The sequence below is a fragment of the Pollicipes pollicipes genome, unplaced genomic scaffold, assembly GCF_011947565.3.
Source record: "Pollicipes pollicipes isolate AB1234 unplaced genomic scaffold, Ppol_2.1 Scaffold_3447;HRSCAF=4054_pilon_pilon_pilon, whole genome shotgun sequence".
In the NCBI taxonomy this organism is placed as follows: Eukaryota; Metazoa; Arthropoda; class Thecostraca; order Pollicipedomorpha; family Pollicipedidae; genus Pollicipes; species Pollicipes pollicipes.
The window spans coordinates 12,999,330-13,071,138 of record NW_023596297.1 but is presented as its reverse complement, the minus strand read 5'-3'; the positions used below and the strand labels follow the sequence as shown (position 1 = coordinate 13,071,138).

General features: G+C 54.0%; 1 protein-coding gene across 1 annotated transcript; it reads left to right on the top strand.

Moving 5' to 3' along the window:
* Positions 1–12,585: 12,585 nt before the first annotated feature.
* LOC119092120 (inverted formin-2-like) lies at positions 12,586–63,726 on the top strand. The gene is given in 24 exon segments (XM_037215097.1): positions 12,586–12,802; positions 18,433–18,798; positions 35,204–35,319; positions 35,723–35,882; positions 37,397–37,575; positions 38,190–38,726; positions 39,007–39,180; positions 39,740–39,801; positions 52,134–52,322; positions 53,122–53,222; positions 53,778–53,848; positions 54,297–54,401; positions 54,403–54,534; positions 55,267–55,458; positions 55,864–55,993; positions 56,428–56,525; positions 56,817–57,012; positions 57,571–57,687; positions 58,154–58,328; positions 58,690–58,823; positions 59,240–59,389; positions 60,075–60,169; positions 61,081–61,222; positions 61,438–63,726. Coding segments are annotated over 23 exon segments (5,220 nt in total). The 5' UTR covers positions 12,586–12,802; positions 18,433–18,731; the 3' UTR covers positions 63,336–63,726.
* The last annotated feature ends 8,083 nt before the right edge of the window (positions 63,727–71,809 follow it).

Below are 71,809 nucleotides of genomic sequence, written 5' to 3'. Positions count from 1 at the left end.
CATCACACTATTTCCCTACAGTCGCATCCACGTCATGTGGCTGTGACGTCATGACGTCATGACAACCGTTGTGACACCGCTACTGGAGCGAATAAAAGAACGTTTGTGATTGGCCTGGCGGGCAAGGGCCTGTTGCCGAACAGCACATCGGTTGAAGTTTCAATCAGTGAGTCACATAGATCATGTGATACTCCCATTCCAAAGCCGAGGCGCGCCTTGAAAAGCGCCACTGTAGTAAACGTCATAGAGGAGACGTCAAAGCCATAGTATAATGCTTCGTTGCATTCGCGGGATGCTATATTCGTGTTTTCTGTGTTCCTTGTCTAAACTGAGTGTTTCTAGCTTTTGTAGTATTCATTACACAAACGTTTTGACAAATCAGCGTGTTGCAAACATAGCAGAATACACACATGAAATAAGCAGGGCAAATGAGATGTATTACTTTCATAGAAATGAGTAAGAGGTTCAATGAGATTTCCCCCGCAGGAGCGCTCACTTCACATGAAAATTCTGAGCTCTTCAGAAGGATTTTAAGAAAGCTGGTAGTACTGATCAAATTGCACACGTCTGGTCTAACAATGAGTGAAGAGTAAAAAAATGACACACTCCCTAGATAAGGAGCATTCTACATTTTTATGGGGTTTTGAACAACTGAAGCTGCTTTTTGAAAACAATTCAGCACATTTCATAGCCCTGGTCTTCGTAAGACCCAAAACCCTCTAGTTTGTTTTAGCTAAAAGCCTGCAAAGATACGCAGGCTATTTCATGCTGACTGTTTCAAGGTCATTCAGGCAATCACGACCACGTACAAATGTCGCTCAAATCCTGCCATCCCATAGGCCATGCGGTGCTCAAAGCCAAAAAAATATAATCGTCAAGCCGTTCAGATCTGGCGCACGTGAGCACGTCTTTCAAGCACAATAAACGTCAATTGGCTCTCAAGCAATGTTGAGCAAGCTGTGCAAGTTTCGTTAACGAATCATGTTTCGTGCTGCATAATATAAGAACTTGGACACGGTTGCTATTTATCACGGAAATAAGACTTGTAATCGAACAATTGAAAAACGCCGTCACCGAGTGTGTTGATACGAGTAAACATATTAAACTTCAGGTGAATATGCAATAACACGACGAGAATGGGCCAAAACACAAGCACATGCGGATAATCGGCTCAGCGAAAACATCCAGCACCGCCACGAACAGCTCTGGGAGATTTAAGTACTTCAAGTGAGTGCTCGGGTGGCAATTTTGCACGGCTATTTTGGCATCACTTCAGCGTCATACAAACGTTCCATGACGCAATCAAACAATGATGCATTAATCAGCACGTTTCCTGAATAGTGAAATTTTGCTGTCTAGAACAGCCTTTTCCATATAAAACTGCATTATTAGTTATAAGTGACCTTGTGCCATTGTATCAAATGGTTGATCCAATATCTTCACGAGGGGATATATTATCATATCTTCTTTTTACCTCTTTGGTACCTTTGGCTTGTTCCGGGTTATCTGATTGCCTATCGGTCACTTGAGTATTTTCTCGGAGTACTTCCTTCACATGGGGCCTGACAATCTCGCCCCCCTCCCCCTTTTCCGTACAGGTGTCTGTTATCGTGACGCGACTTCTCGTCAGTCTTGCGGCTTTGACGATTTCAGCGGTCCAAGATGGTCCCCATCCCTAAACCAACGGTGGAAGCGGAGAGAAGGGGATTTCAAATCCTGCGAAAAGTAAATATCCATTGTGCACTTATGTCTGCAGTAAATAGCTAAAAACTGCGTCCCCCGGCCTTTCGTATCACCTCACGGGCTGCCCATACATCACGTTACGAACGGGTGGGGAGGCGGGAGGAGAGGGTTAGAAACATAATAACTAAAGCATTCAAGCATAGCAAGGGAGAGGCATTCCACAGCACGCTGGTACGCTCAGGTGTGGCTACAAGTCACGCAAATGATTTGCAAACTTTTTAAAGATGTTTTTAAATGTCAAAGCCGGATACTGTTGGCTTCCTTTTATGACAGGCAGCACGTATGTTTATGTTTCGCCCCTCTAGTTTAAATAGAGGCCAGGCGAGCTTTACCTTTTGGAGACGTCAGGATTACCTCGGCGTAACCAGGGGGAAAGGGAGGGTTTTAACTTAGCTTAGTCGGTGCATAACTAGGATACTGAGGGCTCACAAATGGCCGATAATGCGTAACGTTATTCAAGGACAGTCCTTCAAGGCATCTGCCGCTATCGTCCGAGGCTACGAACGGCGTGAAAGTGGCTGATTCCGGGTAGAGCCCATGTTTTCGGGGAAGGCGATGCCATTCTCATTGGACTGGGCGTTCAACCGATCTTACCGAGTGTCGACCACCGTCTTCCGTCGTCCCCCGCCTTTGCTACACTCGAATATGTCTCTGCCTGTTGCACCAACTTCTGAAGCGATCCTCCACCCGTGATTGGTAGGGATTGTATCAAAAGTATGCCTACCACCGAGCTGAACGTCATGCTAATGTCGTCTGCTTTCAGTAACTAGTAAGAATAAGCATGGCGTTTGGCTACGCAGTGTTGTCGAATTGCTCTTGTGCGTTTTACATGATTGCACGCTCATGTGAAGATAGCACGGGCAAGACAATGGCAAGCTTGACACCCTGCGAACACGTTTGCTGTGCGTTTGGATCGGCATTTTTAAACGCGATTTTTTTTCTTGCAGCGATGCCAAATGGGTAGTCCTGAGAATCGAATCAGGCCAAGCCTCCATTCCTAGCCTGAGGAACAGGCACTTGGCTCCAAGAATGTTCTTGCAAAGGACAGCGCTGCCGCTAGGTTGATTTATTACAGGCCCCATCCCCACCGCGCCCGAATGTGTCCGTTTACGTCCGTCGGCGGCGATTGGTCAGAATAACGAAGCGGGCTCGTCAGATCGGCCGCCCACCGCGCACCGCTTGGTCGACGGCTTCATCGGCTCCGTCGTCAGCGGACAAAGGCGGACATGAACGGGAGCAGCGATGATGAGTGTCAAGCCACCAGCGCGTCACAATCTGTAAGGTGTCACGTTCGTGATAACAACGGATAATGCTCGCCACGTCAGTGTCGCCAGCCCGTCACATGTCGGCCAGCTAGGACACCTTGCTGCCGCGACTGCGCTGCAAAATGCGCGTGCATGACGGGCGTATTCTTGTACTCCTGACAGGGAAACATTCTGTAACTTCACCACGTCCGCAGTGCATTGGTGTTATTAGGTTCCCATTGCATTCGCATCGTCCCACGCGCCGACTCCTGTGCCGTGTCCTGCTCATTGCACGAATATCGTGGCATGCAGTGTAATTAATGACTGCGCGAAAATCGTGTTGGTTTATGTCGTTCGTATTCCAATCAGATGGCCACACTGGCATTGGCTAGTGATATCTTATTTATACACTCCAATGTGAAAATCCATTTGCATGAGCGCCATTCAGTTCGCGATGCAATGACACGATAACACACACAATGCCTGCCTCGCATTGCTATAATTGCATTGCTATCGTCATACGCTTTGCACGTTGATTGTAATATGTAATTTGCGCTACGTTGGTAAAAGCACAATGGCCTGCGCTGGAATCGTCACAATCGTACGAATGCCTCACACGGCATGCGGCGGTGGCGGAGTTAGGATTGTTTGAGTAATGACTTCGCCCAAGAATGGGCCAAATCGGTCAAAGAGAACCTTTTCAGACAAAGGACCCTTCACCATCGCATAGGGTCTCTACTTGTCGATTCGTGGTACCTTTTTACTTTTTATCTTTACCTTTTTGGTTTTGGAATGCCCGCGGATGTGCTAAGCTGTCAAAAAGCACTGAGACCTTCAGCTGCGCCCCCCGAGCACGTGACCCTCCTGCCCTGTAGAGGGGGTCATGGTTCTAAAGGCTCCTCCCCCTTAGCTGTGCCATTGACCTGTGATGGCATCACTTGGGCCGGCACACGTTACAGAAGGCGACGCACTAGTATCAACCGTCTGTACTTGTTGCGCCATGGCTAACCAGTTCATGAAATGGCCTTCGGAAAACGCTATGCTAGATGGTCACCACTACAGACTCCCTGCCGCACATATCGTGGGCTCCTACCACCGACACTCATGATCAGGAGCTGATTGGCGAGGGTAGATAAGATCACGGCACTGATAAAGGCTGTTCTCGTCCTCATATCAGCCTCGACATCAACTCAACAACGGTATCCCTCTCACCACCGGAGCAGCGCAGTAGGGGGTGAGGCACACCGCTGGGTGAGTGCGTCTCAGGGAGCTTCGAGCGTCTTCGGTCATCGCGGACAGGTAGGTCCTTTGTTAGCCGGTGCTGGGAAAGGGAGACGTGCGGGAGCAAAAGATAAGATGAAGAAAAAAATGCATTTTTTTTCTTTCATGCAATGCATTGATGCTTCACCAGGCCTTAAAGCTCTTGTTTTTAAAATGAAATGATGATTTTTCTAAGTCAGCGGCATGCCGTCACATGCCTTAAACCCTGGCGACTACTTGTTGCCGATAAAAACAATGTGGACCCTGAATATAGTGACGAATAGGGGTAAAATGGAGAGGCATAGAGCCTCTGTCTCCCCTGAACCAAAGCGGGCCCCCCAAACGAGTGAAACTTACATAAGGACACCAAAAGGGAGTCTAATGTCACAATGCGCTCTAAGATCATACCAACAAGTGACAAAGAGAAGTCTCCAACAAGATCAGGGCAAGGTAAGTACCTGCGCCTTTTGCTCCATCGACAGGGGCCGTCCATATCGTGACTGCTGTCGGGTCAAAGTCGGGTCCGCTCCTCGCGGAGATGCGTGCGCCTGTAAAAAACCATTTGTTGGTAAGAAATCACCTCCTCTTGGCTGGGATTAAAGATAGAGTCGGGAGATATAGGATCGGGAGCAAAAGACGCAAGGAAAGGATTGCAAAGGGAGACAATAAAAATGGTAGTTAAGGCTTAATCAATGCTGCTTTGAATGAGTTTTGACACCTCAAGCAAGCTGGGCCACCTGGGGTGGGGTGGGTGGAGGGGAAGATGCAAAGACGGGAGTAAAAGACGTAAGAAAAGCGTAATAAGTGTCTTGTCTTACGAATGCTGCATGACGTATGCTAGTTGTAAACACAGCATGGATAGAAGCCAAAAAAGAAACGGACCAAACAATGCCATTTGTTTTAAATGACATTACTGTTTTCATCAAACCAATTTTTGAGAGCAAAATGTTATCTTTTAGATCTTCTTTGTACGGGCATTATGTGTCAGATTGCGTCTTAGCTACAAGTTGATTCATGAACAGTATGGATGCATTCACTCTGTACAAAATGTGGAAATTCATAGATAGGCCCCCATTACCTCTTCCTTTTGAGCCGTGGAGCCACCCTGTGCGGAGGCCCCCTGGAAAACCCTGCACTTCCCACTCAAAATCCGTGGTTGCTGCTCCTGCCAACTATGGCCAGATATAAAAGCTGGTTCCATTATGCTCGATCTCGGTGGAAACAGTAAGGCATGTGCAGCTTTTGTGCGAAGGTATGTGTTTCAGCTGATGCAGAAAAGTTTACTTTAGTTTAGTTTTACAAGCGGTGCAATGCGACTTGGGGCATATCATGTTTCAACTGCCACAAATAAAAGCTTTCAGAATAAGAACATATCGTGCGTCTTGACTTGCTAGTTTATAGACGGATCTACTGCATCTCCCATCTCGCCGTCACATCAAAACTGCAGCCTGCAGGCACCCTGTGTGCGGTGTCCGTGGTCGCCGCGCGTGTCCCGCCGCACCGGCCATGCCCTGTAAAAACGGCGGCGGGGGGTGGCGCTGCCGGAAGTGCTGCAGACCGCTGCAGCGGCGCCGGTGACTGATGACGCTTGGCCGAGCGTCAACACACGCCGCGTGCCGTCGGGCCGACGACGGTAGCCGCCGCCGCCGACGGCAGACGCGCGCCAGCCCTCGCACGTGTTGGTACGGGGGCGGTGGGGTCGTGCGCGGCGGCGGGGCCGAGGTGCGCGGGTGGGCTGTTGGGGCGCGCTGCGGGCTCTGGAGCCAGGCGGTGACCACGGCGACGCCTGACCAACGGCGGCTGGGGAGTGACCGACCTGCCGAGATGGCGTGGTGTGCAGTGTCGGCCAGGTAGGAAGCGTCAGCGAGGACGCTGCAGGTGTCACCTTCTCTGTTCCGTCGTGCGGCGATAAGACCACGCGCTGCTCTCACGTACCGCGTCGTCGCAGCCTGCATCACCGCCCAGTCATAGCACGATGAACAACGGCTGTCCGCTCGGCATCGCCTCGTCCCGACTGAGACACAACCCCCCCCCCCCCCCTCCTCTTACGGACCCCCTGCTCTTGACTGCAGGGGTGATGTTCCATACCGGAGTGAGAGCGGAGTGACGCGTCCGGATAACCGCCCACGATGCGCTCACACGGGGCAGGCCTGTAGCTAAGCTGGTCCTGCGACGGACGTGCCGCTCATCTGTCACGGCGCTGCGACAGATCCGTGACGGGCCAGTGACGAATCAGCGGGAAGGGCATGACGGGAACCGTGACATAGTCCCTGGACAGCCATGTGACAGCTCCTTAAAAACGGATGTCAGCCATGAACCACCCCTGTGACAATAGCGCCATGGCTGTATGGCAGCTGTTACGAATCGAAGCCAGCGCTGCGTTCTGCCCATGACACTCTGGTGACGGACTTAAAACAAAGTTGCGACATCTTGTGAGGATCCCTACGTCATCGACGCTAGAAGACCTGTGAGGAGACTGGCACCTCCATGAGCACCTTAAAACGACCTTCCAACGGCTCCACTCCTGCCATCAAGCTGCGGTCGGCGCGCCTTCGCGAGCCCCCCCCCCCCCCCCCCCACCCACCGGCCGGCGGCCGGGCCAGCACTAGCCTCCAGAGGCTGTGTCGAAGCCGACCGAGCGCACCTCGCAGCTGCTATCGTCTTACGGTCGGGGGCAGCCGCTGCGGTTTGGCGGCTCGACCAGCGGGCACCACAGAGGCGCCGGCGATGACGTACCGGGGCGCGGAGCGGCAGGCGCCAGTCGTGCCGCATTGATGTCGAGGTCACGCGCGCAGTGCAGCGGGCAGACAAAGCGATGGGAAATCCAGGCCAGAAGAAAATTGTCATTGGTATGAAAGATTTTGCAAGATGACTGTATGCAACAGCATAGCTTGAATGCAAGCGATTACGGAGATCTTTTGACGGTTGGAGGTCCCTGGTGGGTTGGAGATCGTGCAAATACGAACTCAAGTACGCGTGTGGTTTGCCATGGTGCGAAGTGTGTTATATGACAGCGGGTAGTCCGCAGGCGTTACATGCACAGGATGGTATTCATCTCACCGTCGTAAACCTTTATTTACCTGCCCGTTTTGGTTTACCACCACCGTCGTCATCAGCAGCAATGCCTTCGTCATTACCAGCCTCTTTTACTTGACGGTAACCAGTATGAATCAAATATCAGAAATGATGCCCAACTGAAACTTGGACGGCACGGCTGCGTGTATACTTTTATCTGTTCCTATGTTTGCGTATTATTGATATATCAGTTCGAACTTACTCACTTCTTTCAATGATGTCTTTAAACCAAATGGTGGGGACCATCTTTACATAAGTGAAATCATGAGTCGTAAACCGTCGTTTGCAGGGCGTCTTCTTCAATACAACTTAAGCCGACAGGACGGTTCTCCAGTGCAGCCGACTGAAGTGCCAACATTGTGAACCGACAACTGTTTTAACACGCGCCCGGGTGGCGAGTTGGATACCCTTCGCCCAGGTGGGGATCAATTTGACCCACTGAGATCTCAAGAACTAAGGCAAGCTAAAGACGCCAAATTCACAGAGTGTATTGACCTGTACGTGAACTCACTTAGGTCAAAGTTTGAGATTTCTAGGTTATGATCTCCGGGTCAAATAAGGTCAAGGAAGGCGTAACTATGGGTTGGCCTCCAAAGAGCCTCTAGGACCTAGACAACTATTCTAAGAAAAAGTTCACTTGCTCATTTAAGGTTCATGGCCTTGTTTGACCTTTCGAAGGTCATGGTGACCAAAATCATGCAAGACTGCTTCAAGTTTTGCATTTGAATAAGCGGCAAAGTTCACGCTGGGCAGTATGTTCCTAAAAACAAAATATTGACCTGGATAATTTCAGGACAGTGCCCCATTCTGATCTTTAAGAGGTCCATGGAAAGTGTATAATGCGGCTCATGTTATCAATAAATTCGAAATATGCACCAGAAACTACCCCTACAGAAAGACCTAGAGTAATAAAACAGATGAGTTTGACCTTGGTCTAACCTTTATACCTTACCCTAGGTCAATGTAATTTGTTCAGTCAATTATTGTGTTGCCTAAGAAAGTATCTCAGAGATGTATGGCTTCGTCTAACACTCCGTTTTTGAACCAGATTGAACGATTCCCTAGAAATTGCCCTTGCTGTAACTATGGCCTGACTTTGACCTGCCATAAGTCAGTGACCTTAAAAGATAAATCTGAATTGTTAATGCCAGACGATCCATTATTCAATTATCTACAGCTATGCAGAATTTGGCAAGGCTACATTGCGCCGTTCAGAAACCATTCTGGAAAAACCTTCAGGAGGTCAATTTCACCCCCACCCGAGCGCGTGTTAACTTATTCGTGGTCAGCTCGGGCAGTCAGGACTTAGCAAACTGTAATGCCGATGACGTTAGACGCAGACATTTCTCCCGTTCCACACTATCCCACCATCACAACAGCAATGTGCGCGCGTGGTGTCCACTCATTTCTGGACTTCTCCATCGCTGGCTTTGCTCGCGGCATGACTGAGGACCGATCAACCGACCTGTCAATGTTTTGTCATCAGCTGATTCGGCTGTCTGCGTCACTGTTGTTAAGCCCGATCAAGCTCTTACGGAAGTCTGACTCACTTGGCTCTGATTGATCGAGATATCGGCATTTCAACATCGAAACCCCACATATGCTATCCTTACCTTTGAACTCACAAACGTCATGTGGATGCTGCCAGTAAACCTTTTTCAACAGCCCCAGCCACACCATTGCATCAGTGACCGCCTTAGACCGCCTAAAACCCAACTTAGCACCTCATGGTGCGTCATTTGGGCTGCATGATACACTCAGCTGCTGAGACTACATGGCGCCACCTGTTCTCTCACCCCAACAGGAAGGGCAGACACCGTGAGGAATTGAACCTCGTACCTCTGGTTCCCCAGACACACGGCTTAACCGCTACACCATCACCTCATCACCACACTCCGCGCATTCCGCGCAGCGTGTCCTCGGTACCAGGCATGTTTACCTGATCCGTGCACCGGAGCCGGGGACCCGCCGCGGACCGAGGCCGGAGGTCACGACCTGTGCCGTGCGTCTCATCCCCTCCATTAGCCGGCCAGACGGATTCGATGTGCTGATACTGTGGCCGGCCTCGGGTTACATCAGCTCACGAAATGTGATTAGGTGGACGAAGGGTTGGCTGTTTGTCGTCAGTGGTCCGCGCCCTGGTCCGCCTGTCAGCCTGGTGGTCGTCAGTGGTCCGTGCCTTGGTCCGCCCGTCAGTCTGGTGGTCTCCGCCTGCCGCTCACGTGCTAAGACTGATTTCAGAGCAGGAACGATGAGCCATGTCAGCGATCAGTGTTTGCAGGAGCGCGGAAGGCGAGATAGCTAGGCAGTGTGGTCGCAGGGTCTCACAGGGTAGGAATGCAATCATATCTACTTCCCGTGAGACATGATGACATTACAGTTGCGATTACAGTTAAAGCACAGTCCTTGTTCACGAGGGATGGTTTTACCCAATGCGCAGCAGTGTTAATCGCAACATCCGCTTAATTGGCATATCTAAGCCTTAAGCGCGTGTTGTCAGTCATCACTCGCATCTTCCATGCGCACTGGTGAATTGAACACTCTTTTCAACGATTCATGGGACAACAGACCACCTTGTGCTGTGGCTTAGTTTGCGACTGAATAGCTTCACGCCCACGCGGTTTACGAAACAGTATATCATGTTTGTCTCGCGCCGCATGCTGCATCGGACAGCCCTGGCCATTTGTCATTACATGCGATAGCAGCTGTCTGTTGGTTGCCGTCGCCACAGAGCCGAGACAACTGTAAACATGACGGAGCGGCCTAGAGCGTTGCCCTGACGTCTCACCGCCCTGTTCGCAGGTGGCCCGAGGTTGGCCGCGCATCATGACTGACCGGAAGCCAACGGCCAGTCCGCTGCGTCACCGTGGCTCCTCCGAATCGCGCTCAAGCAAGACGGACTCGGGCTACTTCACTAAGGACGAGGAGGCCGCCGAATCGGAGGTGGAGGAGACAGCGGCCGCCGCGCGTCCCGGGCTCTTCGAGCAGCAGGAGCAGGGCAACCGGCCAGCGGAACAGGCGTGCGCCTCCTCCGGCCACGGCGACCGAAAGACGGACCATGACAGCTCCGGAGTCTCCAACGCAAACAGCGCAGGCGTCCAGCCCGCTCGCGACAGTGTCGCCGCCTCAGCGCGTCCGAAAAGGGGTTCGACGCCTGGCTCCGCGCTCCACTCGGCCACCCTCAAGAGCAAGAGCGGCAGCAGCGCCCCGAAGACGGCGGCCAGCAAGGTAGTGAAGCGGGTGTCGAAACGTGGCGCGTCGCGAGAGCCCAAGCACCCAGCGGAGGCCGTAGCCCCCGAGGCGCCTGCAGCGAACCGTTTGCCGGCTGCCGGTCCGGCGGCAGCTCCGGCGACGAAAAGAACTAACCGGGCCGGCGCCGTCCCGTCGCGTGCGCGGGGGCGTCCTGCCGCTGCTGCTGAAAGCGGTCTGCCTCGCCCGTTGAGACACAACGGGACCGTGCACAGAGACACACCGTGTGTGTCACGACGTGCTTCAGTCACGAGTGAGGTCAGTTTAAGCGGGGAGAGACGCATCCCCGCCGCTCGTAGTGTGCAGTCCCGGATTTCCGCCGTCTTGGAGACTGGGGGCGAGCGCGCCGGTGCCAACGCGGTGCAGGCGCATGAAAAAGAACGCTCCGTTGCTTCACGCCTGGACGCTGACGATTTCGAGGCGTCTGATGTTACACGAACCTCCGTGGCACACAGCACCGCACCTTCCTGGCAACTTCAATCCGTGGCACTTCGAGAACTACAACGCAAGCCTGCCGTTAGATCCGCGTCTACAGTCAGTGCAAAAACAAAGCCCAAGCCTATCGCCAGCTCCGCAGAGGCAGCTCTCCCGCCACTGCGCAGGGGCAGCACCCGCAGGACAAAGCCAGATCCCGCGACGGGAATCGGCGGGTTCCGCACCGCCAGGTCCTCCCAGGCACCCGCGCCAGCAGGTGGTCGGCGTGCCTCTATGGTGGAGAGGCAGCCACCGCGCCAAACTCCCCTTGTAAAGCAGGTGAGTGAACAGAATATACCGGACAGGGTAGAGCGGCTTCAGCTGCCCGCGCCGTTAAGACGGCCACCCTCAACGGACGGCAGTGTGTCCCAGCGTCATGGCCCGCGGTCACGACTGATGTCCAACCTCGCGCGCCAGCACATGTCCTTCGGACCAAAGCGGTTAGGCGGCAGGCGCCTGGCGAAAGTCCCCCAAGGTGGGGGGAAGGCGATCAAAGCACGGTCCTCAGGCCATCCGACGAAGTCAGACGCCCGTGAAGCCAAGAACGACTTCAGGGAGCCCGCAGAGCACGAACGCGAGCAACCCGGTCCAGTCTCCCCGCCTGCCGCCCGTCGGTCGTGGGGCTCGACGAATGACAAGCGGACGAACGCTACGGCGAAGGCCGAGCGACTGCGATCGGCCATAGCGCAAAGGTTGCCGGACCGGGGGCCCCGTCACCCGAGCGAGCTCAGGCAGCCGGTGCAGCGGCGCTTCTCAACCCCCGGGCCGGCGGTTAATCGGGAGCCATCACACCGCCGGCGGGGGCGCAGCCAGCGGCACTCGGCGTCGGACTCGCTGGAAGAGCAGGGTTTGCTGCACCAGGAGGAGGCGACCCACCAAAACGAGACGTCTTGGCCGGTAGGGAACTACCGGTGCCGAAAATCTAGTCCGGAGCCCGAGAGCACGTGGGAGCCTCCGCATGAGGGACGTGGCAGGCAGCTGCAGCCGACTACGGAGCCGCCAGACAAGCAAGCATTAGCGCACTGCGAGGAGTCAGTTCACCAGCACGGAGGTCATAGTTGTACACAGTCGATCCCCGAAATACCGGACGACGAGACGTCGTCACACCATGCAGAGTCGGAGCACGACGAGGTGTCGTCGTGTCGTCGGGAACTCGCAGAGTCGTCGAACAACGACGAAAGCGCTGTCAGAAGCAAATCATGTGCAGAAGCACTTCAGCTTTGGGACGAATGTTAAGGAATCGCACCACCAGCGGCATGCGGAGCAAGAAACGCAGGAGCCCGGCCTGGCGTCAGCAGAACCCTCCCGACGCCGCTCTCCCTCGCAATCGTCCGACGAGAACCCTCTGGACCTCCGGGTTGAGATCAGAAAGCGCCTCCCGCCCGAGGGCTGCAGCGACGCCTCGGAGGAGGTTGAAGGGTCCTTACCGCCGTCACCGGCGACGGCAGCGGCAGCGACGGAGGTGGCGGCGGCGGCGGCGGCTGGACCGCCCCTCGATGACGTCACGGCTGGAACCGAGCGCGGCCGGCCGGCCTCGCCGTCCGCCAGTGTCGCTGGCGGTGAAAGTGCGAGCGCAGGCGCTGGACGCGCCGCTCCTGTCCGTCGTAAGAATGGCCGCGTGTACACGGCGCGGCAGCTGAGACAGCTGCGTGCAGCCCGTGGCCAGCTGCCGGCGCGTGTGCGCCGGCCCGGCCAGCTTCCCGTCAACGCGGAGTACGTCGACGACTTAGACGGCCCTGATTCGGCCGCGGATTCAGGTACGTCACTGGGCGCTTGCGCGTGTGAGTGCCGGGCTGGTTAGGCAGAAGGGCTTATGTGAAGAGTTTGGCGACGTTAAGCTTGTTCTTTTATTATTTATGCACCACGGCGGTTGACAAAATTATGGATCAGTGAGTTCGTCGGATGATTTTGGTCGTGTTCTCTGCTGAGCCCCCTAAAATCTGGAGGCGCCCTTCGTGCATAGAAGCATGCGATTGAAAGAAAATCAGTTACATTATTTTCGCCCAGTGCTAATGCAGGGCCTGTAGTTATCGATGTGAAGCGCACCCAAGATGACAATTAGGCATTTAACTGAGACATTTATAACATATTGCTGCACAGGTTTTATTTACTTCGTTTTGACAAAAAGCCCACGTCGTTGCTGATATGGCTTGAGGTGCCTTGTTGCTCAATGAGTAACAGTAGACAGCTAAAAACCGTACAAAAACATCAGTTTTGTCACCAATTCGAATGAGGGTCGAGTGCCGTCACTACTCATCATCCCAATGCATGCGCAAATAGGCCAACTAGTTATGATGTCTGGCGCTATCACTATGTTATGGCCAACTGGTTATGATGTCTGGCGCTATCACGCAACCAGCAATGCTATAACACAATCTGGACACATTCGAGTTATCTGCGGGTCAGCATGTTCAGAAGAGTATATCTGCCATGCGGCTACGTCAAACTGATGCTTAATAAAAAAGGGCGACTCTTAGCTCTCGCCCGCGGGATTTCGTAGAACGGTGGCCGCATCTGGCCGCTGACCGTACACCCGCCGGGAATCCATCCGTCTCTGCAGGAGCTTCTGCAGCCAGGGGTCACTCACTACCCAGATCAACCTCCTGTGCATGGGTGCATGCATTGGTGGTTCCTCTGTCGTAAGCTGGACGCTATGCATCGAGGCAAACTGTCTGTCGTCAGGACATCCGCTCGTAGATGGATGCACGGTCTGTAGTCGGGCGGGCCCTTAACAGCGAGACGGACTTGGTGTACTCCCTCGGACCGCCTGTGGTCGGGCGGACCCGCTGCCATCCGGCAGACCCTCCGCCCCATGTGGAGAGCCCCGTCCGTGCATGCAGAGCCGGCGCGCGGGTCCGGTCTGGCCGGCAGCCGGGCGCCTGTGGCTGGCCGGTCGGACGGGTTCCTCCGCTGGCCGGCCCGGTGACGCAGCACCCATGGGCGGCGGCGGCGGCGGCGGCGGCGGCCGGAGCGGTCGGCACGCGCGCGGCCGTGGCGGGCGGGCCACGGGCGGTGCGGTTCGGCCGCGGCGGCTGCCTTGGTCGACCGCTGGTGGTGGCTGAGCTGTGGGGAGGGAGACCGGCAAGCAGGAGATCGGCGCTGTCTGTACTGCTTCGTGCTGCACTGCCATGCTCGTGCGGGACGTTGTAACTTTTTGTGAAACGTAAAGCACAAAATTTGCAGGAGATACGCATCACAATGGCAAAAGAGCACGAGACCTTTCGCTGCTTATCTTGTCACGCCTTTCAGGTTTGCATCCGTTTCATGGTCGTTAATCTGTCGATATCACAATGCCGTATAACGCAACTTGACGTTGTGTATTTCGACATGCATGTACATTTGTGGCATTCTGGTAGATATTCGTACGTTTTGGTCCCCGGATAATACATTTATTTCATGATACGAAATTGCTACAGCAAAATATATATGTTACAGCATCGGACATCGCGTTCAGCGCTTTATTCTCAATTAATGCTTCCCAGATCCCAATGCCTTTATGTAAAACACCATGAGAACTTTGTATCATCCTCTCAGTCCCTGCTTCCAGTGCCCTGAGGGTAAACTGCATTTCTGTGTTTTGAATCACACTAATTCACGGAAGTACAGCGCCGAAGAATTGCCGCACGTAGTGTTCCTCATCAACTTCCACGAACCCTCCTCACTGATGCATCCGCCGACGGTGCAAAATTGTCGCCGACTCCCGTCACCGACACGTGAGTCACGTGTTTTTGCCGCTCCGCGCCGTCCGCGCGGAGACATGAGGCGGCTGGCGTGACTGGAGGGGCCCGCTGCACCCTGAGCCTCGGTAATCAGCGCGTCAGTGCTGCGCCGCCTGCCGCGCCTGCAGGCCCGGACCACCGAGACGAGCAGCACCGCACTCCTGATCGTCAGCCGCCTGTTGAAGCCATGTCCAAACACGTGACTGGAGCACTGACTCATGCGCTTCCCCTTGACACGCTGCGGTGATTTGTTGCCTCACGAACCGAGCGATGTGGCGCCCCTGTCATTTCGGCTCCGTTCCGTCGGGAGCATCGCGGCGGCACGGGCACGTGATATCCGCGCTGCTGATCATCGCAGTAGAAAGGCAACGGCGGCGAGAGGGAAAAAACAGGCATCACCAGTCTTGCGCCTGAATCCGGCTGACGTCACAATCTGCTCAGGAACCAACCAAATTCTTGCAGAGAGAAGAATCGCATTCTCTTACATTTTCTTGTCATTCAGAGTCGGACTTCGATCAGCCAACGAAGTTACCGGCCAAAAAGAATGTAAGTCAGAGGGTGTGTTCGTTGCCCTATAGATGCAATATGACAACCCATGCAGCAGTCATAATAACTATGCCATTATCAAGACAAAAGGTGTATTAGCGCCATTACGAAGCTTTTGGGGCGGGTTAATTAGCATTTCCATAAACAGTTCTCACCGTTATCAACTCGATTGGATTTGATCCCAGAATTAACCATATTCTTGAATCGGAATCGCAGTCAGATCATTGATCCACTCTGCTGTTAAAAGTGAGACTCGAATTTAACTCTACGGAATAAACTCGTCTGAAGGTGTGAGTCAGGACAGAGAACAATTCCACTGAGACGGGATTGGCCGAGGCTTGGTCATCGCTTCTCACGAACCCGTAATTCATCAACCGTACATTGGGAGACAAATGCCGAACACATTTCAAGCACGTGCAGGCCTAAGGTTCTGGTCACGTGGACTGCGCCGGCAACGTCGTGATGGCTGAGTTCGGAGGTTCCGGATCCCGCAATTAGGGCCTCATTATCGGTAGGCGGAGCTGCCTACGATGGCCCGTAGCTCTGCGACTGTCGCATGCTGGATGATAGTGATGGCGATAGCGACGTGGTCCCAAGGTATTTTCGCCCTTTTTTCTTACGATGGCAGCTTGTTACGTATCTGACGTCCATCTGGGTTTATAAAGATTGATATATAGCGGCCAGGATCACAGCACATAATCTTAAGCTTTTTAGAAATAACTGGTATGGGTAGCGGTGCGGGTACGTTTCGTGACGCCGCCTTTTGCATCCGGCTGTTATCTGGGGGTGCTGCGATTCATTTTCCGGCATGCCACCCTTGCGAGTGCTTAAATATACGCCGTCCGGTATAAATTACACCTGCTTCACGTGCAGATAGGCGCGCATGAATTCTAATGCTGAGCGAGCGCTTGCTGCATAAATGCATGTGAATGTGCAGTCGTAAGGGCCTTGCAACCATGACGTTTGCCTGTGTCAGAACTGGTGCGCGTAATACCTGAACTGAGTGGCATGTCCCGCTACCAGAAACCCGCTGTTGAAATGGGAGAATGCCCTCACGCACCTCCCGACCCACCCCCAAAACAGACAAACTGGAAGTAAAACAAGGCCTGACTTCCATTCGTACTGAAAGATATCCATACGGAGGCCTTCGCTGCCCCTTCCAGCCAATGGCACCTCGTTGGCTCTGGCGCCCCCGACCCCCCCCCCCCCCCCTCCCAGCCACGCGTCGTCCTCAGGACGGGCACGCGGCGCGCACTCCGATGTCCCGCTCTGCCAAATATGGCAGCAGTCACCGGGCCGATCAGGGGCCGGTGTGGGCGCCGGACGGGGCCATGTCCGCGGCGTCCTTGCAGCGGCGAGCCGAGCCTGACCCAGCGGCCGGCAGGCGCCCCCGTCCGGGCCTCCTCCCACCGTCACCGTCCCGGCCAGAATGCCTGATGAGGCGCGCCACCTTGACCCCGATTTGGGCACATTTTCTGGCCAAAGCGCCGCATCGCCGCATGATGGATCGCCATTAGGCGCGAGGTGCGAGCGTGGACGGCTGCGGCACGGCCGGTTAGCCGGGCGCCGCGTCTTCCGGTGACCTCTGGCGCTCGGAGGCCCCGGCTCGGGGTCACGGGGCCAATGTTACCGCCTGGGCGCCGGAAGACGCGCTCTGTACCGCTTCGACGCATGACAGAAATTCTCCTGTACGACTGTGCCGGCTGAGCATTTTGCAATGGTCTCCTGATCAGTGGTAAAGTGAACGGTGGAATGTGCTGTCGGCTGGCTTTGACTTCGCACCCGCTCGCGGGCTGCGTGTCTGATAATGCGGGCTGCCGTTCCTTAATTGTTTTTGTTTGGTGGAGCTTCCTATGCTGTGTTTTATATCTCGCGTCGTGCACGCAGAACAATCGCAATAAAGGCGAGAAAACTCAAAGCTCTAATAAAGGTTCTCGTCCGTGGAGTTACCAACAACTGACTAGGAATGCCCAAGTGAAGCCAGTGAAGTGACCAAAGCCACGCGCGGAGTGTATCTTGCCCTTGTGAAAGTTTAGAACGCCTCAGCATAACTACCGTAGAACGAAATTTCACAGATCGTTATCGCGTAAACATCCAAGATTTCTCTACACATCTGTGCAACTCATTGAACTAAGATCACCCCGTTTCCACGTGGCATGGTTTAGCGCCGCATGTTCCCCTCACGACGCTGATCGGACCCTCACCCCTCACAAGCAGTAGCTTTTTAGTCACCTGCCCCTCATGCCTGTTTAAGGGTGTGGCTGCGCACCTCAAAGGCTAGTTTAGAATGACTTCAACGACATGAACGTTTTGAAGACACTCGTTGATACGAGTGTCTTACGCCCGCCCTCACTGGTCGATTTGCTGTCAACATCGCCTTTCGAGAGTTGTTCTCTATGCGATGCAAACACCAGCAGCTATCACAGGGTACCAGACTTGAGAGAAATAGCACAGTTGTTTTGCAATTTAGATGCTAGAAATCTCCTCTTTACTAGCACAAGTGGCAACGAGAATAGGCCGTCGGTTTAGTCATATTTAGCTTGATTTGGCAGCCTGACCACGATTTCTGGCTACGGTGATGCGGTTGGGGGCTAGGATCAAAACAAGAACAGAAAATATACCGTGCTATTTTTATTGACGTGAATTTTCTTCATCCTCAATGTCAACGCAACTCATTATTTTGCTCAGTTGCCCCATAAAACATCATTGTCTGAGCTCTGAATCTCCTCTTATTAACTTCACTTGTTTATGAATGCAACGTCACGCATGCCATTGCTTCACATTCTAAAGGAAACAAGTACTCCATTAGTCCCATTTTTCTCCGTTTTGTTTGGTCCTGTTAACTGTATTAAATGCGCCCAAACAATGCTGTTTTTTGTTGCCGTGCTGTCGGCTCCGTCATTAACGTCTCCGATCTCGTGCGTTATCATGGCGCTGTAGACCTGGCACTTTGGACTGCGTGCCGACCTAACTGCGTGCCGACCGACCTAACCGTGAACCAGCCTCTTCAATCGTCTCTGACCGGCGTGCGCCCTGACCCAGCGCGCTGTCCGCAGCAGCCCTGACCTGGCCCGGCGCGCAGTCCGCAGCAGCACTGTACTGACCCGGCGCGCTGTCCGCAGCTTTTGGCCGCCGCCCGGCACTGAGCTCGATCGCCGAGCTCAGCTCCAGCTCGGAGTCGGACTTGGACGATCTGACCGAGGCGCTGCGCAACCCCACCACCAGCGCGTTCCACGAGATCCGCTCCGTGGTAGAGCGGCACGCGGGCGAAGAGGGCCGCCGCTGGCCGCTGACGCTCACCTCCCGGCTTGTGCCGGCGCTCTTCGAGTGTCTGCACGCGCTCACCTGCGGCGAGGAGGCCTGCGGCAAGGTTAACGTGCTGCTGCTGGAGCGCGAGTGCGTCACCACGCTCAAAGCCATCATGGACTCCACCATGGAGCTCGACTACATCGTCGAGAACAAGGACTACACCAGCAAACTCGCGCAAGGTAAGTCACGAGCCAGCTTGTCGTGTTGCGAGAAGCCGTCTTGGTTCGGGAGCGTGGGTCGATATTTATAGTTGCAGCGATCAATGTGTCAAAGATAGAAGATGAGCCCCCAGTATTTGTTTGGAACAGATTTTGCACAGATCTGTTGACGAAGTAGGTCAAGTTTACCGTGGCGCTGTTCGGTGAGGCCGCCTGCCAGGACGGGGACAGCCTGATACGCCAAGAGATCTGCGTCCGATCACTCCGTTGCCATCGAGACCCCTGGCGGGCAACGGACGCCGCTTGAGCAAACAAATCGATACGCTCGATAACAAACAACGCATGCGGTCTCGGCAGGCATTCAAGAGATAAACGATTGTTCTCCGACTCGTTTGTGGCCGACTGGTGGTCGCGGTCAGTGTAAAACACCGGAAGGGGTGCGTGTTTCGTTGTCATACTCACACGGCCTGTTCAGTACTGGCTTCGGACGATGCGTTCGCGGTGGTCGGATCGTCACTGGTTGGCTGTTACATTTAGGCAAAACACTCTTACGTAATATTTAGGCGCAGGTTTTTACATCTTTTAGCATGCGACCAGGCGATGTCAGGCCTCAACTTCAACTTGCATCGGTTTGTACAACACAACCAGGCAAATGATGTTGTTACCACTCGTTGGACATGCAGGAGGATACTGATAGTATCATTTCACAATGTTCGGAAATGAAATCTATCCATTAACAGGTTTGGACTAAGTAAAAATCCAGATTCTATGCTTCTTGGAACAAGTATAAAACTGATCCAGACAGGACTTCCAGTCCGAAGAATTCCAGTCCACTTGAAGTATAGCCGCTTTTGCCGTTATCTTCAGGCCGTAACACTGTGGACTAAAACGTCATCAACACTCAAGTAAGACGGCTTAATATGCGGTTCCTACTGAATTCACTTTTGGGCAAAAAGTTGTATATGTATGACGGCATGCAGAGAACACTCCTAGCAAAAGTAAAAGAGAACTGAAATGAATCGGGAGAAAAGCCACATCTGTGTGCCTTATTATTAAAAAGCGATGTTTCGGTGGGCTTTACCGTTTTTTGAGGATTGGTTCATCATAAATGTTTTAAATTTATTTTTTCACGAGCAGAAATTCCTCGCTCCTCAAAGCAGCTTTGCAACCCCATTAAACTCCGAATGAATAAAGCGCTTTCTTTTGTTTGCTTTATTTTCAGGCCTAGCACTATGACTAACCGGTTAAAACAGTTGCAAGATGGGAAGGCTATTACGATTCACAAATCCTGCATACCATACAGTTGTAGCGAACTGCAAGAGCGGCATGTCCTTCGAGGCCACCGTTAGACGGAGCTAGATCGTGCGTGCATCCTTGCATTGCATCTATTTGCATTACAATAGAGGTCATGCCTGGTTATGAAACCGCCGGTCTGTGAGACGTAGGAAGTGCCGTCTCACTACAGTTCCAACCGCGGCGGGCCGCTTGATGGATATGTTTATCTCCCGGTAAGTCGGGTCAGTCGGCGTTGTCTCCGACACGCCGGGGCCGAGGACTGCCTGGGGCAGGGTGGCCGCCGGGCTGGTGGGACGTGACCAGCGACGAACTGACCCGACGGTGACCTTGTACGTCCGTGACGTAAGCTCCACCCTTCGGAAGTCCGTCACCTGTGTACGTGTTCTGTGTCAATGCCAGCGCTCCAGGCCGCGTACCGCGATAATCGGGCAGGCGGCCGGCGCTCTGTCGGCGGCTGCGACCGACGGCTGGCGGTGCTGGAGCTGATCTCAGCGGCGCTGCCGACTGGTGACGCCACGCACCCAGCTGGGCTGGACCTTGTCCTGTCGTGCAGGCGATGATCGATGAAAAGCAGCGTGCTGATGAGCGATGAAAGCTTAGGTCGGCATCTTTCTCCTGCTGCCGACACCGGCCGTCCGATTAACGAGTTACCGTCGGCGCGCCTTGCCGCCACCATCTATGGCAACCGAGCGTGCCCTCATATGGGGAGGTGTACGTTCCATTCGACCCAATTCGGCGAGATCGGCGCTTCAAACGTCTCGAGGAAATGCCTTGAGCAGCTATACAACGTTCTGTCTGGTCGTGTGCTGAACCAGGCACAGATAAGGACGCCCCAGAGCGCGCTTTCGACTCATGTTACGTGGAATACGTCAGCATCAGGTGAACGGTAATGGCGCTTTAGCTGCAAGCAAGCGTCATAAATGATATTATGACCGCTGGGAGGATGAAATATCAGAGGTTTCTCATTCGTGTCAAAACTGCGATGCAGGCTGCTTTACTTATGGAGATAGCTGTGCTGCAAGATAGGTGTGGAACCTGTCGTCTCGACCTTACGACTGATGTGGCCAGTATGGCAAATGCCACGCATTCTGATAATTGCTGTTGGACGAGCTTCGATAAAAACGTTTTAAGCCTCACCGTGAATGATACATCTAACCTCTGGCAGACAAAAACGGACAGCCAAATCATCTGCGGCGGACAAGCGTGTTAACGGAGAATGAAACGATTGCGTCACTGGGGTCAGCCTATTAATTCCACTCGCTCTTGGGCACCGTACCGGCCGTCGCAGTGACGACCGCCGGTGATGTCCTGCGGTGGATGCCGCGTTCGCCGCAAATGTCTCCGACGCGCCGCGTTTACACCTCTCTGCCGCGCCGCGACCGTGTGGCGTCCGAGAGCTGAGAGCGGGACCGAGTTCTCCGTTCCCAGTCCGACGGAGGCCGACCTGCGTTGCGTGGCAGGACGGCGGCAAGAGGTGGCACGGGTTCGGGAGCCTGTCTGCCCATCGGGACTGAGAGCTATCCTCCAGGCGGCCGGATCGAGGACTGAGGGCGGAGTAGGGCAGGGCTGGGTCTCGCAACAAGCGGCTCCAGTGCTCGGTCTCGGGCGCCGAGCCGGCCGTTTTTACGATCCTTGGAGACGGCCTCGCCGCCGCCGACAACAGCGGTGGCTGTTTTCCTCGCGCCGCATTGTGCCGTCGAGCCCGTGTTTACCGGCTGGTCGTCTCAGCCCGCGCCGCTCCCGTGCTATCTGATGGGTGTCTCGTCCACCGCTCGGCCGGCGCGCGAGCTTGGGTGTCGCGCTCGCTCTGGCGCGGTGGCGCCTGGGTGTCGGATTCACGGCTTGGTTGTCTTGTGTCTCGCACTGGTGCAGCCGTTTTTGACGTGCGCCTGCTGACCACGGCTGTGCGGTTATCGCAGTACAGCAGGTGGAGAAGCAGTCACAGCAGCCTCCATCACAGCGGTCATTGTTTTGTCGTCATTGAGACATTGCCTCACGCATGTTTCTCAGTATTCTCCGCCCCTACACATGGCATTGTTTGGGTGTGCCTCTTTTTTGTGGTGTGCCTCAGGGGCTATTTTGCATCTCTCACGGGTTCCCATAGACATCTGCGCGTTTTAGGTGTTTTCTCGGCACGAACGTTCGATCGTTGTTTGTGAGGTACCGGCTGCTGACTTAAATGGTCCGCACAATCGTCATCTTCGTTGTGATGTCATCACGCCTTAAATATGATCGTTTCATCCCGATGCTGCCATTGCATTGGCGCGCCCCGTGCTTCTCAGTTCCGCATCGTGCCAGTGTTCTCTGACTGCTGCCTGACGAGCCTTTTGCCGAGCCGTCCTTATCACACCGCCCCCACCCGCTCACCTACAAAGGCCGTCTTTGAACCGGCCATGACCAGCGAACCTCGGGGTGCATTCGCTCTAAGGCCAGTGACGCATCCAGCCAGCTGAGTGGTCACTGTCGTGCCTCCCGCGCCACGAACGCCATGAGTGCCGCCTGCCAAGGCCTGCGACGGCGCGGCGCTCTCCGGAGACGAAGTAGGTCGGCAGGGTCAGGGGTGAAGGTCGGGGTCAGCCAGGTCACCCGGGTGGTGGTTACGCCGCGCCGCTCGGCCGCTTATAAATGGTGTGCTCGCGGCCGGTAGGTCAAGCAGAGGAATTACACTTGAAGACCGTGGAAACTGTCATGTAATAGGCGGTGTTTGTGCGAAGGCTGTGTCAGGAGGTGGAGGCAGGTGCAGCATGAGGAGAAGAGGACGGTTGGGTGATTTGATCAGAGAGGAATAATTGTGGTGTTTCCGTGTAAATCATGGGAATAACGAAGAGTCTGAGTGACGACTCCCGACGGGGTGTGATTTTGTGCCCTGATTGGTCGATTTAAGGCACACTATGTCTGGAGCCCAGACATTTTAAAGGCCTCCCATAAATTTGGGGAGAAGTGGCTATAAACGGTTTTACCACACAATTAGCCTGTTTATTGTAGCCTAGTGTCGCGTGCTGTAGGGGCAAGTGGTCATACTTTGTCACCAGTGACGTTCTCGATAAAGCAATGGGCGGATGAAGAAAATGTCAATTACTGTGATACTAGCTAGTCCCGTACACCACATACGTACCACAGTAAAGAGCATTGGATCATGGTATGGGGCTCTTGCTGAAATGTCAGGAAACGGCTCGTGCAGAAACTTCTTCTGAGTAGTGCGAATCAATTCTACTGAATATTCTACATCGCGGTAAAAAGACGCAAACATACTGCGTACGTGATCTAAAAAGTGTGCAAAAGCCTGGTTCTGCAGGCTGTATGTACATGTTTTTACACATGATATGCACACGGCCCATTTGGGCCGGCATCCCTAGCTCCGGCTCACCTCATCGTCGCCTTGTTAAGCAACAGTTCGTTAGAAGCCTCCCGTGTGCTTACCAAACCTTTAGTGTTTTCCGGGGTATCAACACGCTGAGATCCCACATCACTCGACGCCTATCAGGGACAACGTAAGAGCATGTTTTCGTTCTTTGTGCCGCGTAAAGGTCAGGTTTTTACTCCACAATTCGCACTTCAGCTCGAGCACGTGTCGCCCACGGCTGCTGTTTCGCAGTTTCCACTGTCTTACCACGAGCGACAGCGCGTGAAGTGCCTCCAAATAGTGGGTTTTGCGCAACGCCGCAGTCGGAGCGTTGATATCATCTCGTCGGGCGTCACCGGGAAGCTGTCAAGTATGCGTGGTCCCGAGCCCAGAGCCGCGAGCCCCGACCCCGAACCCGAGCCCGGAGCTCGGAGCTCGGAGCTGCGGGCCCCGAGTTCGAACCAGAGCCCAGAGCTCCGACCCAGAGCCGCGAGTCCGGGAGTCCCGAGCCCGGACCAGAGCCCAGAGCTCAGAGCCGGAGCTGCGAGTCCCGTGCCCGGACCAGAGCCCAGAGCTCAGACCCAGAGCCGCGAGTCCCGAGCCCGGACCAGAGCCCAGAGCTCAGAGCCGGAGCTGCGAGTCCCGAGCCCGAGCCCAGAACCCTGAACCCGAGCCTGGACTCAGAGCCTAAGCCTGGTCTGGAGAACTCATCCGCACTCAGAGTGGGGGGGGGGGGGGAGGGGGCGGAGGCCCGTCAGCAGGGGCGCGGCGACCCTGAGGCCCGCGATCTTTACGCCCCATCTGTCTGTCGGCAGCCACACCGTGTCCGTGCTGTCGAATACCGGCGAGGGAGTCCGGCGGTGCTTCCAGCTATCGCAGTCTGTTTACACTCATCGTGGTTCGCCCGACGGCGAGCTTTAACTGGAGCCGGACCTGGCTTGCCGGCGAGGATATCACTCATGCAGCGGTCTTTGTGACCGATTGGCGGCCGGCAGTGGCGGACACGATCATTTGTCTCCGCAGGCGGAGCAGGATCTCCGGCTGAGAACACCAACGAAGCCTCGCCCGGCCTTCAGCCTGCCGGCTGGCGCTGAACACGTGACGTCACTGGTGTCTTGATCGCCGGCCTCCGGGGGCTGCTTTTGCCGTCTTTGCGGCGCCGAACGCGCCCGGCGGTGGCTCATTAGCATGCTCGGCCGATCCGCCGCCGCTGCTCCGCCCGAGTCGGCGGCTCAGGGCGGGTTGGCGTTTTTCGTCATTAGGAGCTGCAGTGGCCGGGCCGTTCTCACGGCATTGACCGCGCCAGTCGCCGTGGGACAATGTGTTCATCTGTGGTTGGGTAACGGTCCGAGACTTCGACATCGTCGCGCAGTTCAGATGTCTTCAAAAACTCATGTGTGAGATGTTCGTAATCTTTGCCGCTTGGAGGGAACTAATTTGTTCTGGTCCTGGGCTCCTAATGAGTTATACTGGGACAGATATAGGCGGTGGGTTGAGGAGGGGAGCGAGGCGGTAAAGGAAAGGTCGCTCCCTCAACTTCGTATGAATTTCCCCAATTGCATTAAAGGGAAAGATATGACACAGAAACCAAGTTCCTAATACCAAGACCGCTCTTCCTCAGCCCCTTGATATACCTAGTTAAGTTAACTCATCGGTACTCTTGGTTTAGCCTATGCAATTGCTGATGCTCAGCTCTATGATTTTATGCCATCACAAGACGTGCAAATCGTAAAAGCATCGAAGTACATTTGAAGGGTGCGGAACGGACAGTGGAGACCACATCCTGCCCACACGTCCGTCTATGGCGATGACGTCGAAGGATCAACACACTAAAATGAGTCATCGCTGCGTAAGTCCAAGGCTCACGCACAGGCCCGGCCAGACTGCGTAATGAGCTGTTATGCCAGGTGCGACGTCGCTCGCGTTGCCTCACTGCGGCCGGCGCGGGCTGCTGCTGTCGTGGCGTCACGCGCTTGGGAGCGGCCGGCGGCACGGCCGACGGGCCTCGCCTGAGGCAGCAGGGCAGGCGCATCTGTCGTCACGCCGTGTTTGGGTGCGGGGAATGCGCCGGCCGGCAGTGTAGGGTGACGGTGTCGCAAGCGGCGGCGGTCCCCTGCTGTGGTCAGCAGACACAGACACCGGCTATCTCCGGTCAGGCCACCACAGGCTCGGGCTGGCCAGGCATCTGCCGACATCAGGAGCGGGCCTCTGTGACCTTTGCTGACATCAGGACCGGTCTCGACAGGCATCCGGTGACTTGATCGTAGTTCTCGGAGACTTATCCCTCCCGTTGATGGTCCAAAGCGTGTACGACTGCACGACTCCAGAAGTGAGAGCAGCACGTTTTATGATCAGAAGACAAGGGTGACTGAAGGGAAACTAACGAACAGTACTCGGGGAGAGATCGTCAACATTATTTACGCCTCGCTTGATTTTGTTTCATTACGATTTCTTCTCACAAATAGCTCTTTTTTCCCTCTCTCCCTCTCTCTCTCTCTCTCTCTCTCTCTCTCTCTCTCTCTCTCTCTCTCTCTCTCTCTCTCTCTCTCTCTCTCTCTCTCTCTCTCTCTCTCTCTCTCTCTCTCTCTCTCTCTCTCTCTCTCTATTTTTTTCTTTCTTTCTTCCATAGGCCCTTTCTTTTACTCCATCCTATCTTTCCTCTTCAGTTGTCCGTCGTCCATCTTTCCTGCCTCCCTCTGATATTGCTGCCTCTGTCTGTGGCCACTTCTGGTGACACGTCCCGCCCCTAGCACCTACCTCCAGGTGGCACCTCTCTGTCCGTCAGCCGGACCCTCTCCTTGGGCGGCGGCCGCCGCGACTGACGGCACCTGCATCAACAGCGGACGTCCGTCGGCGCCTCGCTCCGTGCCAGAACCCGCCCCTCCCCTCTGCTCCCCTCTGCAGCCTGTCCCTGGGTCACCGTGTTCCGCGACCGATGCCGGCAGCACGGGGCGGGGACGGGTCCGTTGTCGGTGGGGAGGGGAGCCGGCTGGCGCCCGTCACCGCAGTGCAGTCACCCCCGGAGGACAGCGTGCTCACCAGACCGTGCACGGCGGCGATCGCAAACAAATCGCCGATGGGTGACCTCGCGCCTCGCAGCAGCTCGCGAGGAGTGAGGCGAGGCGGGGACGGCGCTGCACCCGGCAGATGGGGAACGCCACCCCACCCGGCAGACGGGGGCCGCCCCACACGGCAGCAGGAAAACGCCGCTCCACGGAGTAGACTGGGAACGCCGCCGCACGCGGCAGCGCTCTGCACCGCCTATTTATAGCCGACTTCTAACGAACTGACCGCAAGTAAACAAATGGAGTGGTTTCCGGAGCTATACGACCATCCGTCAATAGGCTGTTAATCATTGGGTTTCATCCCAGCAAGTGCAGTCGGCATTTCCTCCACACTTGCAAAGTTGACGTGATTGATCTAGAAGGTCTGTTGCGTGGGTGCCAGAGGCGATCTGGCAGCGTGCAAATATGATATTTGTATCTTGTGCTGATCGCTGTCGTGGAACTTGAAGGCTAATGGCATGAGCACTGCAGCTGAAGTACTTTGACATCACTCGAGCCTCACAGCCGACGACCACGGTCGCATATTCGGCCTTTTGTTTGTTCGCTTTTTTTTACTTGCTCAGCTCTGCCTCAGCCACTACCTATGTAGATCACCAGTCGTTTACTTACCAATCCAGCGCGGAAGCGGGGGCACTCGGATCTAAAGACAAAAAGCACTGTCTTCGACCCCGCAACATGGTCGCAATGTCCTCTCCACCTCTGAGCGGACCAAATGCCAATTGGACACTTCCAGCCGCCCCACCATCACGAGGCTTGTTTAACATGTCTCACCTTCACGCTCTGCCTGGGAGACGTCACGTTCTGCGCGACGCCGTGCTCAGATTGGCCGGACGAGCTCCTCCCAATGTTCCCACGTCCACGACCTGTTCCCCTCACAGGCGCCCTGGCACGCCTCTCGCTGCCGTCCTGTCATGCCTCTCGCTGCTCCCTACAGCGGCCCAGCACGCCACACGCCGATGGCGGTGTCCGCAGCTCAGGCCCCTGCCCGCTGCGTGCTGGCCGGCTGCGCCTCCAGCGTTACGCGAGTCACTCGCCAGCAGCGTCGTCGTCGCGGCCGGCTGGCGAGCATCTACCGGCAATGAGAGTGGGCCAGAGTTGGGCCAGCACGCGGGCCCGTTTGGAGACAACATGAGCACGGCAGGCGTCATCGCAGCGTGGGCTGTGATGCACGTTGGTGGCGCGCAACCATTGGAAAGTCAGCTATTTTTTCTTAAACAAGTCCAATATCTCGACTGTTCAAGCGAGTAATGTGCCTAATGGAATGATCAGAAATCGGGATGTGGGAGCAAGCTGTCTCAGCAAATCACTTCGAGACCCCCACATGCTCGACTCTCGTGTGTATTAGAACGGATCGTTTTGTATGTGATGATATGGCTGTTAGGTCAGTAGAATCGGCGTCTCGTGACATCGTCGACTTGATACTGACAATCTCGGTGTATTTATTCAATGCATTGTTGACGGTTTGGTGACAGCTCATGCGGCCCTGAACGCCTGGGTTGCCATCAACTGGAAGTCATGAACGGTAAACACTCCTGTTCCGGCTCGCCGCTGACAGCCAGAAGGCATGCCTCTTTGTCTTCCAATAGCAAGCGTTCGCTGACACCATTTCTATATTGCTTCGCGATGGATCTCGATGATGTGGTTGGTTACCTCGATCGTGTTCCTGCCGAATCTCACTTTTGAATTGTTGCTGCGTAAATATCGTGCTGACAGTGCTGCTAGAACGCGTCGCTTCTGGTCCTGCGCCGCTTCAGACGACCGTCGAGGGTTGGGTCGAGGCGTTTTACTCGCAAGGTCTCGTGATTTGTCTTCCTCTGAAGAGTCTTGCTCGGCTCCATCGGGCCGAAGACGTGCCCGCCCACACGGGCCGAACATCAGCTACGCCTCTGCACGACTTAATGCCTTGGCGTAGGTTTCTGGACAGGCGATTGATCATTCAAAGCATGATATTCTATGGGCATACTCTTGCCGAAAAATCGTAGTCCATTCCTGCCGTTCTGTCAAGGAAATTATAATTGTGACAGGATTCGTAATTATGACATCAAGATTGATGGCAGTTTCATCTGAAACACGTGGGTATACCTCCCAAGCCGGCTAGGGATCACCAGCCCGCGCTCATGACATCTTTGACAGCGTCCGTCTCTGGAGACGCCGGGTCAACCACCGCCACGCGTCGGCGGTAGGAGGCTGTGACACGGCCAGGGGACCTGCTCTCGGCTTCCGCGCGCGGCGGACCGACCGCTGCCCAATTACCGCCCGGCCTTGTACACCGATCAATAATTCATAGACCGGCCGATTGTTAGTCATGGGGTCAGGGACCACGCTCTCGCACCACCTCGCCGCCTTCGGACGGGAGTGCGCCGGCGTCGTGGACTCGGCCGGATGTCCGATGTTCCAACGCGCGGACGGGCGGATTCGGCGGATGTGCGACGTCCCGGTGCGCGGACGAGCGGACTCGGCGGATGTCCGACGTCCTGGTGCGCGGACGGGCGGACTCCGCGGGTATCCGACGCCCTGGGGCGCGGCGGACGGACACGAATCCGACTTACCGCGGCCGACTGGACTACTGCATTGCCCCACTATCCATACAATCATCCGAGAAGCAGCTGGTCTCCCTGGCCTCCGTGTACACTGCTTATCCGACTGACTGAATATTGGCTACCGTGAGACCATTTGCAGTAATCATTCCCAGCACTTGTAGCTTGTATATATCGGTCTTCAACTGTGTTTCATTAAAAAAAAACTACAACCTCCCAAGAGCAGCTGTGCGACTAGTAACGCTATTCGAGAGCTAATTTTACAGCAGCGAGGCGGGCCTGAACGGCGTTGAAGCCGAGTCTGAGGGTCGCTGAGGGGCCCTGCCCGTCCAGCGCCGGTCCAAGAACCAGTTTGGGCCAGTTCGCCGCTCGGCAGACGCCTCGGACAGCAGCTCCGCCGGTCCTTTGTTGCCAGGCTGACTGCCTGCACGGGCTGGAGTGCGCATTTGAGGCCAATGGCTAATCCTCGTAATTGGGAAAACGCAGCTTCTCTGGGATGACGTGCGAAAGCACACAAAGGGAAATTTGGCGTCTCCACTTGCACGGCCTCATAGATGATGAAGGTGACGCTGTACTTTAGGCCACGAAATCGAACCTTATGAGGGTTCTTGATTTACGCGCAATTCGTGCCAAGCCAGGACTACGTCTGCGTGATCGTGCACGCTGTGCGACCATCCAGTGGGCATAGCGACTCCTAGTAGGACTTCTACACGACATGGCTTTTGTTAATCCGCTTGTGCGGGCGTCAGTAAAACCATACACTGGCTAAACTCCTTTGTTCTCCGGGTGTCCCTCCATTGCACTAAGCGCTGGTCTGCGGAAGCTTTCCTTCACCATGGATCTTTCCAGACCGCACCCCGAACGGAGAGCCCGAGCTGGCGTGACTGCTCGCCTGCCAGCACCTGGTCGGCGGGAGCGCGTGCGTGTCTCTCCTGCGAGCGTCGTCCACATGTGTCCGTTTACCTTGGCAGGCCTTGGTAGCAGCTGCGCCGAGTCCGGCCTCCCCTTCTCGCCATCTCTCGGGTCGCCGAGAGAACTGGGACATGCGGTCATACGCTAGACAGGAGACAGCCGTGTGAATATGTGCAATGTGGCAAGACCATTGGGGGACGAGGGTACAGAGTGAGGAAGAGAGGTGGTGAATGAATGTTAAGTCTCATGAGTGAGAATTTATAGCATTCAGGTTTTGCCACAGCACATGTGTTGAACAGTACATATGCATGCTAATTACGTACAGTTACACATATGTTCACCTACAACTTACCGAAGTGGCCTGTAACCATCCCGCTCCCAACATTTCATTTCACAGATTGTCCTGACATATTAAGGTGCATTGCGCGAAGCCAGAGCCGACACCAGGTTGCGATTACGGTCGGAACACGCAATGTTGTGCGCCGTCAAGGCCACGGCTCGGCTTTGGACGAGTGGCTCGATAAATGAGGCGACACAAGCGCGCTGAAGTGGCTCCCGCCAGCGTTGTGCGCGCACACGAACCACACCACCTTACGCAAGCCGGGCGCCGCCATCAGACGTGTTGCGCTAGCTCTGGCTCTCTCAGGGTGCCCGCTGCCATCAGACGTGCTACGCTAGCTCTGGCCCTCTCGGGGTACCCGCCATCATCAGACGTGTTGCGCTAGCTCTGGCCCTCCTGGGGTGCCCGCCGCCATGAGAGCTAGTTGCGCTAGTTCTGGCCCTCTCAGGGTACCCGCTGCCACCAGACGTGCTACGCTAGCTATGGTCCTCTCGGGCTACTCGCCACCATTAGATGTGTTGCGCTAGCTCCGGCTTTCCCAGGGTACCCGCCGCCCGCCGTGGACCATGACGTGAAGTAGGTCTCGGCTCCTTGTGATGCATAGCATGGAGAGGCGGGGAACCTTTCTATTACGTAAACCCCGGACGGCATTGACGAAAAAACCACAACGCATTGACGCCCAGCTTGGAACGTTAACAGGGTCATTATCCTTGGTTCCAGAACCACGCCAAATATTTGACGCATTATCTGAACTGATGCTAGAAATACCTTGATTACGCAACAACACAAACGGACAATATCAGAGCAAAAACAGGCATAACACTCCAAATTGTGGTGGCATGACTAGAAGTACGCCTTTCGTTGGATTAACCGGCACATGCGTCGGAAGTCCAGACTCTCCTTTGCGCTCCACCCGGGGACTGCAGAAGCCCCCTCACCGCTAACCTTGCCGATTTCGGATATAAGACGGCGCCGGCAGCCGCAGGGCTGGGCAGAGTGCCCACCAATCAGCTCGGGGTATGTGGCGGTGGGGCAGCGTAATGTGGGCACACGGACACATTCGGGTTACGCAGACCACCCACCAATCAGCGGCACGCGCTTACGTGGGCATGAAATGAATAATTAATTAGCGGGCATGCCTGTCAAAGTCAAGCGTCTTGTAACTTAGAGTATAAGTGCATCAGAGTGCACATTGCAGAGGTTACGCCGGGGCTTCAGTAGATGTCTTCGGCCAGGGGCTGTCTGAAAGCTGGGCGAGCTCATCTGGCATATGATTCGGCACATTCGTTATTCCTGTCTAAGCCGGTGGTCAATGCGTCCAGTATCGCTGAAACGCTGATCAAATGCGGCCGCGTGGCTTCATCGTTGACGAAGGTGGCGTTGGCTGGCGGGAGATGCTCCCCACGTCTGGCGTTATGCCGCCGTAAAAACAATGTTCCTTCACCCGGCGGGTCAAGTCGAAGCCATGGATTGCTCGGATTGTTCGCTTTCGCTGTCTATCAAAGTGACGGACACCGACTGGGGGATCCGAGATCTGATCATTGCCTAATGAAATGAATGCAATGAAACGCCCAGGTTCATTCACAATACGAAAGGCATTTGGAAAGTGAGGTAAAATGCATGCACCAGCGTGAGGCAACAACCCAAGCTACGAAATCGGATTTCTACACACAGACTCTCTCTCTCTCTCTCTCTCTCTCTCTCTCTCTCTCTCTCTCTCTCTCTCTCTCTCTCTCTCTCTCTCTCTCTCTCTCTCTCTCTCTCTCTCTCTCTCTCTCTCTCTCTCTCTCTCTCTCTCTCTCTCTCTCTCTCTCTCTCTCTCTCTCTCTTTTCCCCACTCTTCCACCTGACCACGCCCACCCATGTTGGATGGAATAACTTCTTATCTGGCCTTTTGCACGCATATGGAACTAGTCTGGTGTTTCCATGATGGTATTTTTACTGACTTGACGCTGATATATCGTGTATGGAAAATCACGTGTGGGGTAAGAGCTTGTTACACGGCTCAGTATTGTGCAACATCATCACGACTTCGAGTTCGCATAGCCAGACCGTTATTCATGAACGCGGCGATTCTACTCCATGTTTGCGCAATTTTTAAGAATCGCGCAGTTGGTGAAGTTGGAAAAATTTATCGAATGAAAAAACTGGTAATAGTCCATAACTTAACGAAGGCGGTGATGGATAGTATCTTTTAGACGTCCTTTGCACTAAATGACCAACACTCAGCAGGTTGTCCTGATCACGAGCTGCTTTACGGGAGAGTCGCACATAAAAAAGAAGTAATAATGCAAACTTCACAGAGAAGCATTTCAGCATTGGCTGAATACGGTCTTAATTTCAAACCTGTATACCGAGGATTTTCTGGTGGTCTGCCATATTTACCAGCATTCTCATACCGATGCAGGCAAAGCCTTCGTAACACAGTGCGTGCAGTCGCCGCTAAAATCCGGCTCGTCTATCAATGGCGGCTCGTTTCCTACCCCGAGCTCGTAGAGCTGCGCAACCGCCTCCTTATTTGGCCTTGGTCGACCTCGTCAATCGGGTACTGCCCACGTCAGTGTCCGAGAAGTCTCTGGAAACCGCGCGTAAACCCACGCACTCGGCCAGGCGTACAGCTGCAGACAGGGCTGGGCCGTGCCGTGGCGCCGCGCGGCGGGTGCGCCCGACGCTCGGGGCGCTCCACGCCCCGGCGGCGCGACCCGGCCCGGCCCGTGCGCCACGAGGGGCGTCGCCGGCGCGCTCGTGGCGTATGTGCGCCCACGCCGCCCGGCGGCGGCCGCGACCGGGTCCGCTATCGCCTTACTCAGCGGCGCGGCCCGCCACCTGGAGTCCTGCGGCCTTACATGGAGCCGAGATGCGGCGTTGGCCATGTCTGGACGTGCGAGCTGGCGCTGACGGCGGGAGGCCAGGGCCTGCTCCGCGGTGCTGGCTCGGCGCGAGGCGCGCGAGGGAAACTCGAGGAAATGCCTCGCGGTTTCTGGGTTGTCGGGTCACCGCATTGCGATTAACCGACGTCAAGGCTTCCTGGGCGCTTTCCATGGCTTCCTGCATGCGGATGTTTCAGCGGATGCCGCCTTGCTATTTATATGCGTGATTTGCTGCTGGAACCACATGTCCAGTGTTGTTTGTGGTCTACTAGGTAGCACACATACAGTGAACCGCACATGAGGCCCCGTCTCTTCTTTCCATGAAAAGCGTGAATCAAACGTGGGCTATGTACATGACATTGGATGCCGGTTTGACCAGTCCTTAAAAACAAAAACAAAACTGTATTACACGACCCTTAAGCGTTGACGTTGAAGGCAATGTGCGCCCTAACTATAAAATGTTGTTTTACAATTTCGTTGTTCCGGTTTCTGACGGGGGGGGGGGGGGGGGGGAGGCGGGGTGTGGATCGTAAGTTGTTTTGGGCTCCTGGCTTCAGCTTTTCTGCTGTCCGAGCTCAGACGCTAGCCGATTTGATAAGAACCCAAAACCACCGGATTTGCACGGTATTTCAGGTGAGCCGAGGGGAAAACATTGACACTATTGGAAACCACACGTAGATATGGCGATATCGTTCATTGGTTTGGTTACGTGCGACAGCCAACACGATTTTCGCTGTTCACAGAGGAAATCGACCCATGATTAATCCATAGGCCAAGACATTCGATATATCAGGGAAATGCTATCGATAGCTTTGCACTTTCACGTTTGTTTACAAATCGATGTGTATGTCGGTTTCCTTTCATTCATTCAGGTCGAGCAGTGAAGCGCATTGTCTCGCACCACGAGGATGACATTGTGTACAAAAGTGATATCATACCCCACGAAACACTTTAATCCAGCGGTCAGCGACGATCCACTCGAGGCGAAGGGTGTGAGGGACTGGTCCGGAAGGCAGATAGTCTGCTTGACGGTGCGTATGATCTTTGCCGTCCGGCTCGCTTTAGCCCACCGCTGTGAGCCGGACGACGAAGATTTCACGTCACGTCACATAGATTCTTTGCCGGACGCGCAGAATTCTTTCAGCGTGTTTGGACACTCTGAGACAGCGGTGGCGCGAACATTTCCAGTAGAGGCGAGGACAGAATATGCGGTACATAATGTTGTAAAGACGCGTCACTCGGGTCACGCAAGACGTGGCTTAGTTTGTTGTAAGCTTTGATATCGACTTTGATGTCAATTTGTCAGCCAGTGATAAGGAATGCTTTAAAATAGTGGCACATCAGGAAAATCGCTTCAACCTATACACGACATACACGATATCATAAAGCGACTCAAGGAAGTTACAACCCATGACCCCATGTAGATTCAGTGTCATTCCGCACCTAAAATTAGTACGGCTTGCGCTACCGATTTGACCTTAAATGTCTTACGTGGTGTCTCGATTGCATTGGCAGCCAGCCGCCAGCAGGATATGTCCCGCATCCATTTTGTGGTCTTTCTTAAGGTCGAGAGGTAACGAAACGTAACTCAGGTAACCTATTCAGCGCGATGCAAAGGGCATGGTAATTTATGGACCGAGGCGCGTGAGTCACGAGTTCCTGCTTGCCACGACAAAGCCCCACGTACGGGCCGTCCGAAACCGAATCTTGCAATGTTGACCATGGCAGAGCAAGGGAGACAAACAGCTTTTCTTTGCGTTGCATCGGCTCGTGACGCGTTGCAAGATGCAACTGTGAGAATGGTATGCGAGACACAATGGAGGATTTCGTGGTTTCTGAACGGTGGCTGGTGTCGGGTATTTCCAGATGCGACACACGGTGTAAATGTCCGCAGTGACGAATGCCGGCTCGGCGAGGCATCTGATCTATGCGATCTCACCTCGCCTTGGCGACAAGGGCTTTGTGAACTCGGCGTGTCGAATGACCCTGTGTGACCTTTGCGCCACCGGTGACTGCATACGTGATCGCCATCGATTCAAAGTGGTTTCTTTCCCGGTTTGCAGCGCTGGACAAGGGCAACGTCACTGTGCGGGAGCAGATCTTTAAGCTGCTGACGGCGCTCTGCTACTACAACAATGACGGCTATCAGCGAACACTGGACGCTCTTCAACACCACCGGGTAAGCATCACTAAGCCAATGCTGCACAATTAAGCGTGTAATAGTTACGCGTTTTGTTCCGTCGACGGGTGGACGTGTGAGACCGGTCGACATTTTATGATTGTATTGCGCTATGGCTGCTAAAACGCGCGAGTATACCCTCAGGGAAACTGGGATATTCACGCCGATAAGCTGCTCCATCCAGTCATGCACACCTAGCATCGTTATACATGCACACTTAAGATACATTGAATAACGCGACACACTTAATAACAGCCTGCATTTGTTCCAAGCTCGGGTTAGCGCCTTTAGCCGGCTCGTCGTGAGATAGTCCGGTTGCCCCTCGAGGTGCGGTCGCGTCGCACGCGGCTAGTGACAGTCAGACCTGTGAGCAGTTCGTATGACAGCGGTATTTCCGTTTTAGGATCTGCGCAAGGAGAGGTATCGGTTCAGGATCGTCGTGGAGGAGCTGCGCGGCGCCCAGTCCAGCAGCTACCGCACCACTCTCATGGCCTTCACCAATTGCGTCATCAAATGCACCGCCGACATCAAAGAACGGGTCACCATCAGGAATGAGTTCATTGGTGAGTTTACCGTTTGGAGATTGAAGACTGATGAAATGATTGCGATCCAAGAATGCACGCCTTCACTGCGCATTCTGTCGATATTCGTGTTGATCAACTGCATGCGCTGGCTGCAGATTTTTTGGCATTTCTTGTGCACGCGACGTGCCCTGGAAACCAAACAAAAAGTGAGCAAGATTGAACTCGTCCGTTGAATGCGTGAATGTGCCATTCAACCGCAAATCACTTGTTCTCACTCAGAACTTCCTTTTTCCCGCAAGCAGCCTCGTGATGTTTATGCGGGTGGTCTAACAGATAGCAAGCAAGAGAAAGATAAGCTCAGGTCCGGGGCGTTTAACTGAGCTCGCCGATAGTGCAGCTACCGCGTCCGAAACAAACTGGACGTTATTTGTATCGACGTCCCGTGCGCCTCGCCTCCCGGGAAAACAAACACGGGGTATCACAGAGGCTGTGTGCCCCCGTCCGGGCCCAACCATCTGATCGAATCCGCATGAAGCCCGGCCGTGCAGGCCTGCCACCCGGATAAGCCTTCAGCGGGCGGGCGGCTTTTTCCCTCGGTGCTGACCGCTGGGAGACGAGGTGGCTGACCTTGGCTGGTATGCATTCCGGGAGACAGAGACGAGCTCGCAGAGGCGCTGACGTAGTCTGTGGCAGAGACGCTGGTCAGCGGCAGAGGCACTGACCAGGGGCAGAGATTCTGCCCGCTATCAAACGTGTGAAGAGGGCTAATTACTTTTACATTCGTCTAAATTAGGTATGAAATAAATACTGTTAAATTTGATGATGAAATGCTTAATTTAGGTGACAAATGGTGAATAGCCAGGTGATGTTTATCGCCGTAATGATGGCAATTGTGTACCTTTTTATGCTGTGATGATTGGCGTAATTGTCAATTATTTCATAATTGTATTTGAACAAAAGATTGCGCTCGAATAGCACTGGTCACGCTCAGGCCAGTGCAGCGATGGCCTGTAATGCAGAATATGAATGTGCGTTCTGCTGCGGCGATCTGTCAGATATACAGCATTCAACCACGAGTAGTTCATCAATAACTCAGCCACGCCTGTCATACATCTTTTGCTCTTTCACTGCATGCGAGGTCCAAATCAGCTCGTCACTATTGGATGTATCCATAATCGGATTAACCTCGCTGTCGTTACCATTTCGTAGGTCTGAAGTTACAGGAGCTATCAGTGATATGCTAACCCCACCGCCGTTCTCAGGCATGAAGCTGTAGATTATGCTGATAATCAAAGCCGATGCCATCACCATCTTCAGGTCTCAGGCTATCAGAGCAGTGAGGGAATACCCCCCCCCCCCCCCGCCCCCCCCCCCCCCCCAGATTGCCTCCACGTTCTTACAGGACTGAGGTCGCTGCTGCTGGTCTGGGCTAACCCCACCACCGTCCTCAGGCCTGATCCTCCTGGATACGCTGGTGACCTCGACTAGCCGTATGACCGTATCACCGGCATGACGCTGCTGGAGACCCGACTAACCCTGGCACCGCTGCGCAGGTCTGAAGCTGCTGGAGGTGCTGAACGGCCTGCGGCAGGATGTACGGCCTGGCTCGGAGCTGGCGCTGGAGCTGGAGGCGTTCGATGACCAGCGCGAGCAGGACACTGCCGAGCTGACCGGAGCTCATAGTGTCGACCTCAACTCGCCGCTGGACGTCTTTTACAAACTCTACGATATGGTGCGTGCGATTATACCCTGGCACCGCACGGGAGCCATGCGGTGTGTAGCGGCACTGCGGTCCGCAGCATGAGTTATATGGAGCCGCGGAATGGTTGATGTCTTAGTTTGGGATTTTTGGCATGCACGTGCGTTCTCCATGCCTGGCTGTCTGATGAATAGCTGGTACCTGTTTTTACTAATGTCACTTTAAATCACATCTCGAAACTGCAAGGAATGATGAACAGTGGAGCTGGAATGCATGAGAGGCGTTGTCTGGTGTCGCTAGGGTTCGAAAACTTCCCTCGTGTTTGCAGTAGCATGGTGTGTTTTACCGATGCGTTCCATCATGAAAAGTCGCAACGTTTCCTCTCCTCAAATATTGCTTGCCGTGTCTGCAGGACAACTAACATAACTAAACGGCGCTTCGACTGTGCACAGTACCATCATAGAATATCAACCGTGGTATGCTGAGGGAGAGCATGTTTTATCACGTAAAAAATAAGCTGGCAGTGTTACACAAACTGCTGGATTGGTCGGACGGGAGGCGCCGGTTCTGTCTGCCCCCCCTCCCGCCCCCCTCCCTGGCGGGTGTGAGAAATCGGCGTCATATGCAGCGTGTTCCCTCCGCCGCAGGTGGCGGAGACTCCCCAGGAGATCGCGTTCCTGGCCATCCTGCAGCACCTGCTGCGAATCGACACGAAGGAGTCCATCTCGGACGTGATGTGGGACACAGCCGAGACGCTCGTGTACCGCGCGACACTGCTGGAGAGCAAGGAGGACTCGCAAAAGCTGCTGAAGACGCCCAGCCACCACAAGAGCCTGCACCGGCTCAAGTCGATGGACGCGAAGAAAACGTCCGTCACCGAGATCAAGACCGACACCTGCGATGCGAAGCCGTCCGCTCCGGCGGGCGAGGCCCAGCCGCCGCCGCCGCCGCCGCCGCCCCCGCCGCCGCCGCCGCCTCCGCCCGGCGGGGGTCCCCCGCCGCCACCGCCGCCGCCGCCGCCCGGTGGCGGGCCGCCACCGCCGCCGCCGCCGCCCGGGAGCCGGCTGGTGGCGCCCGGAGCTGCCACCTCCGAGGCGGAGAAGGTGACGCTGCCCCAGCAAACTACGCCCAAGCCCGGCTCGAGGATGAAGACCATCAACTGGAACAAAATTCCAAACAGCAAGGTGCGTGCCTGTCTGCTTGTCCAGCGTTGCAGTATTTGTGCGTAAGGATTGGCAGGTTGTTGCTTATCTTGTACTGAAGAAGATAGACGTGCTGGAAGTACGTGGGCATGATAGTAATTTCCGTGACGGATTGTTTGTGCAATGGAGATATAAATAGCTTTAAGATAAGATCATAGTTTAAGCCACAGCACTAAAATATCTGAAACGAACATTTATCCACGCAAAGATTTCCGTCAACAACCACACATTGACCACGCCATGGGCATCTTGTTCATTTCAGGTTGTTGGAAAGAAGAACATCTGGAGCCGACTGGCGTCCAAGTTCAAATCGAAACCGATGCCGGAGCCGGACTGGAAGGATCTGGAAGGCCTGTTCTGCCAGCAGGCTCAGGCCCCGGCCAAGCAGTCACCGCAAAATCAACAGGAGCCGCAGAAGAAGAAAGAATCGAATGAGGTATGCTTACGAGTGAAGGTTGCGCTGACTTCATTTATACCAGGCTCACGGCGTCAGTTGAAACCATAAGAGCAGTATAAAATAAGCGAAGGAACAGTCGTACTGGGTCATTATGACGCCATGCATAGACGTCTGGCAACTGCGTGATCGGAGCCTATTGTCTCCCTGCCTCCAGCAAGCTCTCATGGTGTTAATATGATCACATCGTTTGCTTGTCTTCAAACAATTTTAGCAGTTTTACTTGGTGATGAATTTTTATTGGAACTTTCCGACATCGCGTTGTTGATTTCGAAAATACATGAACATTTGGCGCGTTTTTGTATGGCCAAATGCATAACTACTGCCGGTAAACTTCAGCGTCAGTGTTGAATAGCGCTGGGCAAAACGATGTCAGATGGCTTGTAATTTGTTTAATCGGTGTTTCATTTCCAAACGCAACAAAGATTCCCATGCTGAACGAATATCACTACCCTTAAAACAACTTAATATCGCAACTTTCCACCAATTTCTCTATTTGTTATGCAGCTTAGATAGCATAACATTTCCTTTCCTTCGACAGGTCAATCTGTTCGACGGCAGACGCAGCCTGACCATCAACATCTTCCTAAAGCAATTTAAAAAGTGAGTACCATCCTTTTGCAGCTGTTCGAATCGTCGTGTGTCGCCGGCGCGTGCCCCCACTTTTATGTGCGGAAGCGACCTCGACCTTCCATGTGCAAGTTTGTACGCCTGTATGTCTTCCTTCATGTGCCGGCCACCTGGGCCGTTCAGCACCGGCGTCGGGCTGCCCGTCCGTCGTGACACTCTCAGCCCTTCAGCGGTGCGTCGTCACCCTGCAAACGTTCATGCCATGTTGTTTAGCATCGGGGGAGGGGAGGGGAAGGGCAAACTCCGATCGCAGACGCGCGTGGAGGTACAATCGGCCGTCGCGGCGTTAGGCATATATACTCAGACTGCAACGTCTTGATTGCGCGACCGTGCAGCAGAGAACCACATGTTATCAGTTTATCGGACGCTATGGACGCCTTAAGGCGTGTGCATAGCAACGATAACCGACAGCTTGATCGGCTTTTCCCATGAGTTTGGGTGGTGTTAGCCTTCCCGGAACCAAAAGTCCCAATTTTATGACAGTCATGATAACACTAGACCTGTTGAAGAGGTCGATTAACTCCGGTATCGTAAAAGTCGACACATCCATATCATTCGTCCTATTCTGCTAACCCACGCATTCAGGGTTGGCAGCAATTGTGACCTACTCAGAAAACGCTGCAATGTGATGTCAGAGCCGTACTTACATTGCCACCCCTCAAATACATTCGACGATGACGCTCAGTCCGTTTGAGAATCCGGCTTTCTCAAACTTGTTGAGGCTGCAGCGCTCTCTCGCATCACAAGAGCGGTTGACACGACGGCAAAAAGGGCTGTGAAAAAGCGGTCTTATGAAGCCGCGCGGTTGCGGCGAAATTTCCCAATTCGCGCGCGAACAGCTGCCGAAACCTTCAGACTTCTCATCGCATCCTTTGAGCACGTCTTAAGTGTTGTAGGAGACTGCCCAAAGCATCATCAACGCGGGCGGCCCATACGTGGCAAGCGGCCGAACAGCGTCAGGGCGCGTGTTGTTGGTGAGTGCATCGAGCGCTGAATGCGCCCGTCACAAAGCTTTGTTGGCCATCTTTGCAACAGGGCCTCTTAGTTTCGCAGATGTGGAAACGGGCCAACATAGTGCGGACATTTAAGAAGGATGTTAAGGACCTTTTATTTCTAGTCTTAGACCTTTTCACCCGGCATTTTTACGCTTGCGACTAAACTGGTATCAATGTGAAATGCACATAAGCTGGGATAATCATGAACAAAGCCCCCTGTTTGTCGTCAGGTCTATTAAAAGAGACAGTTTTTGGTTACGGAAGTGTTTTTCTTGTCATTATGTACCAATTTGCCATTTTATGCTTACAAATTTGGTCCCATGGGATCAAACACAAAGTACCGCAAACGTGAAATGACGAATAGATCCATGGTGACGAAACAAAATGTTTCGGGTCGATTAAAATTTGCCACTTTTCATGGACCTGACGACATTTCATGGATTTGGCTTCTGTTCGTCCTAGCCTTCGTGCATCTCTGTCCCGGTACCAAATTAGGTTCCAGTCCGATGACGCCGGCGTGGAAAGCGCTTTGATCAAGATATTGGAGCGACTCGTTTTCACCTCGCTTGTTAGACACGTTCAAGCCATCTTATCTGACCGACCGCGCTTCTCGGTCGTTCAGTCGTTGTACAGACTAACAGGTCGTTCGTGCGTCGCAGGTTTAGTTGTTACGCTGCGCACAGCATGGGTCAACACGCACGTCGGTCCTGCAGAAAAATGGCACGCAGCGATTACATTTTGATCGGTCGGAGCGCATGCCAAACATTTCCGTTCCACAAACTAACCAGCTAGGGCAAATCATACACAACTGATCGTCAGTGGTTAGTTGTGAGCGTCCACGCTCATTAGGGATTCTCATGACATCTGGAACACCAGAAAGCAGTTATAAGCTCCCCCACAGTAGATGTTTAGATCATGGCAGGCACACATATAGAAAGAGTGGGGGCCATGAGTGGACCTTAGTGACTTGCTCTGCAAAAAAAACAACACACTTTTCATGTAGCTCGCATTATGCTATGGGAAGCAAACATGGCCCTTGAATTTTTTTAATGTTTTTTTTTTAACCGGTTAAAATGGTACATATTGTGCGAGTGTAGAGAAGGTCCACCTCGGCCTCGTATTGTGCAAATGTGACGTCGATTCTCGAGTGCTAGCGTGTCGTTTGAGTTGGGTTTGAGGTGGTGCAGCCGCCTTGCGTTTGAACAGCTCTGACTTTGCCACATCACGATCAGCCTGCCTTTTTGTCAATTCATGGCGCATCGCCACAGGTGTAGGGACGAGAAGGGGGGGGGGGTATGGCGACGCATGGAAATAATTGACGTAAAAATCGGATTTGGCACCCACACTTTCTGAGGCGTGCCTTTCCTCATTTGTATCGTTGTGCTGTTTTACGCCTGTTGACCTTGTACTGATTTATTGTCTTGTATCCTTTTATTGGCCACAATGTGCAGCTATAAGGCTTGAACTATCATCCACTTTACCTTGTAACTACGTGCATCACACGTCGATAATCAGGCAATGAACTGAAATGGAAACTTGAGATGAAGTTCCTGCCAACACCCAACGTAACTTGCTTCACATCAGGCATGGGGCTTGCACAGCGTGACTTCACTGAACATCAGTTTGATCGATGCTCTTCGATGTCGGGCGAGAGCCATGACCCGCTGAATATCCTGCCCACTCAGTCTCTCCGACGATAAACGAGTCCTGAGAGCGATGAGGCCGGGACGCGCCTTCTGTCTGGGGCGGACCACACCCTTTCCTCCCCCTCCCCCACGGACCGTCTTTGTCTCCGTACTGCTGATGAGTCACCGAACCTGAATGACTCCAGCCAGCAGCCGTCCAAAAACCTAAGCAGACTGATGCTAGCACGGTGCCCTTGGAAACGGCAAAAACTTTTGATGACACATGGCTTCTTTTTGAAGAGGCGTGGGCAGCCGGGGCGTCACGCGAACAAATTTAGCCCGTCAGTGCTTCATGCAATATCCTTTGCAATGCCGCGGGGCACTGGGAACTGCCGGCTTCCTCTCGAGACTTGTGATGTCCGATATGGCTGCTGGCGGGCTGCGGCAGCGTCGCCAGCGTGCAGCCGTGGTCTGGGTGAGGAGCGGCCGAGTGTCCCCGGCTCCAGAGGGATGTAGCCGCGCAGCCGTGGTCTGGGCGTGGAACGGCCGGGTGTCCACGGCTTCGACCTGGTCTGGGCGAAGAGTGGCCGAGTGTCCCCGGCTCCAGAGGGATGCAGCCGTGGTCTGGGCGAGGGGCGGCCGAGTGTCCACGGCTCCAGAGGGGTGCGGCTGTAGTCTGGGCGAAGGGTGTCCGAGTGTCCCCGGCCCCGGCCTGGTCCGGGCGAGGGGCGGCCTCTGGTGTCCCCGGCCCCGGCCTGGTCCGGGCGAGGGGCGGCCTCTGGTGTCTCCGGCTCTGGCCTGGTCCGGGCGAGGGGCGGCCTCTGGTGTCTCCGGCTCCGGCCTCTCTGGACGCCTCGCATGGCCGACGCCGGCCCGCTGGGGCCGTGTTTTGACAGTTCCGTCCAGCCGGCACGGCGGGCATGCATCACTGTTTACGGGCGCGGGCCGGGTTCACGCGGGGTCAGCGGCGCGCCGGTGCCGCTGTGAAGTGAGAGTGAGGCCAAGGCCGTACTCCGCGGGCGGACGGGGCGCCGGCGGCTCCCGTCCGACCTCCCGCGCCGCCCCTGCCGGCTCCCGTTCGATGGAGCGGTCTCACTCAGGGACGTCCCTGACGCACTCCGTCTCCCCAGCGTCTCCTGACGCTCGCATCTTGGGCGGCTCCTGACGCAGTTCGTCTGCTGAGCGGCTCTCGGTGTGGTCCGTTTACCGAGTGTCACCTGATGCAGTTCGTCTCCTGATGTAGCTCGTCTCCTGAGAGTTCCCGGCGTGGTCCTTTTCTCGGTCGTCTAGCGAGGTCCGTCTCTCAGGCGTTCCTTTCGTCCGTCCTTCGGGTATTGGCTGACGTTTCTCATCTCCCGTGAGTCTCCTGACACGATCCGGCTCAGGGACGTCTATCGATGTCCGTCTCCCATGCATCTCCTGACGTGGTTCGTCTCTTGAGCCTTTCCTGACGTCGCCATCTTGCCAGCATCTTTTCACGTGGTCCGCCTCTGGGGCGTCTTTCGACGTACTGTTTCTCCTGGGTGTGTTCTGCCATACTTTGCACATCATCCACATCGCACGTTGTGGGTCTGTTTAATCTTTAACTCCTAGCATGCTTTTGACCATTCGGGAGGTTACGACCAACCTGAAATCAAGTCCTTTATGCGCGCTAAGCTCTCGTGCGTCCCTGTTCACCGGGTATTATAAAGGGGCACGCGCCGGAGCTCATTCGGACACATGTCCGCAACACGGACCGCCAGATGCCAACGTCTCCTGGGTAACTGTACGCCAGAGATGTACTGTGGATGCCAACGTCTCCTGAGTAACTGTACGTCAGAGATGTACTGTAGATGCAAACGTCTCCTGAGTAACTGTACAAAGTTAGCTGCCGCCTTGAACCGCCGGTTGGTGAGGTGCCGTGTCATGGCGGCGAGTCTTCGCCGACCCGTCAGTCATCCTCTCAGCAGCTTTTGTTTCGGGGTTTACGAGCCATTGTGCTGTCGTTGGGTGAACCAGGGGAGCTGTCAGCGCCTCAGATACGGCAGGGAGTCGCAGTCTGAAAACAGACACCCGTGCAGCTTCTGTCAAGGGCGAGCCATTTAGCAACCTTTGTTCGGGGCTGCCCAACAGGTAGTAACTTAGCATAAGTATTCTGCGCAATAACAGCTTCGGCATCTATACACCACTCACGTGAATTATGTGCGCGCACTTTTGCAAACTGATTCGGTGAACGTCACGGGGGAGCTCTGTATGCTGAGTTTGGTCTTGGCTACCCGCAGCGGTCGTTTAGACAGCAAGGTTTTGAATAAGTGCGGAACTTCAGAGTGTTTGGACTAAGACCTTTATTTGCGCGTGTTGCTATTCCAAAGCCTTGCCCTGATATGGGAGGTCAAGGTCAACGCAACCCCAAACCCTAAGGTATCCTGACAGTATATCTCCGGCATGACCCGCAATCCAGCTCGTTTTTGATAGCCTCTGGAGTGTCCATTGCGCGCATTTTTACACCAAGAGCGACGTCCTTTAGCAGTTCTGGTTTCCAAGAGGCGATTTTTTTTTAAGAAACACTGCACGACGATCGACGGCCGGCGCCGGCGCTGGGGGGGGGGGGGGGGGGGGGGGGGCAGAAGGAGGGCGAGGCGAATAACCGCACACCGCACGGGGTGGCCTACATTATTGCTTATTAACGGAACCCATACACCATAAATATATGCTCAAGGGACATAAAACCACACACATTTGTCCTCAGAATTAAACAAGAGGCAGGCTTGTTTCAGTTTATGCCTCTACCGGCCATCGTTTTGTACCAAAAACGGTTTAAGCTGAAATAGTCTGATTTCAGCAGGCCTTTGATCTTGACCCTGGACTAGTGGGGTCAGTTATTGACCCGGTGACCCGGTGACAGAAAAGTTCTTTCCGATCGCGAGTTCTTGTTATGATCAACCAAATGGTTTCCCTCCGCGAAGGTACATCGTTTTTTTAGTTTCGAAACGGTCGGGGCATCACATTGACCTACTCCCTTCCCCCCCCCCCCCCCCCCCGCTATCAGCCCGCACTGTGAAGTAAATGCATCTGGGTAAGGGTTAAAGGTTGCAGATTTCGGCGTCCAAAGGCCACAACAATATCGACCCTAAGAAGCTATATAACAGGACATTATCGACATCCAGGTGTACACGCCTGTAAGTCTTACCGATTGCTGATAGATCACCCCGGATGACACATTCCTCTTGAAATGCATCTCGGAGGACCACAGGCTAAGCTCTCCTTTCCAATGCAGGCATGGGTTTCGTTAACCGCTGTGCCCCACGCATTCGTCCCATGTTGTTTGCACAGAGCAAATGGCACCTGTGCCTCCGCGAAATCAGGTCCAGAGGGCGTTTGCCGCGCCCTCTGAGCGAACATCACCGCCTGCCAGGAGGAGTCGGAGCACACGCATGGAATTTTCCTCAGAAATGGCTCTGACCTTGGAGGACTATCTGGAACTCTCACGGGACACCCTAAGGAAGCAGCACCTGGAATAACTATTTGTATGTCACTCTTTTTCCTGGTGTCTCCAGATGTTACATTTGTGCTTGTCGCATTCAGAAGCATGAAGTTGTGCTCCTCCGTACGTCCTTATTCCCCGTTTGCCTTCACCCTGGGCCCGCACTCGCTGGGTTACGGTGTCAGCGTTCGTCCCGGTGTGCGCCGATGTAGACCGGGAATGCTGCCGACACCGACCGGGGCGGGCCGGGCCGCCGCGGCCTTGACACGACACCCGCCGCGGCCTCGCCGCCTCTGCGCGCCCGCCGCCTTATAAGGAGCGCCACCGCAGAAAAAACGTGCGCCGCGTGCAGCGGCGCCGCCGGGAGATGGAGATTTAGCGGCGGCGTCTCCTGGCCGAGGCCATGGCTTCCGCCTTTGGAGGGTGGTACCCTTGTGCCGGCCCGGTCCAGCTGTGTGAGCGGGCCATGCGCTTCGGGACGATGTAGGAGCCGTAATATATTCGAGGCACGTATGACCCAGCTCCCTAGTTGCCTTTCAATCTCAGAACAGGAGACCGCTGCCAGTCAGCTCCATGCAATACTGCGAAATGTTGCAGTGTTGTACACGCCTGCTTATGGATAGTGCAGTGTGTTGCTGTCTGTGCATATTAATTACCAAAGAGCATGCAAAATTATGACGATATGAGTGAAGGGCTTTCCGCTCAACCGCTGCTGAGGTAGGTTTTTCAGTACATTGTCTAAACTGATGCCGCAAAATCTTCAGGAGCGTGTGTAGTCATCGCAATCTTGTTCACTGTGTGTTTTTTCCCCTACACGACATCCTTAAGAGTGATCGAAGAATGAAATCCCAGACTTTAATTTCAATACGTTCTGTCAGGCATACATGCATGGTGTGTTGTTAAAGCTAGCTCAATCTCTGCAGAATTACTTTTTGGGAAAATATGTGCATGTCATTTGACAACATTCGCAGAGACGGAGGACCTCGTCTGGAATTATTTTCGTGGCGCGTGGGGAGAATGAATGGTCAACTAGAGAAAGTGTGGAGTGGATTCCTAACATAGTTTGACGGCATGGCGTCTCATTTGTTTTTCATGCGGCGGGCGGAATGAATGATAGCTGGCTAGGCAGCCGGTCGGACAGATTACTTGGGGCACGTGCGTACGACGTCATCACGTCTCTCGTTTCTCATTCTCCTACGGCGGCGGTTTCAAACTATGGGCCATGACCCAAGTTTGGGTCGTTTGCCTGATGGATTGGGTCGTGCAGACTTGGACGGAAGCAGATCCGTTACGTTATGGTTAAATGATGAAACCAACCTGCATGAGCATACGCATGTGTATATATATATATATATATATATATATATATATATATATATATTATGTATACATTCAGTGGCATAGGTAAGGGTATTGACACAATAACAAAACAAGTTATCTTTTGGTGCGGCTAATCTTTTAACCACGGTGATCCTCAAACTTTCATATCGGCATGGTTTGGACAGAAAATCATTGTGGCTCATCTAACAGGTCAAACCAGGGGTTCCATACCTTAAAGCCAGATGAAAACAAAAATACACAATTTCTCATTAAGTGGATATTTGTAATTATTGCGAGCGAGGTCTCAGGTCACGCGGGAACTAACCAGACAGCGGTTGGCTCGGGCGGCCTGGGCTGGGCTTGCCCGGCCAATGTCACTACATCCGCTTCCCATGCGACAGAATGGGACGTGGGAAGTGCAAAAGTGAAACGTCGAGGAAACCTAAAGAACACGATCGGAGGCAGATCCATATCTCGCCGGGCAGGCGTGCTGGCATCTCGCCGCGGCGACATGAGACAAACTGATACCGGCGGAGGAGACAACTGAGTATCGTGCCGGGAAAGATCGCGCTGTGACAAAAGGGAGACTGCGCCTGCGATCTACATAGGTGCGGAGTCCCGTTCATTTGAACCAATGCGCACCCAAAATGTCGATTTATTTCTCAATCCTTCGATTGCTAGCATTGTAAATATTTGCAAAATGGGTGATTTGGTCAACTGAAAATTATTCGCCGTGCCAGACATATAGCCGGAAAGTGTTCACGATATGAACAATTTGGGAGTGAATTCGCGGACGCAAACGACCAGCACACCCCGGCCTGATAAATTCATGAGATGAGGACATTCCAATCCATGAAAAAATTCATTTATATGCGTTTGGATAGAAGACCATTTGGCCGTATTTTGCTGATATTTGCGTGATGATCGTAATCTCATCTCAAACACTGTTCATTCCGTGCTGTAAAAGGCGTCTTACTGGTCCGTGTACGGTAGGTGCACCACCGATAGTGAGGTGCTCAGAAGAACCGTAGAACGTAGCTTATAGAACGGATCGCTACTCTTTAAAGCTGGGTCAGCGCTTAGAAAGGGCTGAAACCCGCTGAGTTACCGTGCTAGTGTTTTATTCTATAAAACCGCAAATTAAATTTGGAAGAGGAGAGGGGAGCTTGAGCTGGACCTTCCCTGTCAGTGGAATAGTGAGGAGTAGTGAAAAGCACATTCTTGTATATATAAGACCGCAGGCCAAGAGAAAACTTACTGCACAATGTGTGACTTCCGCGGTAAAAAATCAACGCTTTTAAATGGGGGGGGGGGGGGGGGGAAACACACTATAAACATGCACTTTAAAACAGAACTTTTGTTAATTAGTGATGAGGTTAACACTTCAAGCACCTGAAACAATTAAAACACGTTTCAGATGCTAGTGCTTATTCAGTGGTTGCGGCCAAAACAATCGAATTATCTTACGCCATGTGTTCGCTGGAGACAAAAGTTGTTGCAGCACTTGGAATGCCGTACCTCGTGTGCTGGCTGGCTTGCGCGTCACCGATGATTTTTCAGGGCCGCGACATGTGCAGAAATATGCTCTTTTCACCACAAGACCCAGCAAATATGCCAGCCCGCAGGGCTGCGGAGTGATCGGAGGCCATTCGTCAAATGTCATTGACTTCACAGCTGCCGTGATAGCACGATAAACGCTGGAAGCCAGCGGGGCGGCCGTCGGCCATCTTGGTGGCGCCGTCTCCTTTAACCCCGCCGTGGCCATGGTCACATCCGCTGTGTCCCTGACATCCGACAATGTGGCGTCTGCGCCCAGTCCGTCAGCGTGCGCGAGATGGCCCTGGATGCGGTTCGCAGGGCGTCTCATGCGGTAGTCCGCGAGACGACCACCTAGATATGATAACGCCCATCGCGGAACAGTCCGAGAGACTCTGTGGCGCTGACCGTAGGGCGTCTCATGCAGTAGTCCGCGAGACGACCGCCTAGATATGACAACGCCCATCCGAGAACAGTCCGAGAGACTCTCCGTGGCGCTGACCGCAGGGCGTCTCATGCAGTAGTCCGCGAGACGACCGCCTAGATATGACAACGCCCATCCGAGAACAGTCCGAGAGACTCTCCGTGGCGCTGACCGCAGGGCGTCTCAAGCTGCAGTCCGTGACCCGAGCGTTTCGTGACGAAGCCCGTGAGAGTCCCGTGAGACGGTGTGTGAGACGTGACGCGACTGACACGTGACCGTGACCCGGCCGTCAGGGCGGCGCTCCTCTGCCAAATGATCCGTGAAACGAGCGGGCCAGACGACGGCGCAGAGACGCCCAAAATGGCCTTATAAGTGGCCGTCCTCCCGGCACGGCGCGGGACGCGCCACAGCGCGTCACAATGCGCCACAATAGCGCCTGTGTGGAAGCGTCACTGGGGACGGATGGGAGGCGCGCTACCGGCAGCCGCTGGAGGGCGAAGAGGATGCATGGCTGGGGCTGAGGTCCTCGGCCTGCAGAGGGCCTGGCTCAGCGGCCCTGAGCTCGCTCCTTTCTGTGCGTGTCAGCCCTGTAAGCAACACAGCACGTGTTGGATGCGCTCGCTGTTTTTTTTCATTTCTAGGGGAGAAAATACGTGAGAGATGAAAACCGCCTGCTCATGCGATGAGTCATCTTTGGAGTTTGTCTTGAGGGCATATGACGTGCACGATTTCAGGGAGGCCTGCCCGTGCTATCGCTGCACTGAGTGGGGAGATTTTCCGTTCGATGGTCATGACGTGTCACCCGAGGCTGGGTTAGGTGTCCTTGCCGCGATGCCTTGCCACCCTGTGACCACCATGCATTCAACTTCAATCAGCAGCCTTTCCATCGTGCATCTTCGCCAACCACCGTGCACTGTCATCACGCACGGGGATGGTCAAAGCTAAAAGTCGGAAGTCCAAAAGCCAAAGTTTAAGCAATGGTTAAAGCCAAGAGCTCGCTCAGGGCAAGAGGACGGTATCAGTAGGGCCACGGCTTCTTTCGATCGCCGGCAACAGTCCCGCGCTCTACAAGACTTAGAAGCGCAGTGCGAGGGGCAGGGTACCGCTCGCAGTATTCCGTGCCGTACCGTCGTCGCGACATGCTGAGGCTGGGCTGTGGGCCGGCTTTCTCATGATCAAATCGCGTCTGCCTGGTTCAAGCGAGCTCAGACCGGTTTTGATGCATCGCTCACTTCATGGAACGACACAAAGACGGGCACTGATAGGTGATACCCATGCTAAGCTCCGACGTAACCGCTGCCGCGAGGCTCTGGTCAGCCTGAAACGAACTCTGGATGTCCTGTAGATAAGGCGCAGAAGACCGAGGCGGAACAAAGGTGTTGCTCAAGTCCGGGCGGCACCTGGCAGCGGCTCAGCCCATTCGATTGAAGTCGGACCAGTAGGGGTGGGATCCTAATTTGCCTATATTTCCGTAATTGGCACGACTACCATTTATTCATTTACCTGCACCATTAGCGCTGCGTAAGACACACCATACTATCACTACGTACCAAATATCATATACACTTCAGTCATCCTACACTTGTAGGCTCGATTTACTAATATGCTCGATTTACCTCCTCGGAGGATTTGGGTCTTTCAAAGAGCTGCGTTTCAGTTCTCCCCGCTGCCACTGATGCGAGAGGCGGTGACAAGCCTGTGGCTATAACCTGACCTACCTGAACAATCGAACATAACTTGAAATAGATCAAACCAGCCCGATCCGCGCTCACATGACTTTGGAACGGGTAAGCCAGCCTGGAAAACTCCACCCATTCTTCGCGCAGCGGGTGAGCGCGTGGTTGTTGAACCCAGCTACCCCGGGGTGGATGGAGCTCCGAATTTCAGGAATAGCTTTTGGCCCGTGCCTGGTAGACTCCGGTCACACCCGACCGCCATCGGAGGTCAGGTGTGGTCAGCACATAGGTACCGAACTTAAGTGATTTAAGAGGATAATCTGCGGCAAGTATCTATACCTGGCTGACATCTCCAAAACACTGATATGATATTGCCGCTGCTGGAGCACCCCGGAACGGTTCAAATGCCTTGATGATTTATAAAACCTTTTTCGTGATCTGCGACAGTATGAATCACGTGGTCGATGTAAATGCAACGATGTCTGGGCGAGAATGGCCTATTGGTTAACTTCCGATTTTGTCCTACCCGGTTATTATATCCCGTGCTACCAAGGGTTGCTGCAGGTGCTAACTCCACCCGATCGCGGGTGGTGAAATGCATGAAGCTGCATTGGGCTAACCACCTGCACCAGTCTCGTGGCTTTGCTCTCATTTCCATCCTTTTGGCTTTCCACATGATTTGACCTCTCGCTACCCTTTACACCTTATTCCCAGTGCTGACATACTGGGACTCATTTGACCTCTGATCTTGCTTCCAGTGTCGATTGGTAGACTGCCTCTGACCCGACCAATCACTTCTTTCCGGTGTGGACGTAGAGGATCTGATGCGGTTGCGGACCTGCGTCTGACCCGCGGCCTCAGTTCCAGTGCGGTCGGTGTGCACCTGCCTCTGACCCGTGACCTCAGTCCCTGCGTGTACGTGGTGGATCTGCCCCTGACTTTTGACCTCAGTTCCAGCGTGGACGCGGTGGATCTACCCCTGACCTGTGACCTCAGTTCCAGCGAGGACGTGGTGGACGTACCCCTGACCCGTGACCTCAGTTCCAGTGTGGACGTGGTGGACGTGCCCCTGACCCGTGACCTCAGTTCCAGCGTGGACGCGGCGGACGTGCCCCTGACCCGTGACCACAATTCCAGCGTGGACGTGGTGGACGTGCCCCTGACCCGTGACCTCAGTCCCAGCGTGGACGTGGTGGATGTGCCTCTGACCCGTGACCTCAGTTCCAGCGTGGACGCGGCGGACGTGCCCCTGACCCGTGACCTCAGTTCCAGCGTGGACGTGGTGGACCTGGTGCGATCGGGCGAGGCCGTGCAGCTGGGAACTGAGAAGCTGCGCGGCCTGCTGCGCATCCTGCCCACGCCGGACGAGGTCGACATGCTCAACAGCTACGACGGCGACCCGGCGCGGTTGGGCAGCGCCGAGCGCCTCATGGTGCGACTCATCCAGGTGCCCAGGTACGCCCCACTCCGACTCCGTCGGGCGGTCCGCACTTGGTACAATCTTATCGGCTTTGGCCGGATCACTGTGCAGACGCAGGTCACGTGAACGTCACATCCGAGCAGGTGTTTATTGAGACCGAGTGAGATCAGCAGTCCGTCTTGTCTAAGTCGCCCACTGAGGTCCCTAAGCAATCGGGCGCGGTGGGCGATGGAGCTTTGCCCCAGCTTTGTCTAGCTATGACCTTTGAGCGCTCCCTGGCAGCCGGGGCTAATACAGAGTGATATGCCTTGACGTATGTGCCTGGTCAACCTGCCATTGTCCGCATTGTCAGCCGTGATGTTTAGGGCACGTCTTGAATGGAACTGAACGGCGCGAGTGGGCTCTCCTGGAGTGTGACCTGTCGCGGGTTACGTAAGGATGTTCCAAGAGAATATCGAGGTGTTTGCACAGTCCCTTGCCAACATGAAAGGTGTCAGACCAGTTCGTGCCTAGTGGTCTAAACAGATAGTTGATACTTTTGGGACTTTTTAGTCCTACAGGTGATGGAAGCTAAAATGACGGGCGTGGATGAACGTGTGGCTGATTACGGTCGCACTAGTTCTTATTCTTTGACGCTTTGGGCGTCACTCGCACCAAAACCAATCAGGCCGACCAAAACAAGTACTGCCCAAATCAACAAATCTGTACGAGCACGCTGTTTGAAACTACGCTTTTGCGAGGACCATCCTCCAGGTTTGCGCTCCCGTGTCATGAGCAGTCGGTGCCGTGTGACGGAGACAAGGACCCTTACTCAGAATGTGACGCCGTTGGCAGTTTTCGGCTGCGGGTCGAGAGCATGCTGCTGCAGGAGGAGTTCGACTCCAACCACGACTCCCTCAAGTCCTCCATCACGGCCATGATGTACGCCGCCGACGGTGAGTGGCTGCTGGCGAAATCGGGCGACGAATTCTCACGCGATGCCACTTTGGCTACGAGACCGATGAAAATTAGGCTCAGGCTGTATCGTTTTAGCTCCCGGCGTCAATGCCTCACTAGCCCATGAATATATGACGCATATCTAAATCTGACAGGCTGCTGCGCAGTTTCTGTTGTCTTGACGTGCGCACAACGATCACTTACCACATAATCCGGATGAAGGTCGAGTACCCGAAGTCCGCTGCGGTGACGAGCCTGTTCTAAGTACAAGACTGATGCTTGGGGGGAGGCTGTGAGCACCGATCTTACCCCCCCCCCCCCCCTCCCTCCCCTGGGCGGCGTGACGGCTCGCGACCCGCGCAATCGCAAAAGCACCGATCGTACTTAGTTCGCTGCTGCTGACTTGCGCCATTTCGTATGAATTCGGTGGTTTGATAGGAGGCGTTCGTTTGTCATGATACGAAAATATTTATCCGTCCCAAGTCCACCAGATAGTCGGTCGATTCCAGTCTGTCCGTGCTTTCAACGATCTCATGAATGACATCTCTTTACAGATCTGAAAAGGAACGAGAATCTTCACAAAGTTTTGTACCTGACGGTCAACATTGGCAACTTCTTGAACTCGGTACGCTCCACTGGCACACCCTGTCCAAACTGCCCAATAGCATATGCTGCAGGTGTCACGTGTCAGACATTCCCTGACAATTGTCATTGTTTGAAGTCCTCTGGAATCCCTGAACTCGAGACCGAAGTGAAGAGCGATCAGATCCACCTTGGTCATGTCTTGCGCTACAAGAAACCGTTCTCGCTAAACACATCGAAATGGTCGTGTAACTTTCGCATACGCCGTGTGCATTTCCTTACTGAAAGCTTTTTCTACGAAACCACCGGCCCTGAATGGCTGACCGCGAGTGCTCCCGGTCTGTCCTTTGCAATACTGAAATTCACACACTAACATCCACGTTAGAAAAAATGCAATGAGCCAGAGGGAGACGGGCCATTGCATGCCTCGTGGCGTGTGTCGCGCTCTGACCCGCTGGACCTCTGCCTCAGACTGTCCCCTCTGCCGGCAGGGCGGTTACGCGGGCAACGCGGCCGGCATCAAGCTGTCGTCGCTGCAGACGCTGGTGAACGTGCGCGCCAACAAGCCGGGCATGACGCTGATGCACTCGATCGCCTGAGCAGGCAGCGCGCCGCCACCCCGAGACGCTGGCTTTCCCCGACGAGCTGGAGGAGCTCGAGCTGGCCAGCAAGTCGACCATCGAGCAGATCCGCACCGACGTGGCCCAGCTGGACGCCAGCGTGACCAAGGTCGGCTGGAATGGGAGCGCAAGCAGCTGGAGAACTGGCAATGCCGGAGGGGGGATTGTCAAGTTGGAGGGGTTTTACTGTGCTCGCGCGCCGTTTTGGGGATGTCGCGTTATATCATCCTATAACCGCTACTCGGTCGATGGCGAAGTGCCGAATCACCGCTAACGTTGGTCGGACCTCACCGTTCCTGCCCGCTTAGTTCTGCTTATCGAGCTGTTTCCCAAAATCCGGCTCCTGGAGCTCCAGAACGATCCTGCTTGTCCGCTGTGATTCATCCGGCGAACTCTCGAGATATGTGGAGTTTGTTGACTCAGATCTCTACATTCTCCCGCTTTTCCCAGTCATCTCCTAGCGTGCGAAGTAGGTGGCAACATAAATGTAACCTAGTTTCCAGGCTCAGAATAGCCTGAGTTCCTTTTTGTCGGGCAAACTTATTGACTTATTGATTCCCCCACGCATAACTAGCAGTTCTTACAGAATACGATTAGTTGACAAAATTATGGCAAATGGAAGTATGGGAGGCAAAAACACTATTTGTTCCAATTTAGCGAGTATGAATTGCGGTGATGGTGGGGGAATTATAATTCATTTGACACTCCTTCCTTTCCTTTCTCACCGCTTTCGCTTTTATGTGATTCAATCTCTGAGTAGCATCCTGTCTGGCATCCGTGGCCTAGCATGTCTGTGACCTTGATAGACGCGTCAGAAGCATGCATGTTTCTCTCGTTGCAGGTTAAGAACCAGCTGTCCAGTGGAAAGACGGAGAAGCAGCTGCGACAGCAGACGGAAGAGTTCCTGGAATACGCCACCGACCAGCTGCAGGAGCTCAACAAGATGCTGGAGCACCTGGAGGTTTGCCGGAAGGAGTTGGCCGATTTCTTCTGTGAGGATCCAGGCACGTTCAAGATGGAGACCGCCATGGAGGTGAGTGGAACGGAGCGGCCAGGCTGTGCTGGAGTTGTGACTGGCTCATCTAGCAAACGTTCCAAATATGTATCTGTATGGATTTGTGCCGCTGATCTTTTGACGGCGGTGGCATTTGCTTGTCCTGAAATGACTATACTTTATATACAAATTGAAATGATCTTATAACGATTGCGTACTGGCATAATGTTGTAGCTTAAACGTGTTCTAAATGCAGAAAATACTATTGCAACTGCCTGACCGCTGTGCAGTTTGTGCTACCAATTGCACCGTATAACGTTCGTGGGGCGTTAACGTGCTCATGTGCGCCATGCAATGTTACCTGCTAGGAAATCAGTGGGCGTGACTGGGTTGACACATTTAGCGGCGGCAAGCAGCGTCCCCTACGCTACGCCGAATTTTCAGATATTCTGGAGCTTCGCCACCATGTTCAAGAAGGCCGTGGCTGAGAACGAGAAGAGGCGGCAGCAGGAGGAAGAGGCCAACGCACGCAAACGGGCGCGCGAGGAGCAGCAGGCCAAGAGAAAGTCCGGAGGTGGGGACCGACTTAGAGCACGACGGCAGCAGTTTGCTACTCTAGGCTAATGCCTAGTCAAAATGTCACATCCGTTCATGTACAAATTGTTACAAGGCTGCACCTGCTGCAGTGATGGGGTTACTCCTACTCTTATTCCTACTTGCTCCTACCCTCGTCCCTCAACATCATACTGGTCTCTTTACATGTTCACTCGTGTTTATTTCTATTCTGCTTTTTCTCATTCAGGCACGTGTCTGGATCACAAAAATGGAGTGCAAGATCTGGGATATAGACCGTGCCATCGAAGCATTACATGGGATCCAGGATTCACTCTTGGGATCCAGACATGAGTCTAAAAGGTGTTGTTTACGTATCCCTCTGCACATGTATGCTTGGACGACGACATTGTTGCCCCAAGCTCACCTCGCGTTGGTTTGCTTGCCCTTCCGCAGTCGTCGGACAGAGACCAGTTTCTTTGTCTGGTTCCGAGCCAGACAATCCGGACAGCATTCTGGCGAGCATCAAGGACAGTGAACGCAAGATGGAACAGGTGAGGCGCCTAAACTTCGGTTTTGGCGTAGTCCGTTTCGGCTATGGAGATTTATGTGTACAGAGCGGTGTGGTATACGACTGTTCAGTAAGAAATTATTCATAACCACCTCCTTTGCTGCTACGTTTTGCTCATGGCGCTTTTTTGTACCTGTCGCCGCTACCACAGAACAGCTGTAAAACTTCTGCATTTTAAACCCCATTTCTAACCATTTCGATTCGACCTTACGCCGCTGGCGATGCATCGGCACCAAGGGGCGACTTATATTAACCCTTCTCCCGTGACTGCCAGCCACTGACGCCGCAGCCGCAGCGGAAGCGACGCAACATGCTGGACGTGCTGAACACGGGCTCGCTGACGTCCGAGGACGAGCCGTCGATTGCGAACAGCCCACGGATCTCGCGCAAGAACCGGCTGGGCAGCTTCTCCGGCACGGCCGGCACGCCCGGCGAGGGGCCCAACGGCGTGATGATCACAGACTCTCCCGGTCAGTGGTCCCATGTGGAGCACGCCACGCGCTTCGGGAGGGGCTGCTGGTCACATTTGCCTCCGGTCCGTGGTCCTGTGTAGATATCTGCCTCCTTCAATCACGTGGTGAGAGCGAGAGCCCCAGGACCACGGTCAGTGGCCTTACATGAAGGAAGGCCCTGGAGGATTTAGCTATAATGCTTACAGTTCATGGACACCTTGTACACAGACATCACTTTGTATTTATGTCAGAATGGCAGCACAGGCTGCCCTAGTGTACTTTGCTTAACTGTAGCTTAAAGGGGCTTGGATGCACCCCGACATTCGTCTTCCACGCTGCTTGCTTTCATGTCATCGCGCCAGCTGCATTCGAACCACGGCTCTCTGGTCTGAACTGGCCATTCTTGGGAGCGCTAGGGGTACTGTACCGGCCGTAGGCGTGCACGCGCAGTGCAACTACTGGTGATGCGACCCTTGTCGCCTCTGGATGATTTGGCTGCGAACCTGGACGGACCCCGGTGCGGCGTGTCGAAGGCTTACCTTGACCTCTTGTCCTGACCCTGACCTCTCGCGGCAGGCACGGTGCGCCGTCGAAGGAGCCGCGTACCTAGTGAGGAGGACGACACGCTGCTGGACTATTTGCGAGCGGCTGGCAACGACAATCCTCGCGAGCGCAGGTCGTGGGGAGGACTGGGTATGTGGCTTGTCTCGTCCGCAGCGGCACCAGACTTTCCTAGTCTCACCACCGCAAACTAGACGTCAAGTCGCGTTGATTGTTTGAAATCCGTGGTTAGTCGCCAGACAGGCGTAACTGGGCTGTTTCCAAGCTTTTTTTGGGGGGGGGGCGGTTTTCAAGCTATTTTTGTTGGACTGTTTTCAGCAGTATGCATGTCCGTATGGTACGCAAGTCTTGTCAACCTCGGTTCTCGAAGCAACAGTGGCGTTTGTCTGGTATCACCCAGTCGAATGTCACCAAATCTTAATAGAACAAAAAAAAACTCTTAAAGCAAACAGCATTAGCCGCGTCGTTCGACCTGAGCTATCCTACTGTTGCGGCCGAGCCCTCCCCCCCCCCCTCTCTCTCCCCTCCCCCTCTCCCCGCTTCGTCCGAGCCTCAGCGCGTTCTGCTGTGCTTGACGTGACCGTGTGCGCGGCCCCAGAATCGTACGGCTCGCTGGACCGCTCGATGGCGCGTCGGATGCGGGGTGGGCCCGCTCGCCGGCGGCCCGACCTGCTGTCGGCCGACTTCCTGACCGACCGCGAGCGTCCCGCCTCGCCCTCGCTGACCACGCCCACGCAGGAGGAGGCGGAGAAACCAGCCGAAGGACGGCCCAGGTCAGCTGCACCGCGGCCTGTCGACCGGTGGTCATTGAGACTGGGAACAAATTGTGCTCTTAATCCCTTGGGAGCAAAGTTGCAAAGATAATGTCGGCTGTTAGGCTGATTACATTCGAAACCCATCTAGTATTGCAGGGCTTTGTATGTTCTCGCGTTTTACAAACACCACGATTCGTGTCTTCATTCTGTTATCGTTCTGCTCACAACCTGATAGCTGTTCAAACGTATTTGTTTTGGCCTTAAGCGCCCCTTGCACTACCGCCATGCCCACGGTGTTCGCGCCCATCAGACAACTACGCTGGCTGTAAGGGGCATTCCTGCACGCCCAACACTCACCTCCCGCCTCCCCCGTCAACAGCCACGACTGGAAGAAGAAAATAGATCACTGGTTCGAGGAAAATGACAAGGACCGGGAGCAGGCGGAAGACCTGAGTCGTCGACGTCGACTCCAGAGTCACCGGCGCGTCGCCGACAACTCTGACTCAAAATCAGGTCAGCAGGCTGTCCGTGTCGTTGGCTTCGGGTTGTCGTGGAGAACTGCGGGAAGCAGAGAGGTTGCGGAGGCTAGGGTGTCCTGGGGAGTCCGGTATTTCTTTGATTGTCTTCAGTTGTCTGTGTGTGTGTGTGTTCTGTGCTTTGACCAGCGTGCATAAAAGCTGTATGAGAAATGCCATTAGAACCAAGCCTTTGCTCTTCACGGATGTAAGTGACTTTGGTGGCAAAACGAGGCATGGTGAGATTTTTGCATCAAAAATGAACGACCATCTTGATTGGAGTCAATGTATTTGTCTCAGTCGGTGCTGAGTCCTTGGTCCGCTTTCGCAAACGTCCTCCGTCCCAAGCTTCCGATCTTTCGGTGGTCGGATAGCGGTGGCCGCAGAACTGATGCTTGTGCTTGTGGCCACCAGATGGCCCAAAGCTGCCAGTTACAGGACTCGGCACTGTTCCCGAGGACAAATCTCTCGACAGCGGCTCATCCTCTTACAAGCGCGTGTACAAGGACTGGAAGCCATCCGTGGAGCAGAAGGATATACTGGGTGCAATGGAGGCCATAGAAGGTTGTGCGAGCGGCTCCAATGACCTCATCCATCTTTCCATGCTAGCCCGAGCCGCCCTGTTCTCCTCCCTTGCCGCTCCATCCTGTATCCTCGGAGCGCCCCATCTGACAGGGAGCAGCGTGCAACCGTCAGCCATGGGTCCGCTTCACGGCCACCCTGACGGAAGCCCCGCCAGGGCGGCCATACACACGGCGTGGCCGGGTGCCTGTGAGGACTGCGGCTCAGTAGCGGTGACAGCGCACGGTGCTCGCAGTACCGGCCCGCTCCTTGTGCAGTCCGTAGTTCCACCACTTTGAAGCAGTCTGCTACGAACGAAAGAGCTGTGAGCTAACGAAACCCAATGCTGGCCCCGAGGCCGGTGCAACAATACCATTTCCCTTTCGTTTAAAGTGGCTTTATCAATGAGACGTCGGCTCAGATTGGCCACGTCCCTGTTCAAAGAACTGGGTGCTTCAGGTCATGCAAACTGGGTACACTGCTGCTTACTGGGATGAAAACGCTTTGTGTGCAATATCGTGTGGTCTGAGCTATGTGGACAACCAGCGTACACTGTACACAACGTTGGCGGTCAGGTGCCAGTTTGCTGCTGTGACGCAGACCTTGTGGACGTTGTCTGGGTTTCCGCTGCGGGCTCGGGCTGTGTCCTGCGTCTTGTCCGTCCTGACCGTGGCCGGCGGGGTTGCAGAGGCTCAGGATCAGCAGCCCAGAGACAAGTCTGCCTGGCGCAAGTCCAACCTGAACGTGCCCAACAGTGCCGAGGGTACCAGCAGCCGAGACCAGGTACTGAGCGCGCGCCAGCTGCGGCGACCGAGGCCGGCTTGAGCGCCGAAGACGGCAGGCTCGTCGCCACATGGAAGGATGAGCCGGTGCATTAGAACCAGTCATGTTGGATCTGCAGGGGCATGTTCGGCCGTGAACCTTGGAAACGACGCGATCGATAACTATGACAAGCAATATTGCGCCGACTGACGAAACTGGTAATGCTGCCACTCGCGCTGCATCAGACTCTTCGAACCTATTTGGCCGTAAACACTTCCGGTTACGGTGGACGCTGACAAGGCGGTTTGTAGAGGCTGGTTTGCATAGGGTTCATAGCGGCGTTCAGGAGGCCTATAACGCTGGCACCAGCGGTCGGCGGTCGACGCAGTCCACGCTCCTTTCATTCCAGAGAGATGCCGCCGAGTGGACTGATCACAGACATCGTTAACTGATGACCTGCTGGCCTTGATGACGCGCATTTGCCACGCTGTAAAACCGAGGGATCGTGTAAAGCACACCGCTGAGCCTTCGTTTGTGTTTCACGTTTGTTCGCCGGGCTCGCTGTGTTTGTCTTCGTGTTCAGCTTACGGGAGATTGCGTCCAACCGAAGTAGCCTTCGGTAGGCCAGACACGTGACACATGAATCCATCCACGTCACACATTTCCGCTGCGTGATCGTGCCTACGAGCAGAACACACCATCCGTCACTTCTCGACGTCGGGTCAACATTGGACGCTGAGTGAGACGGTCCTTGTTGGTGAGTCACGTTACGCAGGACGGAGCTCGTGACGCTCGCGTTAAGGTGAGCTAGAGACGGTTCCGCTGTCGCCTGACAGCCGGCAGTAGCCGGACCGGTGTCCCGAGGATCCCGAGGATCCCGAGGACCTGGCAGCACGCGACGCGGCTCTGACGCGGCTGTGTTCCGTTTGCAGCGGCATGAGGGTCAATACGACGCACGAAGAGACCTCATCAAGGGGTTGGGAAGAAAGATCAGTGACGAGAGTATCCCGCTGTACGTGAGGAAGTCGTCCAATAACTCCAACGAAAACCCCGAAAGCAGGAAGAGCAGTCTTGGTAGGTTTTGGCGCCATGTTTATTTATGGCTTCCACACAGTGCTGGTAAAAATGTGTATTTCAAACACAAATTAGAGACGTTTTAAACATTTCCGTTGCTGCAATGGGTCTTCTCAGCTCTATCGACACTGTAGCACAGAATCCTGGGATCAGCACAGGATCTGAAATATCAGCACAGTATCTGAGGAGCCATCTAACTGATCCTTGTTGCGCAGTGCACGAGACGCCGGACGGCCTGACACTGAAGGTGCCGGACGTCAGCCGCTCGGTGCCGGCTCCAGTGGCGCCCTCAGAGCCGCGCCGCCGCGCCGACCGGCAAGAGAGCCAGGACAGCGTCTCGGACAAGCCGCTGCTTCCGCCCTCCATCCCGCGCCGCTTCCGCAAGCTATCCAACGACGAGGTGCCCAACAAGATTGACATTGACGCCGAGAACATCGAGACGCCGCCGGTGACGCGTCGCGCGCTCGGCACGCGCAGCTTCCGCGCGCCGCCCAACCAGACGTGGCTGGCGGCGCCGCGGCGCTCCGAGGATGAGCCAGCCGAGGACTTCAGCGCGCGCCGCTCGCAGCGTCGCTTCCACAGCCTGCGGCTGGACCCGGCGGCGGCCGAGGAGCGGCGCCGCGGCCTGGTCAAGTCGGCCGCTGCCGACAGCTCGGAGAACGAGGACACCGAGGGCGGCCGCGCGCGCCTCTCGCAGCGATACGCGCGCCTCGTCGAGCTGGCCAAGGACGCCGAGAGCGAGAGCGAGGCGGTGCGGCCGGCCGCGGCGCAGCCGGCCGAGGCAGCGCGCGAGGAGGACGAGGCTCCGGCCAAGTTCGATCGCCACGCGTCCGTGCGCAAGTCGACGCGACGGAAGAGGGAGGAGCCCGAGACGCCGCCGCCGGCCGCCACCGAAGAGGACGCGGCGCTGAGGAGGACGCCGTCAGAGGACGGGGCGCGGCGGAGGACGCCGACGTCGCCGAAGGAGGAGCCAGAGCTGCTGAAGCCTGCCGCCGCGGGAGATCGGGGCTCCAACAGCGACATCGAGCGCGCCATCACCAGCATCTCGGAGACCGCCGACAAGCTGAAGAAGGTGGACGTGCCAGAGAAGCGGGCCGAGCGGCGCGCGCGCGCTCGCAGCCTCATCGACGGTGCCCAGGTGGCCGAGGCCAAAAAGCGCACCGAGAAGGGACCATCCATCCACGACCGGCTGTTCGGCCGCGGCAAGAAGGACAAGGAGCCGGCGGCGCCGCTCAAGCGCATGTCCAGCCTGCGCAGGCGCCGCGAGGACACCGACGAGGGTTTTGCCGAGGAGACGAGCGGCACCAGCGCCAACAACGAGGAGTCGTCGGGCCGGCAGCGTGCTCGGCCCACCTCGCTCTCGCTGGCCGGACTCAAGAAGGTCGGGCCGGGCGTGGCGCGTTCGCCCAGTGTGCGCGAGCGGAGCACCGCGCCGCCGGCCGGCTCCGTGCCTCGCGCGCGCTCCCGCGACACTGTGGCGGCCGCCGAGCCGGCGCGTAGCCTCGGTCGCAGCCAGAGCGTGCGCGTGAGCGGTGCGGCACGGCCGCGGCCCGTTCTCGGCTCGGCCACCAACGCGCTCAAGGCGCTCACCAAGAACCTGCGCCGCGGACGCGACGCCGAGCCGACGCACAAGTCAGCCGTCAGCCTGCACAACTCGAGTGGCTCTCTCTGCAGCACACCGTCTGTCAGCAAGCGCTCAAGCGAGGACAGCCTCAAGACATCGCCCAAGACGGGCCGGCGCGCGCCGCGGCCCGTACCACCCAGCCCGGCTCCTGCCCGCAAGTCGGCGCCACCGGCGGCCGGCGCGCGCCGCGCGGTCGGCCTCAACGGCGCGGCGGGGGGCGCGCGCCGCACGCCGACCCCGTCCGGGCGCGTCACGTCACCCGTGTCGTCGCCGCCGCCGCGGGCCGCCGCCACGCTGCCGCGCGCCGCACGTCCGGCCGTCAGCCGCGGCACCTCGCACGAGGAGAAGGAACGGCCGCGACGCGTCGGCACGCCCAGCTTCATGAGACCCACCTCGTCCAGCTCGGCGCGCCTGGATCCCGCGGAGGCGAAGAAAAAGTCCGTTTCCAAGTCGATAACGCTGAACAAGCCGCGCTCCACCCAGCGATGAACGTGAACACGATCTTTCTAGTCCTCCGTGAAGTGATATACCTTAGCAGTGGACGGATTACTCCAAGTGATATTATTATCGTGAGTTTGCACTTTTGATAATGCGCGGCCTCCACGAACCCCCTGCATTCAACTTAGTCACTAACATGTTCTTCCTCAGCCTTTGTAGATAGCCGTAACGTTTTTATTAGGATTCAGTGTGGCCGGAAGCTCATATATGGAAGAATACATTGGGTACGCATACATTGGGTGCGCATACATTGCACCCATCGCGTGATTACGAGAGCAGAGAGTTTGTGGGCTGTAACCGCAGTGAATGGTGTTCGTACTGTCTGACTTGGAGCCTTTTCGTGTACAATGAAATAAAGCCGCATCTTAGATAATGCAGCTCATTACGTATGTGCGTCGCTACACTCTTGGCATATGTCTTATTAGGAACCGGCAAGTAAGCGATTTCGACATTCTGAAAAGCTAACGAAGTGTCGTCACAATCCTTTGCAAAGGAAAACAGTTCGATCACCTGTGCTGCTGCTAAGTTAACTGTTCAGTCCTGTAACGCATGACCTAACCGTAGAAGCACGTTGGGCAGAGCTAACTGTCGTGTAGGGCGTAATACTGAAGCGCAAAAAAGGTAACCACACAAGCACTACGGCGTAGAAATGCAACGGCCTCCTCCACACATATGTGGAACGATGATAATTTTCGAATTGTAGGTGCTGGCTGCGTGACAGTTTTGAACTTTTACATCCGCATTGATTTTCGCTACATGACCTGACGCCGATCGAAACAGGTCATGGAACCAGTGTAAGGCGTTACGTGACTAGAAAAAGGTCCCATAATACGGCGTGCCGTTATCGCGCATAGCAGAAAGGAGTGTTTTTGCTGACTTCGCGTCACTGATCTCGCCTTCAGCACGCAACCCTCGGCCTTTTCCATAAACACTTTCATAAAACGACCGGCCATCACGAAGCGTACAGCGTAAGGACGTAAAGAAAACCGGCATTGACCACAAGTCATGCGTTAGGGTCAATTAGGATGGAGCGATTCGCGAGGATGAGGATCTAAGATGTGGTGATTGCGGCCCTTGTTACATCGCTGTGCGTATCTGACATGCCAGGTGGGGGCCACCTTGCACCAGCGGTGCGAGACGTTTTCGTTCCGCACCGTTACTGTACCGTCACGCAGCTGCGAGCTCCCGACGCGAGCTGGCTTTCAAAGAGCCGACAGTAGAAAACGTGGTGGCAGCTTGAACCCTGGAGCAATGACATGCGCAATTTACCAGTAAAAGTCACATACGATCTGCGCATCGCATTCACTTGGCTAACGTTTCGGAACAGCGGGTGACAGACACTCTCCACGAGAAAGAGAGGGAGAGAGAGGGAGAGAGAGAGAGAGAGAATGGGGGAGGGGAGAGAGTAATTGCAGCAAGTTGGAAAGCATGGGCGCCATAAAAGTAAAAGCCCGAGAGTAAGTGACCCTTGTTTGCCCCGGCTGAGTGGACCCACAGCTGTCCTGATTAAGAGCGCCTCCCGTACACCCACACCCACATCCACGCACTCACGCACAAAGAGAGAGAGAGGGGGAGAGAGAGAGAAAAAGAGAGAGAGAGAGGGAGACAAAGAAAAGGGAGAGAGGGGGATATATATATATATATATATATATATATATATGCATATACACAAGTGCTAGCTATCCGTGAGGTTCGTCAGCTGCCTAGCTACGCATATGCAGTCAAGCTAGCTACTACGTCTGTTATTCATCTTTATTTTTTGTCCTTCAAGATTTCACTGGCACAGCGTCATTGATGAGAACTTAAATCAACACCGTGTGCGGTAAACGTGTCATCAAATTACTTCAAACGACATTCCCAGCTAGCTTCAGAATCACGAACGATGACCCTAGCAGTCACGGTGACTGATTCTGGTTGCTAAAGTCAGCAGCCATTATTCCAGAATAATTGTTACCTGGGCTGTTATCAGAACGGCGCTTCACATTAATTTTACGACTTCCTGATAAGCTCTGATTCATGTCTCAGTCTCCGTGACTTTCAAAACACCAGACTGAAAGGGCGCAACTCGCCACTTCGATAGAAGCTGCGTGCTATTTTTAATGTGCATGTTACGCCAGCATGATCATCGGATGTCACACGCATTACAGGAAGCTGCGGCAGACTAATAATGGCTAAAGGCATGTTCATTTGCTTTGTTAGCACGATGCAGTCAAAAAGTGTTCCTACCGTGAAGTTAGGAATGTTGACGCCTGAATCAGTCGCAGTGAAAATTGGCAAAGGACTACATTTGTATGCCCATGCCGCAGTTTGTGTGCAACGCGTATGGAACAAATGTGCAACGCGTGAATCTTTTGCTGTGCAACAATTAGCTGTAACGAACTGCTCTGGAACGTGCTATGTTAAGGTATGGCTAATTGTACTACATGTTTTAGCTCAAAGCTTGTAGAAGACATCGTTAATACTAACGACCGCAATGGCGCTAACTGAGCCTCAAACGAACGCCTTGTCACCTTTGTCCGTTAGCATTATTGTAATGTATTACAAGTGGAATCTGGAGGGTTTCTGTTGCTGTATGTATTCCTAATCTGTTACGACGATTGATGGAAAAATTGCACTGGGTGAACAACAACCCCGCTGTCAACAGCGTAAGCTCTCTGAGAAAGTGAGAAAACAAACCCCATGACGACGGCGCCCGAGCACCAGCTCTTCATTGGTCGCCTTAAAGCCATTCATGTACACATTACACACGCTCATTGTGTTTGGGAAGCATGAAAAGCCAGGAGCATCCATATTCTGGCGCATAATCATTGGACAACTCTATTAGATATTGCGTCCACAATCAGTTGCGGCTGAGAAATGAGCTCCACAAAAGCGAGAAGATTATCCCGCTGGTTGCTGAGGCATCTGTTCCTTCCATTTCATGATGTATGATTCCATTTGATGCGTTTAATACCCGTACTGACTTCCTCCGGAACCCATCAACGCATTGCCAGATTTAAAGGACGAAGTTATCCCAAATCGTACAATACTAACATATCTGAAGTTTTTGGTCAACATGCCATTGATAGCGTTATAGGGGTGTTAAAATTACACGACTGTAATGGGAGGTTCTTCGGACATGCATTTTGTTCAAGTTCACCTCATTATTCCTATGCGGCAAAATTTAAATGACGCAATAAAATCAGGACGTCTGTTACATGTTAAACGCGTTTTGGCAAGATTCCTAACATCAGTGCTAATCTCGGTCAAGTAATATCACAATGTCATGGCGGTTTTCCTCAAACATTCGCCAGTAATTGGCAGCATGGCAATGCAGAGGTGCATAACATGGAACATGGAATATGTGTAGCACTCGGAGAGAAATGGAGTCGTCCGTTAAATAGCTTTGGGGTATGTGTATCCCTGTGGTTGTTATAGGCCAATAGATCACTTATAATTTCGCCCCAGTGAGAACACGGCCAGGCTATCACCCACCAGTGAGCTGAAGGGCCTGATGTAGCATTCACTGGCATAAAACAATCTCGATCCCTATGTCAACACAAAGGAATGTCTTTGACATCATGACCCAGGAGCGAAATAAACATAATCATGATATAATTTGATGTAATGACTTACGTCACTCTATATCATGGCATTATGACATCATTCGACATCTTTAAGATGCAGAAGCAAAGCCCATGGTTTGTCATCAGGTCTATAAAAACTATGAACTTGCGCTCCGGGGTCGATTTTATTTCAATATTATGTACGCATCTGTCATTTTACGTTCGTGGTGCTTTGCGATTTGGTACCATGAGACCAGATACGCAAAGACCAACCTCCGGGATACAGCAACCATATACAACACACAATGCACACTTAGCTTACAGTGATAGTTCAATTATACCTCTAGAAATAACTTTTCTTATGAGTTCCAGCGGCCTCCACCGCAGCTCAACAAGCATATCATTCACGCTTTCTTGTTTATCATACTCGCCTAAAACAAATATGGCTTCCCTTCCCTGAACCATTTCTATGCTATCCAGTGAGTGCGCGGCGTTGGGGTACCATATACAAGAAAACATATTCCAACACTGGCCTGACTAATTCATTATGGACAGTTTCTTTCACAATTCTAGGATATCTGTTAACCGCTCTCTTTGTAAACTTGAGAATCTGGCTACTTTTGCCAACCATGTTTGTGATATGTCCATTTCAAATAAACCTATCTGATATTTGCGCACCAAGACAATTATATTTATCCACTACTTTCATCACACTGCCATTCAAAATGTAGTCATTATAAGCGGCTGACAGTTGTAATTATTGTTGCATTGTAGTATAAGTTATAGACAAACAGCTGAGAGACAGTTACGGTTATCATCACCGAATCTCAGGTTGCTACGCCACGATGCAGGCTACATCGCATCGCCGAGCGTCCACCAAGCGTCCCTCCAATCCACATGAGCACCGGCGCCAGGTACGTGGAAGGTTCCGGATAACAAGTTATGACTTCCGGCGTCTGGCGCGTACGCTGGCACGGCAATTTGCTCGAGACACAACGTGGCAGCTCCGTTTCGTTACCGTACCGCTATGTCGAAGATCCGAGTCAATCTAATCGGCTGGCCAGCGGACCGATCCCAGACGGCTGGTGAGGATGTTCGCAGACATCTGTCACGAAACAAGCGTCAAGGTTATTTCCTGCGCGAAAAGTAATGCGCTTCTAATGACGGAACCATTACGGTAGCCCGAAGGCTGTCTGGAGTCCAATATTTCACACGGTTGCTGATTGTTCGGAGCGTGGAAGGGGTGCCGCGCCCTCCGCCGACGACCGCGGATGACGCATGAGGTAGCTCGTGCTGAGTCCGGTGTTGGTCACACTTGGAACGTCTCATAAATCACGAATCCTGGTAGGCGCGATGCGGCAATTTAGTCCTGTTTTTACGCTCAGCGCAGTTGTTTTTCCTGCAGTTGCCTGGGTTTGGGGGCATCCTGCATTTTTGTGGCGCGCATTTCACGTGAATTCGATTTGCTGCATCCCACATTGGGCAAATCTCAGGAATCAGCTGCAGACGCGGTCTGCTTGACCTGCACTGTTTGACCTGCTAGTCCACAGCACATCTCAGCTTTGCCTGTCGGTGCGCGCTCACGTAAGGTTAATCTAATGATAGATTGTCAAACCATGGCTTCAACCCCACGGATACCGCCAACTGCTTTGTTATTCATGCCACGGAAGCCGGACAGCTCATTTGCATGCCAACTGCCGTCTGTGTGCTACATTCCTTTTGAAGCCGGTGACAAACCTGTACCAAGGCTCAACCGACTCAAGACCATGAAGGTTTTCGCAATTACCTGCCCGCATAGCTATGCGACCGCAGAGCGTTCTTGTCGCGAATGGCCCAGTAGCCGTAATATATTGCTGTATGTGGCGTCCGTTTTAGCCGCAGCCAGGAAAGCGCTGTACCAAACCATTCCGTGGGGATGCAGTCGTGACAAGGGCGAGGTCGGCCTATCTGTGTTGTTTCCGATAAGAGACAACTCTGTTCATGTGTCACAGGTCAGGGTCCTAGACCATCCTGCGTTGTAACGATAAAATACCCACTGTGAGCTGTGCCCTGCCGCCCAACTACTGTTTGTATTGAACGGTAGCGCAATATCACTTCGCTTTCGCTAATGCCGAAAGGGACTAGGTATTCCAACTTTCAAGTGCGCTTTCTCATCACGCTTTTTCATATGGCGCTTGCCAAATATACCGATGCATGTTTTTCTGCAAAACAAATGCTTTTGTTGATGTATTTTTCCCTGACCTGTAAATCGACAGCGCAAGGTGTTCAGCCCAAAGGTCCAAAAGGTCCACTTTGGACAGCCCAAGGTGTCCAAAGTGTTCAGCGTGCTTCTACATATTCAGCTGGAACGTTATGATTTGGTAAGCTCTTTGTCTAATACAAATTAACCCACTGCTAAGTGCACATCACATCCGCATTCATACTTTTCACCAAGATGTCTAAACTTCCGTGATTCAAAACAACGCATCTCTAGGCTCATTTTAAATAATCACGAAGACCTGCCTAACCACAGCCGAGCACAAGCCACCAAAGCAGTAAGGCCTAAGCCAGCAGCCAGGCCAGGACATCGGGCGTGGCCTGTGCAGGCTCGCGCTACGCTCGTGCTGCGTCAATGACCGCCGCTGGCGGGTTGCTCGATCCGTCCGCCGCTCACTCCCCGAGCGGTGTCAACGGTGCAGCCGGCGTGCAGTGTGGGCCCCATCGCCTGCAGGCACGTTTTACGCACTCGGTCACCATATGGCTCCTGACAGGGCGAGGGGCTGGGGGTTGGGGGCAGCGACAGTTGTTGCCTGTAACCCCTTGACGGGCGCCCATTGACATAAACCAACTTCCAAACAATCGCGCACCACAGCTACAGACAGCCACCAGGAAGAGAGCGGAGTGTCGCTGACCCCAGAGGCACAGGTGCTCGAGACGTTCAGCTCTTGCGCAATGTTGCTCTGTAGGCCAAGCATGTGCATGGATCCCAAGGATGGATCCGGGATATTTATTTTGGCTTCTAAAACCTAGATTTTTCGGCATGCCTGACGAATTTTGAGATCTGCTGGAGCATGTTTGGAATGTTGCATGACGATGATAGGACGAAAAGATCATGGGATTTATTACAATTTTTCCAAGGGATCCTCCGGATCTGGAAATCATGGGTATGGAATCTCAAAACAAGCTGGAGAGGGGCAGAGCAGTGAAAATGGACGCAACCCTTCATAAAAAGGTGTGGGTGGGGGTTCGAGCCCCCTCCCCCCCCCCACCCCCCACCCCCCGAGCCGAACTGATCAGTTGATCAGATGAGATCAGATGAATAAGATGAAACCCTTCCCATGCTCCTCCCAGTATCCTCAATGCATATGAACACAAAGAAATACTGGGTCAGAAAAGTGCAAAATAATGCTCTTAACTATTTGTATAATACTGCTACGTACCTAAAAGCATCACTTTTAATATGATGCTCATTACATATCAAATGGTGCACTGAAGTTACCTGGCATTTTGTTATGACAACTCTTTTTCAGAGTGAAAGCAATGTTGGAATTGTCTTTATTGACTTTTGAGAGGAAATCAAGCTATAAGAATAGCTTCCAAGCGTGCAGTTTCCGAAAAAGCAATGTATTTTTCATAACTGTCGCTTAACCACTACCCCTGGTATACTGAGCGCCGATGATCATTTTTAACGTGAGAACCCGCAATTGATCACCTCGAAAAACCAAGAGTCAAGATATTTCTTGCTTTTATCAACTTCCAACACGTGTCAAAGCGATGGTCACACTTCGTTTAGACGGCCACTTTGGAGAGCAATCCAGTTTTTAAGAACCCCGTCTGTCCAATTATCGGCATGTCTGTTGAGAATGTCGTGCATGCTCACTTTTGCTTTTATATGAAGGTGCGCTGTGGCAGTGTGCTTGAAAATTTCGTAGCGGCTCACGTCCGTACATGCCAAGCCACGCCATTCTACATAAACCGTCCCACTTGCGCTTCGTGCCACCTTCGGTGACGATGAATGCTTCCTATTTTCGCTGATCACAAGCGCTAGAATTGCTAGGGTATTTTTCTCTGAAATTGCACCCTATTTGTAGCTTTTCACAAAAACGCGGCTTCACATCGCTTTGAGATGAAAGATCATTCCTTCATAGCAAAATAATTTTGAACTGGCGAAATGCTGAAGGAAGTTTTGTTCATTTTAACATCGGGGACGCAAATTAAAATGGCAGAGATTCGGGAAGAAAATAGGTTTTGGGATAAGGCTAGGTCAGCTCAATAAGTTTAGCGCTGCAACCGATTTTAGAAAGTAACACCTCCGGTTGGGCTATCTCATTTCGGAAAGTAAGTATAAATAGAGATTTACGGAATTACTGCCTAAGTTGTCAAAATTGCTGGTAGCTCAATCGTATTGCTTATCTGACACCACCCCATCACCGACATTTTCTTTAGTGATTACCACGTACTTACCAAAGCAGGCTCTTCAAGCAGCCCCGGATGAGGCAGACTGTTGTCGATCTGTGGGAAAGTTTAGTGATCGCAAGTGGGAAATAAGTCGGCACTAATCCAGAGCATCCTTTTGAATCCTTCATGATCCGTTTTTCCCAGGCATCCTGGATCCAGAACCTAGAATGTTTCTTAAATATGGCAAACTAATCTTCTAGCGTCTGCGACCCATGTAGACTGAGGGTAAATCTTCCAGGATGCAAGATCTCTAGAGAGCTGTTTATCGAGGATTCGCTGGCATCTGCAATGCATAACTAAGATTACAACGCATTTCTCCTATAAACAGATAGATAGGCTACGATCTTCTGTTGTGGACGAAGGAAACTTATGATACGGGCTGTCAACAGCTGGCCACCTGGGAATTAAAGAATAAGGCACATTACGAGGAGGAATATGGTGAAACTCGGATGAAACGTCTGAGGGATTCAGCGTGTTCCAAGT